Source organism: Muntiacus reevesi, chromosome 1 (genome assembly GCF_963930625.1).
Source record: "Muntiacus reevesi chromosome 1, mMunRee1.1, whole genome shotgun sequence".
NCBI classification, from domain to species: Eukaryota; Metazoa; Chordata; class Mammalia; order Artiodactyla; family Cervidae; genus Muntiacus; species Muntiacus reevesi.
This window is the reverse complement of record NC_089249.1, coordinates 223,702,451-223,773,008: the sequence shown is the minus strand read 5'-3', so window position 1 is coordinate 223,773,008 and position 70,558 is coordinate 223,702,451. Positions and strand designations below refer to the sequence as shown.

Genomic DNA, 70,558 nt, shown 5'->3' with positions numbered 1-70,558 from the left:
CCTATACATAGTAGGACCTCACTGTTTATCTGCTTTACATACGGTGCTGCATATCTGTCAATCCCAAGCTCCTAGTTTATCTCTCTCACCCATTTTCCCCTTTGGTAACCTAAAGTTTGTTTTCTATGTCTGTGAGTCTGTTCCTGTTTTGGCAATAAGTTCATTTGTATCATTCTTTTTAGACTTCACATATAAGAGATATCATTTGATATTGGTCTTTCTCTGCCTGGCTTTACCTCACTTACTAGGATAATCTGTAGGTCCAACCATATGGCTGCAAATGGCATTATTTTATTCTTTGTACAGCTGGGTAATATTCCACTGTATATATGTACCACATCTTCTTTATCCATTCATCAGTCAATGAACACTTAGCTTGCTTCCATGTCTTGGCTATTTTCCACAGTGCTGCTATGAACACTGGTGTGCAAGTATCTCTGAATTAGCATTTTGGTCTTTTCTGGATATATGCTCAGGATTGGGATTGCCAGATCATATGGTAACTCTATTTTTAGTTTTTTAAGGAAATCCATGTTGTTCTTCATAGTGGCTGTACACTAGTCATTATATTTTTATTTTAAATCATGCAATGTATTACCTATACAAAATGAATACATTTTTCAAACAGTAAGTAAAAATTATTCAGATATATTCTTCCCTGCCCCTCAATGAAAATGAAAGCAGTCACATGACTTTTTCTGACCATGCTTACATAATTAAAGGTCCTGATTAGCCTTTTAAGGGCCAGTATCGCACCATGAACTAAGGAAATATTCAGTACTTTTGGTCACAGACAGTGAGGAGGCAGCCTCAGGACAGCGGCCTGGGAGGTCCTGATGTCTTTTCAGTCATGGAGTTCCCTGCTGTGGGGCTGTGGCCTGGAGATGGGCAGGAAAGAGTCTTTTCTTTCTCCAACAGGAATGGTCCTTGGAGGCCTGGCTCCACCCCCTGCACTGGAAGCCTTCCCAGTCTCCTGGGAACCTCTTCTTGCCCCATCCTAAACTTCTGTTTGGAGAGAACTTGGCAGTTCCTCTGACGTCACCCTCCCTCCCAGCTGTGGGACACTTAGCGAATCTCTGGGGCCTCTGTGTGGGCAACCCACCCGGGCTGGCGGACCCGCGTGGACTTCTTTCCTGAGTCTGCAGTCAGGAAACATCCAGCTCTATGAATCAGGGTTTCTTCCCTGCACCAGCAGGTGACTTTTCATGCAAAAAGCATCCCTTTGTTCCCTTTCTGAGACCCAGTTAGGTATCAAAGGCTTCCTTCCCTGGGGAGATGCCAAGAAAGTGGCCACCCCACTGCTCTGGGGAGGGGCAGGAGAAAGGCTCCAGGGGTCAAGGGCACTTCTTTGGTTACCAATCCTGCTGGGTGCATGCATTCCTCCTTCCCTCTTCTGGCCCTCACTCCATGCATTTCTAAATAGGATGAGTAGAGGGTGGGGCAGCTGGGATCACTGCCAGGACTGGGACAGTGCAGTCAGGACACAGGCTCATTGCAAAGTCAATGAGCCTTCGTGGTGGCTCTCCTCATCACCCCACTTCACAGATAGGAAGACTGAGGTGCTGAGACATTAAGCTACATGTCCAAGTTCACCCCTTTAGTAGGTGGTGGAACTGGCATGAAAAGCAAACCAGGTGTGATGGACCAGTCAGCACAGCATATTTAAGGAGACTAGCTTAGGTTTGGACATAGAACTGGGGCCCCACAACCTGAGTTCTGACCTTCACCAAACTCTTCAGACCTTGGGTAAGCTCTTTCATTTCTGAGCATGATAGGCAGAACAGTGTTTACCACCTGCCTAAAATGTCTGGGTCCTAGTCACCAGAACCTGTGACTATGTTCCCTTACATGGCAAATGGGACTTGGCAGATATGCTGAGTTAAAGATCTTGAGATGGGCCTGGATATCCCAGTGGGGCCAAAGTAGTCAAAAGGCTTCTTCAAGCAGAAGACAGGAGAGTCCGTGGGAAGAGGGGACACACCAGAGCAGAGATGAGGGAGGTTAAGAGCTGCTACGCCCCAGGTGCTGGATGAGTTCAAGAGCCAAGGAAAGCAGGCTGCTTCTAGAAGCTGAAGAAGGCAAGAAAATGATGCTTTCCTAGATCCTCCTGAAGGAATGCAGGCATACTGACACTGATGTGCGGACTTCCGACCTCCAGAGCTGTAAGATGATAATATTCGTGTTGTTTTGAGTCATTAAGGTTGTGGTAATTTGTTACAGTGGCAACAGGAAACAGATACACAGGGTCTCAGCCGTGCCCCTGTAAAGAAGCCTCAGAGTGGCCAGGGGGGGCCAACACACTGCACTTTCTCCACAGGCGGCCGAGTCTCAGCCAGTGGGGCCTGGAGTTATTTGGACTGATTTTGTGGGTTTTCTTTGGGCTTCTTGATCCCTGGCTGCATTTCTTCATGGAAGGATCTGTTGCTTTGCCTCTTGTTCCCACTGGGGGGGGGGGGGGTGCCCTGTGATGAGGGCCGGGAGGAAAAGAGTGAGGGAGGCTTTGCAGGGCGGGCCTTGTTGGGGGTTGCTGGGCCCTTGCCTTGAGACCAGCCCCTCAAAGGTCAATACTGCCCTCTGGCTCTCATGTATAATTAGAGCCCTTGCTCTGGCCCCTCTCCCCAGAAGGGCCTGGGTTGAGGGCACCTGTAAAGAGCGCTCTGCTCTCTATTTGGCCCGGTTCTCTGCTGTGTTCCCAGCACGGGCACAGTGACTCTCACGGAGCAGGTGGTCAAGAGTTGTTTGTTGAATGAGTGATACAGTGACGCAGACACACAGCTCAGCAAACCACACGGTCATCTCTGTACCAGGACACACACTTAGGTACCTACATACAAGTGAGCACACCAACACACACCCAGGGAGGAATGTGCACACACACACATATAGGAATGTGTACACATGCACCTTAATTCAGCAAATATTTACTAAGGTCCTATTTGTGCCAAATACTGCACTACACACTGGAGCTATAGAAGTAAATAAATTAATGCTAAATAAAGAGAAATAAGAAGGTAGGCATGCAACATGAACACAGACATGTTAAAAAATAAAAGATGCTCAGGAGAAAAAAAAAGATGAGAGAAACATAAACCAAGGTGTTATCTGTAATTTATTTGGATAATGAGGCCATTGGGTGGTCTGTCCTTACTACTCATGTGCACACACACATGCTGAAATTCACACGTGTTGTTGAACTCCTCTACTTAAGGAAGAGGAACCTCTGTTTTGTGGAGACAGTTGAGATGCCAGCTAGCTTAGTGGGGCCTTGGAAGTTTTCATGAATCAACTTGTTGGGCCCAGCAGCTGAGGAAGACTAGGCAGGAAGGAGGGGGAAGATTTCCCATTGATAGTTGGTGGGTAGCCAGATGCTGGCTGCCGTTGGTGGGTACACACACCTGCACACCACGGGAGCTAGAGCTGGGCATGGTGAGGGACCAGGACCCCCACAGATGTCTGAGTCCACCTCCCTCCAAGGGGAGATGAGCCCCTACAGGTTAGGCCTTGAATCATAACCCACCTGGGATCCTGGAGAAAGCCCAATATTAGGGCCTTCTCAGTGTTGATCTGATATTTTAAGAGACAGGGCAGGAAGGCAGGGTATTGAACAGAAAAGAGCCTGCTTGGGATGGGGAAAAGGCTGGCTTTGAGTCTAGGCTGTCATTGACCAGCTGTGTGACCTTGGGCCAGTTGATGAGTGTCAGCTTCCTCATCTGTGAAATAGGCTGATGAAGGCACCGACTTGTCAAGAGTGGAGGGAGGATTAAGAGTCAGGTGCTTAAGTTGTTGCCAAAGAACCAAAAAATGGTCATAGCCTAAGAAAACCGAGGCAGTCAATACAAAGTCTCCTCAAGCCATCCTAGACCCAAATAACTGGGGAGAAGAAGAGGAACCCCCACAGCCTAGAATCCTGCTCCTGGCAGGTTAAATCCTGGGAGGGGGATAACCCACGCTGACCAGTGCTGACTTGCTGTGTGACCTTTAGTAACTTGCTTTGCCTCTCTGAATCCCAGCTGTCTCATTTGAGCTCATGAAGCTCAAATGAGACCATGTATTTGAAATTTCAGGATAAGTGAGGAATTCTCAGTTAGTTGGGAGCATCTCTGGCCATCCTAGGATAGTCATATTTTTTTAAAAATTATTTTTAAAAAGTCTATTTTGTGCTCGCTTTGGCAGCACATATACTAAAAAAGTCTATTGAATTTGTTACAATATCGTTTCTGTTTTATGTTTTGATTTTTTGGTCATGAAACATGTGGAATCTTAGCTCCCCAACTGACCAGGGATCGAACCCAAACCCCCTATCTTGGAAGGCAAAATCTTTAACCACTGGATTGCCCGGGAAGTCCTGGACTTGCATTACTGATGATACCAGTCTGCCAGGCCGACTGACCCTTAGTCGCTGACCACAGTCCTCCTCCTACCTCTCACAGCAGGCTCATGGGTGTTCACTGAGGCTGTTGACGAGATCCAGTAGCACCAGCTGGGCCTCTGCAGGCCTGGCTTCAGTTGCTCCTGTTTCCTCACCTAAACTCAGGACACGGCCCAGACAGGGGCCCTAGCCAGCATGGCTCCTGGAGCCCACATGTCCTGGGTGTCAAGATGGCGAGTCCCCAGTCTCTCGGAACATCCTGGATTCTGCCCTCTGTGAGCTCGCTCCTGGAGGTCGAAATATGGGGGAAATACAAGTCGTGCAGGCAGATGAATCAGGGCCTGGCCAGACCCTCCCTGCTGGCACCAGTGCTGAGGGGGTCTCACCTGCTGACCTGGTGCTCCCATGGCTGGACGCCGGGCATGTTCATCTCCCTGGCTCCTCAGCGTGGCCTGTGGGACTGTGGGCTGCTGAGACGGGAGTGGGTTGTAAGATTCAGAGTCACTGACTCGGCGTCCATTGCTGTGCCCCGTCTTCTCACCAGTCCTTGCTAAGCGAGGAGGCCCAACCCCCCAGGGCCTGGTCCCCCGCCAAGTCCACACTGCCCAGGGTGATCGGGAGGGGTGGCTGCCGCCTTACGCCGTGGTGATGGCTGTCCCACCTGGGTCACTGGTGCCGGGTCGGTGGGTAGCCTTGTCTCTGAGCCCGCCACGCCCTCCCTTGACTCATTCGGAGGCAGCACTTCCACGAGGGTTTTTGGCCTCTGAATTCACCTTTGGTTTGGTTTCTGCTCGGGCAGCTCAGAGCAGTTTTGTTTTTAAGTGCAAACCCACAGAACTGCTTTCCCCTTTCTCTGATCCCCCAAAACAAACAAAGGATGTTGGTCTGCATTTCGGTTTGTTTTGAAGCTGAGGGAAATGGGTCACCTCAGGAGCTTCGAGGGTGGCCAGGCTGGTCAGGGAAGCGTGAGAGTGTCTGGGGAGGGCAGGGTGGGGGCCCCGGGTGGCGCCTTACTCCCTCCCAGGGCGGGCTGGCCAGCCCACCCCGTGTGGGCCCTGCTTCCATGGGGTTTCCAATCACCAACGGGGATGCTTGGAGCTGGGGACTCCTTGTGGGGCCAGGAAGGGCCCGGCCTTGACGGCAGGAGGCCTGGGTCTGAGGCGTGCCTCTGAGGCCCCGTGCTGAGTGGTGTCAGGCAAGGCCTGCCCCTCTGTGAGCGCTCATGTCCTCCCTGGTGAAACTGGAATTGGACTCCATGTCGCACTCTGGGGAAGGAAAGGTAATTCAGAGAGAAATGCCTCCCTGGCGTCCCCTCTTTATTATTTTTGGAGTAGGCACTATTGGGTAACTGGGTTTTTCTCTAAAGGGCATTTGGAGGTAGAGAACTAGTGACTTCTCTTAAGGCATGAGCACTGTCTGCTCAGAGGGTTCTCTCTTGGTCATCAAAAGGGGAGGTAACTTTCTCATGGACCCCAGGAACTAAGGCCCCACACCTGGTCCCAAGAGGGACCTATTTCAGTGTTCCTAGAGCTCCCCACCTACAGGAGGTGCGCTGGCACGCCTTGTTTTCTTAGTTGACCAGATCACAGGTCTGGGGGAATTTGCTTTGTAGGTGTGTGACAGGGGCGCTCTTTTTGGGATGCCCTGCAGGCCACTAAGGTCCACGTGGGCTCCAACCAGAAGCAACATGAAAATTTTGGGGAAATGTCTCTGGGCAGACACCCTACACTCTTAGGGTGAAGGAAAAAAAAAAACAAACAACACCATCTCTAGTGGCTGGAGGCTTGGAGAAGGCAATGGCGGCCCACTCCAGTACCCTTGCCTGGAAAATTCCATGGATGGAGGAGCCTGGTGGGCTGCAGTCCATGGGGTTGCTAGGAGTTGGACACAACTGAACGACTTCACTTTCACTTTTCACTTTAATGCACTGGAGAAGGAAATGGCGACCCATTCCAGTGTTCTTGCCTAGAGAATCCCAGGGAAGGGGGAGCCTGCTGGGCTGCCGTCTGTGGGGTCGCACAGAGTCGGGCACGACTGAAGCGATTTAGCAGCAGCAGCAGCAGCAGTGACTGGAGGCTAGTACCTTAATCCCTAGGACTTAATCCCTGAGTCGACTCAGCAGCCCCTTTTGGCCTGATTCTATCGCCATCTGGTGGCCAATTCTCTAATAGCAACCGGCTCTCCACCAGGCTGTAGAAGGTTCTCAGCCCTGGCTGCGTGGTAGATCACCAGAGAGAGAGCTTTGCAAAGTACTGGTCACCCCAGACCAATTAAATCGTCATCTCTGGGGGTTGGGGCTGGCATTGGGGTTTTGTAGGGCTCTCTAGGTGATACCAATGTGAAGCTGCGGTTGGATATCACTGTAGCACCAATAGTTTGTTTCCCTGGTCCTCAGCCCATCAGGTGGGAAGGGTGTGGGGAGAAATTCCAGACACTTTCTGAAGAACATGCTTCACTTCCCTCGTGTGGACTCACTCTAGTGCTCTGAAAATTCAGAGGCAGGCAGATCAGCGAGTCATGACCAGGACCATGGAAAATGTGGCAAATAAAGAATGTGTCTGTGACTCAGCCTTTACATCAGTGTCTGTTGACATTTTGCTAAGGGCCACAGGTTTTCTATGGCCATTTGTTCATTTTATGCTTTGTCTCAGTAATAATACTCACGAGTCAACATAGACATGTTTTGTATTACCTGGAGGGCTGTTAACTGACTCTCTGGTTGATTTTTGTTAAATTTTTTGGTATAAGAAATATTGTCATGGTTTTAAGATGCAGAACTGCACAAAAAGATAAACTCAGAGAGAGAGCACTCCCTCATCATGACGTCTATCCATTCCCCTTCCCTCCTCCTTACCATCCTTTCCCATCTTCCCTTGTAGGTAAGCAACTTGATTGATAATTAGTTTCTGCTTCCTCATTTTTTTTTCCCCAGAATGAGCAGATATACACATATTTTTTTATACTCCTTTTTGTCTTCCATGAAAAAGTATCATACCATAGATACCCTTTTGCATTTTTTTTTGTTGCTTAGTATCTTTTGGGAATCAATTTGTACTAATTTCCTCATTTTTGTTTATAACTGCATACTATTCCATCAAGTGGTCACATCAGAGTTTATTCAACCACTTTCCTATGCATGAACACTTAGTGGTTTCCAGTATTTTGCAGTTACAAACAATTCTGCATCATATAATCGTGTACGTGCATATTTCACATTGGAGGTGTAGCTTCAGAGTAAATTCCTAGAAATGTGTTGCTGGGTCAGAAGGAAGGTACACATGTAGTTTTGTTAGGCAATATATTAGTTTCCTAATGTTGCTGTAACAAGTTGCCATCATTTTGTGGCTTGTGAAAGTCTCTCAGCTGTGTCCAAGTCTTTGCAACCCCATGGACTATACAGTCCCTGGAATTCTCCAGGCCAGAATACTGGAGTGGGTAGTCTTTCCCTTCTCCAGGTGATCTTCCCAACCCAGGGACAGAACCCAGGTCTGCCGCATTGTGGGAGGATTCTATACCATCTGAACCACCAGGGAAGCCCAAGAATACTGGAATGGATAGCCTATCCCTTCTCCAGGGGATCTTTCTGACCCAGGGATTGAATTGGGGTCTCCTGAATTACAGGCAGATTCTTTACCAGCTTAACTCTCTGAGAAGCCCATGTTGTGGCTTAAAGCAGCATGAATTTACTGTCTTACAATGTTCAGTTCAGTTCAGTTGCTCAGTCGTGTCTAACTCTGCTATCCCATGGACTGCAGTAAAGTTCTAGAGGCCAAATATTGGAAATGATTTCGCTGAGCCCAAATCAATGTATTGTCAAGGTCATGTTCCCTCCAAGTTTCTAGGAGAGAGTCTGTCTCCTTGCTTTTTCCAGCCTCTAGACCTGCATCCTTTGGTTCATGGCCTCTTTCTCCAATCTTCAAAGCTAGCATGTAGCGCTATTCAGTCTACTACAGGTAATACATGCTTCCTTGAACTAAGTGGATTTGATCCTTACACGTTTATTTCAAGTCTTCATTTTCCCATGTATAAAAGGCAAGTATAAGACCAGAAGGTTTTTGAGGTTCTTCGCTGTCTAAAATCCTATACCTGGGTTTAGTTCTGTCTTAGTCACCTGGAATGGTCAGTAATGGCTGCTTCTAAATCTGACAAGGTGGTCATCCAGGGCTGCCTTGGCACACAGTGTGAGGTCCTTGTGGTCCATATCATGAGTGACAAGTGATAGTAATGAAGGTGGTGGGTGACGAGGGCAGTTTTCCTGTGGGGTCCCCTGGGCTCCCTAGGGGTGAGAACTTGTTCTAGAAAATCTGGGCCTAATTCATGATTCTAGCACAAATGGAGAGGTGAGGAGAAAACTTTTCTACCCCAAAACCTGCTGGCCCGAACTTTCTTCTTATTAGAGCCACCAAACAGACCTTGAGAGGCTGTGAGTTCCCTGTCACCAGGAAGTTCTGAACAGAGGCCAAATGACTAGAAGATATTCCAGGAGGCTCTGTGCATTGTTTAGGGCCTCACTGTCCAACATGTTAGGCACTAGCTACTTGTGCTATTTAATGCTTTATGCTTATCTCATATTTAAAAAAAAAACAAACTTTTTATTCTGAAATAATTATGGATTTGCAGGAAGTTAACAAAAACACTGCAGAGGTCTCATGTACCCTTCACCCAGTTTCTTTCAATGGCTACATCTAACATTACTGTAGTATAATATCAAGACCAGGAAACTGATGTTGATACAATGTGTGTATAGTTCTATATCATTTTCTCACAAATGTGTAGCTTTATGTAACCACTGCCACAATCAAGATACAGAACTACTCCATGGCCTTGACTTCCCTGGTGGTCCAGTGGCTAAGACCCTGCACTCCCAGTGCAGGAGACCCAGGTCCTGGTTGGGGATCTAGATCCCACATGAGGCAACTAAAATGCCACAGCTAAGGGCTTCCCTGGTAGCTCAGTTGGTAAAGAAACTGCCTGCAGTGCAGGAGACCTGGGTTCAATCCCTGGGTCAGGAAGATCCCCTGGAACATGAAATGGCAATCTACTCCAGTAATCTTGCCTGGAAAATCCTATAGACTGAGGACCCTGGCAGGCTACAGTCCATGGGGTTGCAAGACTTGGACACGACTTAGTGACGAAACCACCAAGCATCAAGAACTGGCCTGGCGCAGGCAAAAAAAAAAAAAAAGACCCAAACTACTCCATGGCTATGAAAATCTCTCACAAGTTTCCATTTTATAGTCACACCCATCACTCTTTCCCCCACCATCCCTAACCCCTGGTAACTACTAACCTGCTTTCTAATCCATGATTTTGTCATTTTGAGAATGTTATATAAGTTAAATTATATATGTGTAATCTTTAAAGTTGAAAATTCATTAAAATTTAAAAATTCAGTTCACATTTCCAAGCTCAGTAGCTACAGCTGACTAGTGACTATCACATTGGACAGCACAGATGCACCGCTGTTTCATCTTGCAGAAAGATCTATTGGAAAGTGCTGCTTTAGGGAATAAGACCAGATCCATTGTTCACTCATGCTGATTCATAGCGCATGTCACCCAGGGGTGTCATGAAATAGAGAGTCCTGAGTATATTACTCATCTACTGCTGTTTAATAAACTGGCCCCAATGTAGTGACTTGAAACAACAGTCAGTACATTGGGACATAATAAACAACCTTTATTATCTTGCATAATTTCTGGAGGTCAGGAGTTAAAGAGTGACTCAGCCGTGTAAATAGGCTCAGAATCTTTCATGAAGTTGCAGTGAAATATTGATCAGGGCTGCAGTGGCAGGCCTGGGGCTGGAGGACTGACTGGGAAGGTGGTGCTGCCTGTTGGGGTGACTGGACTCCTTGCCCAGGTCTAAGCAGTTTCCTGGGATGTGGGGTTTTAGTGTGAATTAATTCTAGGACTGTCCCAGACAAAAGAGAACAGTTGTAAGCAGGAGGACTCAGTTCCTCCCAATGTGGGCCTCCTTCAGGGCTACTTGAGTGTCCTTATAACACAGCAATCTTCTCCCAGAGTGAGCGATACTAGGGAAAGCAGGGCAGAAGCTCTGAGGTCTTTTCTGAGCTGCCTTGGAAGCCATATGGTATCACTTCTATTGCTTTTTTTTTTTTTCATGAGAAGCAAGTCACTAAATCCTCTGGTCCACATTCAAGGAGAGGAGAACTAGGATTCATCTTTCGAAGGAAGGACTGTGAAAGGATAAGTGGACATATTTTAAATCCTCTGAAAAGTGAAAAAAAAGGGAAAGTGTTAGTCACTCAGTCATGTTGACTGTTTGTCATCCTATGGACTTTAGCCCACCAGGCTCCTCTGTCCATGGAATTCTCCAGGCAAGCATCCTGGAGTGGGTAGCCATTCCCTTCTCCAGGGGATCTTCCCTACCCAGGGATCAAACCCGGGCCAGGTATCCTGCATTGTAGGCAGATTCTTTACCAACTGAGCCACCAGAAAAACCCTTTTAAGCCCTCTACACTGACCTATACTTGAGATCCAGATTGGGCAAAGGGGGAAGAGCCCAGGAATCCATACTTTATCAAGGTTCCCTTTTGGCCCCTGATGTGAGGTCCCATTTGCCCATCTCAAGGTCCTGTCCCACCATAAGATGTTGGGCATCCCACCTACCTCAGTGGACACTCACAGGAGAGGAGAGGGGGAGGGCGACTCCAGGCTGGTGAGATTGGTGAGCTGACGATGATTCCAGAAACTCTCATTAGATTACTAGGATGCCTTTTCCCACAGGATGAATGAGCAACAAATGGGGAATCATTTAGAAAACTCTCCCCACACTGAAACATTGAATGCTGTTACAAATGACCAACACCAAACTACACAGCAACAAGGAAGAAAAACTTATGACACTATATATATATACTTGAGGGATGGCTGAAATGCTGTAGCGGTCCAGGGTCAAGGTCTGGAGATGAATTTATTACTCAAACAGGAACATAGCTGCAGTTACGGTAAGAGGGTGGGGACAGATGGTGAGTAATGCAAAGAAATACGTGTTAGTATTACTTTTATTGTCATTTCAATAAAAGAGGGTGGTTCCTTCTTCAGACCTCAAATGTCACCTTTCAGAGGCCTTTCCAGTCTTCTTGGTTAAAGCTGGTTAAAGACTCTCTAGTTTTTGGTATCTCAGTGCCTCGTCTGTGTCCACATAGCACTCATTACATTTGAAAATATGCTGTCTCTCCCTGCAGCCTCTGAATTCTGTGAAAAAGGCAGGGAGCTTTCGTCCCCTGCGGTCTCTCCAGGGCCAACACAGTGCCTAGGACATGCTTGCGGATCAGGAACTGTCGAGTGAGGCATGAAAGTGGTGAGGTCTGCGAGGAGAGAGGAGGCTGCAGGTGAGGGAGGCAACAGAGACCTCTCACGGCTGCAGGGGGAGGGGAGGCTGGGAGTCAGCCTAGTCCAGTGGCCCCTGGTCTGTGGACGTCCGAGACCTCCTGGGCACCCACTCTTGAGAATCGGATTAAACTGGTTTTCTCAGCTTCGGCACTGTTGCTCCTTTGGGCTAGATAGCTCCTGCTGTGGGGGCTGTCCTGTGTAAGATGCTTGGCAGCGGCCTTGGCCTCTCTCCAGTATCCACCTGAAGCACATGCTCCCCTGTGGTGACAATTTAACATCTCTGCGGATGTTGCCAGGTGCTCCCTGGAGGTTGCCCTTGGAGCTGGATGAGAAAACCAGACCAGCACCCTAGTGGCCTGAAATCTTTGAAGATGAGCTGCCAGTGTAAATGCGGGAGACTGATGCCTGTCTCACAGGAAAAGCTTCTTAGAATTTGTTGTTCAGAGGCCTCTTGGCGCTGGTCACGACATGTGCTGCCACCTGTTGGTGGGTGGCTGGGAGTGCACCCTTGGCTCAACCAGCCCTGGAACACAGGGAAGCAGCTTGCCTTCAGGTGAGCTCCAGTGGGCTCCAGTTCAGGGCCTCTCCCTAAGGCTGGGCCAAAGTGAAGTGAAGTGGCTCAGTCGTGTCTGACTCTTTGCAACCCCATGGACTGTAGCCTATCAGGCTCCTCTGTCCATGGGATTCTCCAGGCAAGAATACTGGAGTGGGTTGCCATTTCCTTCTCCAGGGGATCTTTCTGACCCAGGGATCAAACCTGGGTCTCCTTCCTGCATTGCAGGCAGATGCTTTACCCTCTGAGCCACCAGGGAAGCCCAAGGCTGGGCTAGGGAAGCCCCAAATGAGGCCAGCCAGGGTGTGGAGCAACCAGGGAAGTCAGGGGGAATGGGACATTTTCCTATTATTTTGGTGAAATATTTAATGATGTACTTGTTAAAAAAAATCAGGTCAACTTTGTTGATTGTTCTCTCCTCTTCTCAGATTCTCCTTCTTCCATGCTGATTGGTGCCTCCAATAGCCAAACCCAAATTCGCTGTCTTTTCTACACCTGACCTTCCTCAGAGCTCCCAGCTCAGTACAGACAGCATCAGCCCCTCGATACACTGCCAGAAGGATCACCTCCATCACTGAGCCCTACAGACTCATCTACCTTCTCCACCTTCCCCACCTTCACTGCTGTTCTCGCCATTGTCTGGCCCACACTCATCCGAAGCCTGCACCAGTGCAGTGGCTCAGCTAGGAGGTTCCTCTGTTCCATATGGTGTTGCCTGGGGCCATGCTTGTGGTTGCATTTAGCTGGGAACTTGGCAGAGCTGGAGTGTTCTAGATGGTTACTGGGGATGACAGTGGGGGTGGGAAGGCAGCTGGGCCTCTCTCTCCAGCAGGGTAGTTGCGCTTCTTATTTGCAGGGGACTAGGCTACAAACTGTGCTGGGTCTTAGCTGCTGTGCGGGCTTTTCTCTAGTTGCAGCAAGTGGGGACTACTCTAGTCGTGGAGCATGGATTTCTCACTGTCTTCTCTTATGGTGGAGCACAAGCTCTAGGCGCACAGGCTTCAGTAGTTGTGGACATGGGCTCAGCAGTTTGGGCTCCAGGGCTCTAGAGCACAGGCTCAGTAGTTGTGGTGCATGGGATTAGTTGCTCCACGGCATGTGGAATCTTCCTGGACCAGGGGTTGAACCTGTATTTCCTGCATTGGCAGGCGAATTCTTTACCACTGAGCCACCAGGGAAACCCAGATCCCCAGATTTTAGGCCAGTGTCTGGAAAATAGCAACTTGTAGTCAATATTGGCTGAATGAATGAGTGAGAGGGACAGGACGAGGGCAAAAAGTAAAGCATCTTCCTAGACAGTCATCCCTCTTTATAACACACAGATCTTGATGAAGAGGGGTATTAAAAAATGTTCTGAATTGATTTTATTTAATTTAAACTGGTTATTTAACACCAGTCCTCAGGGAACTGGTGTTCAGAGCAGCCACACCCTGAATTTCTTCCTGTGAAATTACGTAAGGTCACAGCCATTCTCTGAGGCTGCTGTTCCAGGATCACTCGGGGTGCTTGTGAAAAATGCAGGTGCTTTCCCCACCCCAGAAATATTAACAAAGAAGCTTAAGGGGGAGGCCCAGCCACCTGCACATTCCACCAGCCCTCCAGGTGACTCTCATGTGCACTTCATTTTCAGAAGCATCACTTTTCCATTTCTGTGTACTAAGTTTAAATTTTCTTGGGCTGGTTTTTCCTTTAAGCCACATGTGTGTCTTTTAAGACGTTGGTAACTTGATTTATTTATTTTCCCTGAAAGGCTTTGTGAATAAGCTGTCCATTCCATAACCCCTGGAAAACAGTGTGTTTCCTTACCTTCTGCTGAGTGAGGCTGAGGCTCAGGGTCATGAGGAGGTCATGATGTCCAGTCCTCTGTGGTTGGGTAGGATGATGCTGAAACCACACCAGGCAGGGAGGAAGCCAAACTTGGTTCTCTCCTTCAGATTTGCTGTGGGTGGAATAATGAGTTTTGTGTTTGGGGCTTAGGGAAAGGAGGGGTGAGCTCCTTGGGTGGGGGTGGAGGGTTAGCACAGTTAAGGGGAAGCAAGGATTTCCCCAGAGGTGAGGAGGAGCTGGGGAGCAGTTAGGGAGGGAATAAAGGGACTTATCTTCTTATGTAAGACTCATAGAAGAGCTGGTTTTATAATGCCAGGGTGGCTAAGTTTAGATTTGAACCTGAAACTTCAAAACTTCGAGAGGCATCGGAAGCTGCTGTCTTGGGCTATGCTGACTGTGGCTGGAACTTTGTGGCTCTGCCCTGGTGTCTGCCCTGGCTGGGACCACACCGCCTGCTGGGTCGACCCCTGCTGGGTCGCTGGGGGAGCTGGTGGGCAGTGGAGGAAGGAGGGTCCTAACAAGTTTTAGGAAAGCCCAGGCATTTCCAGAGAAAACCCTTGCTGGTCAGCCCGTCCTCCACAGTCTCTGTCCAGCACAGACCAGAGTAGTCACAGAGCAGGGGACAGGAGAGCCTGGGGAGCAGACAGCGGCAGGGACACTTGGGCTTCGAGCCAGTTTGGCTGCTGACTTGTCTTCCTGTCCTTGCCTACACGGGAAAGAAAGTTCTTGCCAGCAGCTGGGAAAGAGGAGTAGAGGAAGCAGCTACTCCCCAGCTCCTGGAGGAAGCCTTATTCCTGGAGGAATAAAAACCAGCAGGTGGTGTGGTCCCAACCAGGGCAGACACCTGGTCTGACAGCAGACCACAGTCAGCCAGGAGAAACCAGGAGAGGCCAGTTCTTGGGCAGTGTGTGTGTGTGTGTGTGTGTGTGTGTGCGTGTGCAGGCGTGTGTGTGTGCATGCATGTGTGTGTGGGTTCAGGGTACTCTGTGTGTGTGTACATGGTGAGGTTCAGGGCAGTGTGTGTGTGTGTGCATGCATGCATGCATGTGGTGGAGGGGTTCAGGGCACTGTGTGTATGTGTGTGTGTGTGTGTGTGTATGTATGTGTGTGGTGGTGGGGTTCAGGGCACTGTGTGTATGTGTGCATGTGTGTGTGTATGTGGTGGAGAGTTCAGGGCACTGTGTGTGTGTCTTTATGTGGTGGTGGGGTTCAGGGAACTGTGTGTGTATACATGTGTGTGTATGTAGTGGTGGGGTTCAGGGCACTGTGTGTGTGTGTGTGTGTGGTGGGGGGTTCGGGGCAGAGTGTGTGTGTGTGTGTGTGTATGTGGTGAGGGGTTCATACAGTGGAACATTAGAGGGAGTACGATCCACAGAATGATTCCCACTGTTAATATCAATTGCAAGTTGCAAGTTTGAGGTCTCTAAGACAGTCCTTACATTTGATAATTCACTAGAAGGACTTGGCAGAACTCACCGAGGGCCATTAAACTTCCTGGTTGGCCACACAGAAAGAACACAGATTAAGATTAGCCAAAAGATGAGAAACACGATGGGGCAGAGTCCAGGAGGGCTGCAAACACAGAGCGTCCCGCTGTCCTCTGCCAGTGGACTCCCGGACACGGTTAACTCCTCCAGCAGTGATGTGTGACAATACACAAGGGACACTGCCAACCAGGGAAGTTCCCCAAGCCTTGGCGCCCCGAGATTCACTGGGGCTCTGAAATCGACTGCCCGCTCAGCTGATAGCAGCCTCCAGTCCCTCTGGACGCTGATATCGTGAGAGTCAAAGCCCTCACCCTCAATCACACTGCTAGCTTATCCTGCCTGGCCAGTCCCCACCTTGAATCACATTGTTAGTTTATCCTGTGTGGCCACAGGATAAACCCTGTGGCCTAACCCTTGCCCTATATAAAGATACCCCTATCTGGCATGACACTGCAAGGGCTGAGATTTCTTTCTAGTAGTCTAGGGCAAAGGTCAGACCTTTCTTGGGTGCAGATTAAATGCTAAACTACATGGACAAATTAAGCAGTCCCAGCCTACTCCACAGCTGTGAGTCCATTCTTTCCAGAGGATTCTCAACACATGGAGCCTGATTCCTAGATGTCCAGCCATTAGGACAGAAAACAGCATTAGGACTGTGCAATCTGCAAAGAGGGCTGGTAAGTGACTCTAATTCAGTCCTCTTTCTTTATGCCCCGTATGTCTCATCATCTATTCAGTCATTTATTTACTCACCGTCTATTGAACATCTGCAATGTGATTGGCACGCATTCTAGTGGGGGTGGGGGGAGGACAGATAACAGAGAGCAAACCAACTATTAAGTCATTTCTTAATTAATTTAACTTTTTATTTTTATTTTTTTAATTTGGCTGCACTGGGTCTTAGTTGCAGCACACAGGATCTTAGCTGTGAAACGCAGGATCTAATTTCCCCATCAGGGATTGAACTCAGGCCCCCTGCATTGGGAGCATGGAGTCTTAGCCACTGGACCTGCAAAGGTCCAGGGAAGTCCCCTATTAAGTCATTTAAAATGTGCTATGTGCTATGGAACCCACTCCAGTAATCTTGCCTGGAGAATTCCATGAACAGAGGAGCCTGGCAGGCTATAGTCCATGGGGTTGCAGAGTCAGGCATGACTAAGCAACTATATCACTCATGTGCTATGGAGGGGAAAAGGGCTGAGCTCCAAGTAAGGATGGAGGGGAGAAAGGAACCTGCCTTAGACTGTGGGTGGGGAAAGGCAGCTCTGAGAAGGCCCCATTGAAGCTGAGGCCCAGAGGATGAGAAGCCACCTGCTGTGGGAAAAAGCAGCAGACAATGCCTGGCAGAGGGATACCTGGGCCTTAGCTGTCAGCTGACACATCCAAGCAGATTGTGAGAAGCTGCCCAGAAGCAAAAACGCAGGCCTTTCCTCGTGGTGGACACAGTCTTGGTGGGACCCAAGGCTCCGTGAGCTGCGTGTGGGTGGAGTTTAGCCTCACGTGTCCCCGTGGCTCCCGCTTGTGCAGTGTGTAAACCACTCGCCCTGCAAGGCGGGCCTGGACAGTGCCTGGAAGCCAGCACCCCTGGGCAGCCCTCCCATGATGGTGCCAGACACAAAACCATTTAAACTTCATTTGACCTCACCCACAATTTAAATAAAAGCACCCAAGTTGTGCCTGTTAGCAGAGTCTGGGATGTAGAAATTGCGGCACTTCCCTGGTGGTACAGTGGATAAGAATCTGCCTGCCAATGCAGGGGACACAGGTTCCATCCCCGGTCCAGGAAGACTCCACATGCTGCGGGGCAACTAAGGCTGTGCACCACAACTTCCGAGCCCTCGCACCCTGCAGCCTGTGCTCCGCAACAAGAGAAGCCACTGCAATGAGAAGCCTGCTCATCACAACTAGAGAAAGCCCACGTACAGTAATGAAGATCCACTGCAACCAAAAGTAAATAAATAATTTTTTTTTTAAAAGAAAGAGCAACTCTTGGTTTAAGTTGCCGACACAGAGCCGTCTCTCAAAAAAAAAAAAAAAAAAAAAGAAATTGGAAATTCTTCATCAAACCCCAGACCCTCTTTCAGTAAATGAAAGTGCTGGGGAAGAGGCAGCTTCATTTCTGCCTTTAGGGCAAAGCAGATGTGTCCACTCACTGGTGGGGTCTAGGAAAGGGTTTCCTATCCCTCGCAATAAAAGGGGGCCCTAGCTGAATTTCTCCTGGTATTCTTCATCTCTCTAAGGAGGCAGCACATGCTGAGCAGAGGAGAAACTCTTGCTTCTCTTAACTCAGAGGTCTCTGGTAGGATTCCAGTACACGTCCATCCTACTTACAACCCCCACTCCCACCCCCACAACCCACACCCATGTGCACAAGCACACACACTGGTGTCCCTCGTAGGGGGCCTGACAAGTACCAGAGCTCGGCCTGGATAGAGGCCTGGGTTGGCCACACAAGGATCAGAAGGTCTGTGCTCCAAACTGCAATTAGCTTTATATAGCAGGAGTCCCTGCCTCTTTTTATTGTTGTTTGATTTTTATATGTTTACCACGTTATTTAAAAGTTGGAAAGTAGAGAACGTAAAAGAGAAAAGTCACTTGGAATCTTGCCATTTATTATGGATGGCATGTTTGTGCTCTGTGCTCCCCCCCGCCCCCCACCTCTTACCAGTTTGAAAGGTCTTGGGAGGAGTGTCCTTAGAGAGGTGATTAGGTCAATAGGGTGGGCCCCCACAGTGGGATTCATGCCCTGATGAAAAGGAGAGGAGACGTCTCACAGGATCTTTCTGCCTCCACATACCAAGGAAGACCCTGCCGGGACATAACTAGGCAGAAGGCTTTTAGCAAGAACCTGGGCACGCTAACACCTCAATGTCAGACTTCCAGTCTCTAGAACTGTGGTTTTGTTAAAGCCACCTGGTCTTCTGTTACATATAGCAGCCTGAGCTAAGACAGCATTGCAATAAATCATTTTTAATATGGTCTTCCAGGGGTTCATGCATTAGTTTCCTATTGCCATCATAACAAACTGTCATAGGTTTAGAGGCTTAAAACAATTGAGACTTATTATTTTACATTTCTAGAGGTCAGAAGTCTAAAATCAGTCTCATTGGCTTAAAGCTAAGGTATCAGCAGGGCTGCTTCCTTCTAGAGGTCCTGAGGGAAGAATCCATTTCCTTGCTTTTTCCAGCTTTTCTAGGCTGCCTGCAATACATGGCTCATGGCCTCTTCTTACATCTTCAAAGCCAGCCCTGTAGCATCTTCTGGCTTCTCTTTCTCGCCGATCTCTGCTTCTGGTGTTACATCACCTTCTCTCACTCTGTTGTTGTTGCTGTTGTCCAGTGGCTATTAAAAAGCAGAGACATCACTTTGCTGACAAAATCTGTACAAGCAAAGCTATGGTTTTTCCAGTAGTCATGTATGGATGTGAGAGTTGGATCATAAAGAAGGCAGAGCACCAATGAATTGATGCTTTTGAACTGTGGTGCTGGGGAAGACCTTTGAGAGTCCCTTTGATTTCAAGGAGATCAAACCAGTCAATCCTGAAGGAAATCAAGCCTGAATATTCTTTGGAAGGACTGATGCTGAAGCTGAAGTTTCCAGACATTGGCCACCTGATGTGAAGAACTAACTCATTGGAAAAGACCCTGATGCTCAGCTCAGAACGACTGAAGGCAGGAGGAGAAGGGGGCTACAGAGGAAGAGATGGTTAGATAGCATCATGGATTCAATGGACATGAATTGGAGCAAACTCCAGGAGACAGTGGAGGACACATGAGCCTGGTGTGCTACAGTCCACGGTGGCCAAGAGTTGGACACGACTTAGTGACTGAACAACACCTGAAAGGAGGAAGAGGAGGGTCACTCCTCCAAAGGATGACGTTTAGAGTTGATCTGGGTTTCTTAGTTTGCAAGAGAGGACCTGATTGGCCGCTCTTGGTGCCCATCCCCATCCCAATCAGCTGTGGCAGGAGGAGTGGAGGTGGGCTGGTGGTGTGGCTCTTGGCGGTGGGGTAAGCCTGTTAGGACAGGCGGCCTTTAGTCAACTCTTCTACCAGGACTGCAGTGGGGAGGGATCAACACTTGGACCTGAGGGCTTCTGTGATCAGCCTGATCCCTTCACAGTTTTCTGAGTGTTTACTTCTATGTCTCCCATTTTAAACTCACAGTCAGTTCAGTCACTCAGTCATGTGCCACTCTCTGAGATCCCATGGACTGCAGCACACCGGGCTTCCCTGGCCATCACCAACTCTCGGAGCTTGCTCAAACTCACGTCCATCGAGTCGGTGATGCCATCCAACCGTCTCATCCTCTGTCATCCCCAACTCTCACATCCATACATGACTAACGACCCTCTAAAGTTGAAACTGAGACTAGACCCCTTGCTCAGGGCCACACAGCCAGTATGTGACTCAAAGGGCACTCAGGTGGATTAAACTCAAAGTAGTACCTAGAGGAGCCCCAGAAGCATGGGGCTTTCTCCCCAGGCTAAAGGTCATGGAAGGGGGATTGACACGGAGGTGCTGGGGGGAGGAGCACCTTGGACATTTGGTCCAAACGTCACACCTGGGCTTTACTGACCCTGGCAGGCAGCTGCTCCTAGCTCAGGTAAGGTTTCTGAAGCCCTGTCTTCTCAGTCTGTCCTGCCTGCCTCCCTGAGGTCTTCTTGTCCCCAACTCTGCCTCACTGCACTGGTGGGTGACTCAGAGGCTTTCTCTGTCGGACCCTCTTCCAGGAGTGGGCTGTGGAGGTGGGGACGGCCAGGTTGGGGAGCCCGGAGTCCCCAGTCATGGAGCAGATCATGGGCCTGGGGAGAGTTGTGGCATCTGTCTTCTATTCTCCAGCACCTCAAGGGGTCCAGGAACTCCTCCTCATATTTTCAGTAAGACCTTAGCCCCTACAGGGGCCAGGGCACTCTGTTCTTCTCCCCACCCCCACCCCCAGCCCGCTGCCTAAGCTGCCTTCTTTCTCAGCACCCCAGGACGATGTAACACCACTTGCCACTTCCCGCATTGAAGCCGCCGCTTCTTTCCAGCAGCCTGACCTCATTGTCTCTCCCCACGCCCCAGTTGCCTACTCCTTTAATCTGTGCCACAGCTGCTTGTGAGCGAGTGTCCTGATTCAATAGGCTGGCACTGCCTCCAGGGGGGCCCTGGACGCCTCAAGCCTTGGAGAACGTCTGCTGGCTGAAGGTGAAGGAGGTGCAGAATTTTCACCCAGCTAGGAATTCATTAATTCTCGAAGTCCGCTAGGGGTGGGTCTCGCAGGCCTGGTAGGGAGACTGCGCACTCTTTAACCACGCTGGGAGGGGAGGCAGGCTCTGCCTGGTCAAGGGCTGCCCGAGGAGCCCTCAGCTAGTCCGCGCGCCATTGGACTCAGCAGAGGACATTCTTGCAAAACGAGATTTACTTTTTCATTTCTCAAATGCGAGCGGTTTAAACTGTCTGCCCATCTTGAGTGCATGCTCGGCGCACGGGGGTTTTCTCAGCGTGCTGTGTTCCAAGCCCCTGCTGGGATCCGGATCTGCGAGCCTAGAGAGGCAAGAAGCGGAGTCGGAGGCGCCTGAAACATTGTGTCGGGGGGTGGGAGCCAAGAGCCTAGGAGCGGCATTCGTGGGCGCTACTCCGTATCCGCGCCGCCTCTGGCGCCCATTACTCTGGCCAGAGCTGTAACTGCCCTCAGGGGCTCGCAACCCGCTTTAACAGCCCGCGCGGGCTCTGCTGGCGAGGGGTGGGTGACCTGGGGGTCACTTCGTCCACCCAGGCCAGGCCGTAGTCCAGCGCCCCCCGTCACATCAAGTCCCAGGGGAGGGGGTGTTGTCTCCCAGTCCTGAGGCCGAGCAGGAGGCCCAGAGCCCCGCGCGTGTCTTCTGTTGGTGCAGAGGACCTCGGCCACTGCTTAGCTAACCGGAAGACCCCTCCCTCCCTCCCTCCCCGAATCCTTCAACCCGGTGAGATTTCCAGCAGGGACGGCCGGCGCGGGCGGCGACAAGCGTGTCCCCGCGCACGCACACAGCCCTGAGCACGTCAGTCCCACGCCGGCCCGCCGCCCTGTGCCCGGGCGCGCGCCGGCAATCACGCGTTCCCGCTCACGCCCGTGGGCATAGCATCCGCTGCGGGCTCTGGGTGGGGGTGGAGGTGGCCTGAAAGGTCGGCACGCGGCTCGGGAGCTGGAAGCGGACTCGCGCCGGACCGGGGCGGTGTCCCGGGAGGGCCCAGGGGGCGGAGCTCGCGGGCCGGGCGCCCTGGGTCGGGGCGGGTCTGCGCCGCCGCCGTCCGCGCCGCCCCGCCCTCGGCCCCGCCGCTCGCTCCGTTCCGCACGCTGCAGCCCCCGCCGTAGCCGCCGCGGAGCCCACTGCCAACGCTCCTGAGGTAGGCGCCGCGGAGAGGGGCCCGGGTTTTGCCTGCGCCCTGGGTCGCGGGCCGACCCCGGGGGAGCTGGGGAAGGAGACGGTGCGCGGAGCGGGCGAGGGCGAGGGGCCTGGGGCCCGTCCGGGGCGGGGAGCGGGAGCGGCCCGCGCGGGCCTGGCGGGTCAGCGGCGGGCAGTGCAGGCCGCGCGGGGCGGGCGGGCGGCGAGCGGGCCCGGGCGCGGGGGAGGGAGGCCAGACATCCCGAGGCGCCTGCGGCTGGGGATCAGAGCCCGCGGGGACCTGCGGGCGGAAGGGCACGGGCCGCCGCGGGGAGGCCCGACCGGCCGTCGGTCTAGGTGACCTTCCTCGGAGGCGCCCTCTGGCCCTCGATCCCGCCAGCGCGGGTCGGGCAGGGGCCAACCCGCCACCTACACTCGCCGTGCCGGGCTCACTGACCTGTGCGAGCCATACTGTGGCCCCGATCGTGGTCTCGCGGTCCGGCCCTGCACGCCCTGTCGGTTCCACGCCCGGAGAAGCTGGCCTCCGGCACTGTCCGCGCGTACCAGCGCCTTTCGGGAGGAACGGGAGGCTGACGGTCGAGTTAGGCCGCGGCGACCAGGGCCGGAGCTGGGGCCTGCCTGGGTAGAAGGTTAGGCGTTGGAAAAGGAGGTCCCGCGGGGAGCCCTATGGTCTCCTTGGCCTTAGGAGGAATTCCTGCCTGATTCGATGGCTCATTCATTCACCGAATGTAGTGGTGCATTCAGGAAACTGGTTCTGAGTCCTTTGGCTTTAAGCATTAGTGACAGCATTAGTGACTTGTCCAAGGTCACACAGTGGGGAAGAAACCAAACCTCAGTTTTTTCATCTGTAGAATGGAGCAATCATCCCTCTTCTTCATTGGGTTTTTTGGGAAGAATGAGTTGATTAACTTCCAGTAGTGAGGAACAGTGCCTGATATGGAGAAGGCCTTGAAGGAAACCTTGACACTTGCCCTTGAGGCTTTTTGGCGGAATCGAGCCCAACCCCTGCAGACTGTTTTGTGCTACGTGGGGCTCTGGAACGGGTTCAATAAAGGTAGCCCCTGTTATTTTAAGCATTGTTATTACACATTTGTGTGCCAGGCATTGAGTAACTTTCAGGATAATTCATTGAAAAGCCTTTCAGTTTACAGACAGCCAAGGTCAGGCTGGAGCAGGAAGTTGAATGTGGCTGCAGACTTGGGCTAAGCCTAAGCCTGTTCCACCTGAGGCCTGGAGCTGCTGAACCTGCCTTCCCTCTCCAGGGGAAATAGGGAAATGAGCTCCTCCTTTGCTTAATATGCTGTTGTTAAGGCCAGGGCATATTGCCCAGGGTCTACCTTCTTTCCATCCCAGCTCTGAACTGAGTTCCTACAGGGTCAGACTTAAGCCTGATGCAGCTTTGTTTTCAGTGCCTGGAGTGGTGCCACTTGGCATTGGTAGGTACTTGAGAAGGGTCTGTGGGAGTGAATGTACTCTTAGTTTTTATCCAAAGTAGACTCACCCTTTTTGAAAGAAGGATAGTTTTTTTTTTTTGTTTGTTTTTTTTTACCGTTCCAGCATGTGACTTATAGTAGGTGCTCATTCAGTATCAATGTTTGTGGGATTATTGAACGGTTATATGTAGTGGCTGCAGGCCCAGCCCACAGTCCCTTGATCATGGACATCCTCTTTGAGGGACACACATCTCATTCACTTCCAGAAGATAGCCTTGCCTAGCAGAGTCACAAATAATTAAGGAGCTACAGCAGTGTGTACAGCCCTAGAGCTGTGAGAGGCAAAACTGTTTCCTAATTTGAAATAATTGCTTTGAACATGTATCCTCATTCTGTGACTTTCCAAATCCTTTGGGAAGCTTGTTGAACTGATGTTTCTGGCTTGGGCAGGGTGACGTTGGTGAAGGGGATTCTCCTAAAGTCTGTGGGCCTGGTGCCTCTTCACTCTCTGATGGTGAGTGGGTCAGAGGCTTCTGCTGGAGTTGTCCTGAATAAAGTGCTTGACCCTGGAGTTGGAGGATGTTCTCAGTTGATTACTTTATTTCTGCTATTCTGTAGGCATGGGCTATTTGTAGATAAACAGAGGGGCTCAGGGGAGGAGCAGGAGTGGGGAGTTGTCTGTGGCTCTCTGGCCCCATTGGATGCTAGGCAGATGTGGACAACCACCTCCAAGCTGGTGGTCATGGGGGATATTCACCCCTACCTTTACTGGTAAGATGCTTCCAAAGTCCATTTTGCTGTCAATGGGGATTTCTCAAGGAGTGACATCTTTGGCAAGCGAGGCACAAATGGCTGAGAGTCAGCCCAGGCCTGCAGGCAGCCCCTCAGGTGCTCAGGGCGGCCACTCCGGTTGCCCCTCAGTCGCACTTGGGCACACGCTTCCATTTCACTGCCTGCTCTCCCAGGACTGAGGGTGAGTGGGAATCCTGGGACTATGCTGGAAAGCATCCTGGGGAGCAGACTGAACTCATGCAACACAGCTCTGAAGGAAGCCCCAGGGTCTAATACAGGCCGAGTTACTTGCTCGTTCCTCAGTTTCTCTACTGTAAGAGTGTGATGATCACCATTTCAGACGTTCTTTATTGAGGACCTGCTCAGCACCCTCCTGGCCGGTTGACATATGAACTATGATGTTGAATCCACTGCCCTCCGAGCCCTGGGAGAGGAGTACCGTTGTTTCCGTTTGGTGGGCCAGGAGGCTTGAGCCCAGGGTGGTGGGATCACCGTCCCAAGGTCACACAGCTCAGTGGGAATGGTGTTGGAATTCAGGGCCTGCTCTGGCCAGCCCCCCAGTCCTGGTGCTTCACCCTGCAGCTGCCCCTCCAAGGTGCCACCGTGAGGAGCTAATAGATTTGCGTGCCTTTCGAGAGGTAGACCTTGCTGTTCGGAGGGGAAGGGTTACTCTTTTACACACTGATCAGAGTGGGTGTGTACCTGGGTGGGTGGAGGCTAGCTGTCAGTGAACAGCAGGCAGTGGAGTCACTCTGTTTATTGCAAAGGCAGTTGGCTCGGGTGTTTGTCAGGAGAAGGGTCAGTTTTTTCTTGGGATGAGGAGGGAGGCGTTCTTCAGGGACCTGGCTGGACAGTACTCAGCTAAACAATGCCTCGTTATGGTTGGGGAGGAGTCTGAACCCTGTGATTCAGGATGACCTTTTGGCAGCCTGCCCAGCAGCTGTAATTATGATAGGAAACATACATAGTGACAATCTTAGATGAATACTACCTGTGCCTGTTACATATTTTCTGGGTACCAGCTACTGTGTTGTTGTTTAGTTGTTTCTGTTCTAAGTTGCTGCTGAACTAAGTGCTTTATACCAGCGGTCTCATTTAGTCCTTGAGAGGGATGCTGAGTCAAGTCCTCTTACCCTGTACTGGAACTGAAGAAAAATGAGCTGCAGATAGGTTATGACCTGCCTAAGATCTCAGAATGAGAGACTGGTGGTGGTGTAGAATTGGAACTCAGCTGTGCTGGACTCTCGAGTCTACCCACCCAAGCACTGTCTGTTTCACCCCCACTGGGGCAAGCCAGGTAGCAGCGAACCTCCTGCTCAGGCAGGAGCCCCAGGTGCTCCTGGGACCCAGACCTTGGCATGACGCCTGACAGCCCAGGTCTTCTCCTCTTGATGGGTGGGCAGGCAGGGTGTCCCCAAGTCAGCTACATTCTCTTGAGGCTTGTGGAAGGCTGTGCTGGTGGTGGCCCAGCCTCCAGGGTGTTTTAAAATAGAAGCAACGCCTGGAAAGCCTGGTTGTCCTCTGTGAGACAATCATGGAAGGGTGGGGGGAGGAGGACAGCTGCGCTGAGAGCACAGACCTCCCTGAGCCTGGGCATTGCTTCGCCAGCATCCCAGAGATCCAGTCAAAGCCATTCTCCTGGGCTGCCTCTTCTGGTGAGAAAGTGTGGGGTAGGCGTGCAGCGAGGCTCCTGATGGTGTTGGCCTCACGTGTTGGTTTTCAGAGCAGCTCTGGCCTCCTGCTGGGGAAGTTTCTTTTCCTGGTCCCCAGAGGTTGGAGGAGTTGCTTTTGCTCTAATCCCTGACTGGTCTGTTGCTCCTCTTGTAGGCTGGCCCAGTTCTGCCCTCACAGATTGCCTAGAATGGTGTTAGAAATAGCAGAGCTGCGACTTCCCTGGCGGTCTACTGGCTAAGACTCCGTGCTTCCAATGCAGGGGGCCTGGGTTCGATCACTGGTCAGGAAACCAGATCCCACATGCTGCAGCTAAAGATCCCCCATGCCGCAAGGAAGATCAAAGATCCTGAGTGCCACAACTAAGACCCAGTGCAACCAAATAAATATTAAAAAAAGGAAAAAGAGCAGAGCCAAAGGCTTTTGTACAATTCTCCATTCCTAAGGGAAACCAAAGGTGGTGATGCTGATGGTGATGATTGTGTGTGGATTAGGGACCTGCGGGAATCAGATGTACACTCCTATGGGGTAATTAAAGAAAGCATGATGAGGGGATCATTTGCAAAGGTGTGGGCAGAGTGTGGGGGACCTGAGAGGGAGTGTGGGCCTCTGGGTCCATTAGAACCAGGAGGGGGCCCTTTGGCAGGAGGTGTGGCCTTGAGCAGAAGGAAGTCACTGCCCACCTGAGGCCCAACAGGGAGGGGTGAAGTTGGGGGGCGGGATGAATACACCAACTTCACTCTTTCATCTTCTGCTGGTACTCCCTATTGACTGAGCTTACCCTGCAACCCACATGATCAGTTCTTGGAGCTCAGAGCAGGATGGAGGAGGAAAGCGCATCTGGAGGGGCAAACAGAGAATATCTAGAATAGTGGGTTGTGGCTACCCTACCATTTATTGAGTACTCACTGTGTGTCAGACAATTCTACGTGTTCTGTTTACCTTACTTAATCCTTGCAATTACGGCAGTAGAAAGACTCTGTCGTTAGCCCCATTTTATAGATGAGCAAAATGAGACCCTAGGTGTACAAGTGGCTTATCCAAAGTCTCACAGCTAGAACCTCTGCCAGTCTCGTAGCCCCTTCCATTAGTCACTGTGCCCTGCTACCTGGGTACTCAGGTGAGTGAAGAAATTCTATGGCAGGTGGCTCTTGATGTTTAGGTCCTAGTCCTCTTATACCCTCGTCATTGAAAATACCGTCTCTTGACTCACTGGGTGTTACCTGTGTTCAGAAGCTTTGTTCTCAGCTGTTCCTGCCTGAGCCCTTTGGACCCGTGGCCACCCTGCTATCTGTATCAGCCATTGCAGTGGTTGTTGGCTCTCTGAGGGCCTCAAGGCTTTGCTGCCTGGATCCTTCCAAGGGAGCTTCTGTGGAGAAAAGAGCATACTTCAAAGTGGAGGATTCTGGTGGGTGCCTGGTGCGGGGAGCGAGCCTACCCTTCTCCGTGGCATCTGAGGGCCGCCCTGTCTGTGTGATAAGCAGTGACAGGCTGAGAGGGAAGAAGGAGGCTTCTGAGTCAGTGCCTCAGGCGCGTCACACACGCTGAAGTTAGGGAGCTCTGCCCTACTCCTGCCTCTGGGCAGGGTGGTCAGAGCTACAGCGGGTCACCTGAGGGCCGAATGTGCCCGCCACAGGCCTTACCCGTTAGCCCTGCCACCTCTGTGATTTACATCTGTTCCTGGATCCAGTATTATAGACACTGAGAGAGCTTTTCCTTCTGGTACTTCTGCTGCAGCAGCCTTTTGCAATGTGACTTGTGGCATCGAGAATGCAGCATGGCTTAATTTCAGACATATTTGTTAGGTTTTTAAATTTTCTGTTCTTAGAAAAAAATTATCAAGTGCCCAGACAACTTAAGTGATTACATAGAATCAAAAATGAAAATGCTATTTTAATCTCAGTCCTTTCCTAAACCCCTTTTCCTTTCTAGAAGTAGCTCCGAGGTAGCCACAGTAAGTTTTCCTTCAGTCACATGGAGTTATACATGTTCTGTAATTTGCTTTTTTCATTGACCTGTTAGTGGCTTTCTGTGCCACCGTGTGGAAGTCTCCCTCATTCTTTTTGATTACCACACGGTGTTCCTTAGTTTGCAAGCATTGTAATTTGTATTCATTTGTTTCTCTGTTGGTGGACATTTAGGTTGCTTCTGGGTACTGTGTTAAAAATAAGCCTGCAGTGAGCGACCTCCTGAGCGCTGGGTGCCACTGCAGGCGTGTTGCTAGCAGCAGAATTGCCGCTAGAATGACTGCAGGTCCACTTGGGCGCTGCCCAGCAGTGGGCTTCTCAGGGACTGTACTGTACTATACGCTCCTACTTGGCGAGAATGGGAGTGATCATTTTCCTCACCAGCAGTAGATACTGTCAGTTATATTTGTGTGAATCTGTTGGCTGAGTGAGCTTCCCAAACACAGATGTGTCAGTCTCTATAATGCGGCTCCTTGAAGCCCTTTGAATCAAGTCCATGCTTGGTTCTGAGGTTAGAAGTGGCAGTGGTGTCTTCTGAAGGTACTTGGTTGGTTTCCTCAGCTTGAGTTCAGCATTCCTTAGGCCATTGTGAGGATGAGGCATGTTAGTTGTGGGTCTCCCCAACGTCCTTGGTGGGCTTGCTGGGTGGCTCAGCGGTGAAGAATCCACCTGCGAGGCGGGAAACACTGATTCAATCCCTGGGTCAGGAAGATCCCCGGAGCAGGACATGGCAACCCGCTCCAGTATTCTTTTTTAAAAAAAAGAAAAAAATTTTATTTATTTTTTGGCTGCACTGGATCTTCGTTGCTGCATGGGCTTTTCTCTAGTTGCAGTGAGCAGGGGCTGCCCTGTAGTTGTGGTGCACAGGCTTTTCAATGCTGTGGCTTCTTGTTGTAGAGCGCATGGGCTTCAGTAGTCATGGCACCTGGATTCAATAGCTGTGGTTCCTGAGCTCAAGAGCACAAGTTCAATAGTTGTGGCACACAAGCTTAGTTGCTCTGCAGCATGTGGGAGTTTCCCAGATCAGGGATTGAACCCACGTCTCCTACATTGGCAGGTGGATACTTTACCACTGGTAGCCACCTGGGAAGCCCCCACTCCATTATTTTTGTCTGGAATATCCCATGGATAGAGGAGCCTGGCGGGCTACCGTCCGTGGGGTGGCAAAGTTAGACATGACTCGGGCCCACCCCTGGCAGCCACCCCCGCCCACCAGCAAAGCCCAGCAGAGGTGACGGAGCCCATGTCGCCCCCTGCAGACTCCCTCTGAGCACGCACGCCCGCCCGGCATGTGGTGCTGCTGCAGTTTCCCAGTGGGGGGAGCTCCTGCCTCCTGGTTACATTCTTTACTTAGTCCCTATTATCAGATACTGTTTCCTTTTTCTCTCCTGTAAAAATACTTTGATGCTTGCTGCACATTTACTCCTTAAACAGACATTTATATTGAATACCTGCTATTTACTAGGCCTTGGCATGTTTGTACACATAGCCTTTTCCATATTTTGGATAAATGTGTGCATGCCGGGCTCTGGGATGCTTTGAGTTCAGTGGTGTGATCTGGGGGTAGGTGTGCATTTTTTAGGGGTAGTGGGGTACTGAGAGCAGAGAAGCTGTCACTGTCCTGTAGCTCACGAGTGCCCCCAAGATGGAGGTTACATAACTGTTATGCAGACCATGCTGGGCGATATACTATCTCTCCCCTCTGAGCTTCCAGTATGGGCTGGCTTTTCATTCCTCAGCTGGAGTGGAGCTTGCATAATCTGTTCAAGGTCAGCCAAGGAGTGTTGGGTGGGTAGGCTGACAGGCAGTGGAGAGGAACCAGCGATTCCTGTCTTCTGGTGTGACTTATTTGTCTTTCTCAAAGTCATCAGTGACTACAGGCAGGTCTGCTCAGCCTGACCTGGCCATTTCTTGCTTCCCACTTATCTTTGGGAATCATGCTCCCAGGCTTTGCCTTGAAGCCATCACCCAGGTAGAGACCTGGGGTCTTGCTTTCCCCTTCTGATTTCCATCTGTCCAGGGCTGGCTGCCTGCCCATGTCAGGATATCCTGTTTGGAAGCTGAGCTTCTTATAATATTCTGTGTTTCCTGTGTACAACCTTATATTTCTACTTCTGTATCCACTGCAGTGTGTTCACCACCAAAAATTTAGTTTCTATCTGTCACCATATAGTTGATCCTTTACCCTCAATCCCCACCCCCACCTACCACCCTTTTCCCTTCTGGTAACCATGACTCTGTTTTCTGTGTTTGTTTGGGTTCATTTATTTTTGTCTCTCTCTCTCTTTTTTTTTTTTGCATTTCCACATATGAGTGAAATCACAGGGGATTCAAAGAGGATATGTCCCTCCAAGATGGAGGTTACATAAAAGTCATTTCTGTCTGACTTATTTAATTTAGCATGATACCCTCAAGGTCTGTCCATGTTGTCATAAATGGCCAGATTTCATCTTTTTTTTTCCCAATGACTGAGTAGTATTATGTCACGTGTGTGTGGATGCACACACAGACACATACATACACACACGTGCCACATCTTCAGTATCCATTCAGTCATTGATGCGTTTGTAGGTTGTTTGCATTTCTTGGTTGTTGTAAGTAGTGCAGCAATGAGGATAGGAGTGCATGCGTCTTAACGAATTAGTGTTTTTGTACTCTTTGGGTAAATACTAGAAGTAGAATTGCCGGATCATGTGGTATTTCTGAGAATCTCCATACTGTTTTCCGCAGTGGCTGCGCCAGTTTACACTCTCCCCAGCAGCACTTGATGGTTCCTTTTCTGAAGACACTTGAACGGATGCTGCAGAGACAGATGGGGAGTGGTCTGGAGCCGATCCAGGTGGTGGGAGGGGCCAGGACCAGGGTTCAGCCTGCAAGTCCGTGCAGGCAGGCTGTTCAGTGAGAAAGCAGAACGCTGAGTCCTCTCCCCCTCTAGTCTTGGCCTGAGAAAGCATGGGTGGCGATCGTTATTTCTACAGTGAGATTGTTTCTGAAGCAGGTGCTGAGAACTGTGTTGGGTGCTGTTTGCCGTTGTAAGAAGGCTGAGCTCAAACAGGCGGAACTGCTTCAGTCCTATCAGATAAGTGCAGCAGGAGACAAGAGGTAGGCCAAGAGGAAGACCGCAGGAAGGGCAGAAGGGGCAGCTGCAGCCACACAGTTGCAGGGAGCCTTTGGCGAAGACGGCGTCAGGGTCATGCCCTCCTTGGCGGGTGCCACCTCAGGCTGAGGAGCGGGTTTGGCTCCACTCAGCCCGTGGCTCCTGTGCACCCGCCCTGCCAGCTGCTGCGCTGGGGACGCAAGGAGAGCCTGGTCTTATGTGCGCTCGCTCCGCCATCCCACCTCTTGTCCTGGATGGTAATCTCCTTAGTGGCCACTTTAGGGTGATTTTTGCTGTGGGTGGAGTGTGTTTTGACAGGTGGCTTTGCTTTTCATTTTGGGGGATTAGGGATAAGCAAGGGCATTTGGGGAGCATTAAATGATGAGTGTTCTGCCTCTTTCCTGAGGGATGGACCGGTCCAGATGTGAAAGCCGCGTGTGCCTGGTGAGGTGGGTCCTGGAGCCAGGGGAGGGTACTTGGGGAGGCCCTGACCCTTGAGGTACAGGGGGTCTTAGCTGACCTGGAGATGTTGGTACTGGACTGCTCTCCCTGTCACCCGGCTGGGGCTGAGTTTGTGGCCCAGCTGGGGAGGGGACAGCACTGAAGAGGGGTACTCTGTCCACTGATAACTGTTAGTGCTGGAGTGTGTGTAGAATGTTCGGGGCCCTTAGCTGAGGCATTCTGCACGTTTCCTTGGGCCTCTGATACCTCAGCCTTCAATCCCTGGTGGATTCCTTGCTTCTCCTGGGAGGAGCCCAGGCCCATCTGTGGGCTAAAGCAGGGAGGACCTGGTGGTTGGATTCCTGGTTTGACCCTGGGGTGGGTGTGCCTACGGGGCTCATTTGGGGTGAAAGGGAAACAGATTAGGAGAGGGGAGTCTGCAGACTTGGGAAAAAACCATTCGAAGCAGCCTAAAATGGGTCTTCTCCCATGTTCTTTGTGCCCTGATCCTAATGTGGACTGAGTTGCCTTTGGTTCCAGCCTGATCATGTGCGAGAAATAACAACAGCAACAAAAATAGGATCATGTAAACAGCTTACTGGGCTGCTCCTGTCTGCTCTGATACAAAAGGGAGCTGGGACAGAGCTAGCAAAACCTCTGAAAAAAAGTAAACTAGGACTTGGACCACAGTTTTATAATTTAAATTGTGGAGGCTTGCAGGTTTGTTTGTTTTTTAAACATTATGCTCATTGGTTCTGTGTGCTCCTTGCAGTGTCTTTTGAAGTTAAGGCTTTGGTCAGGCTGAACTTCCACTTGTGATACTGCTTCCCTGGGATCACTTGGACCACTTTTCATTGGTTTCCCACTTAACCAGGAACATGCCCTGTGGATGTATATTTATGTGGGTACATTTGTATGTGACTTTACATGGGGTGTATGCAGTTCCAGTTTGATAATTTAGGTGTCCTGTATTTAAAATAGATACATCTTGGGTCACTTGAAGTTTTGGCCAATTGAAGCTAACAATTTTGGAGATGGAAAAGATGCAGAAGATAGTGCTTTCACAAGTTCCCCTCTCCTCCTGGATGGAGCACAGGGTGTGTGCTGTCCAGATTAGACTCTTAATTCTGGGTACATAATGTGTCAATGTGGAGGCTCCCGGCAACACAGCGTGGTCCTTATTTGAACTTATTTGAAGTTCTTGCCTTCCTAGAACACTGAGGTGCTTAATAAATGCTTGTTGACTGACATGCTGATATGCATCAATCCCAAGTAGTACTTTGATAGTTGGTTTTAAAAATAAAGTCACATTGACACTCAGTAGATGTTTGTTTGAATTAAATTTGGGAGGGGTGTGTTTGCATTTCCTTCCATGGGAAAAAGTTGCTTAGGTAGGTAGGTAGGTTTTATTCTTTCCTCTGTGAGGAATATGATACTCTAAAAGTGGGTTCCCATAAAATGCAAATGTTTTGTGAAACGTTGAGTCCATTCTGACACATAGTAGGTACTCCATAAATATTTGTTGAATGAATGAAATGAGAATTGTTTGAAAAATATGATACTATGAAATGCCCTGATTTCTATTCAATGTATTTAATGTCCTAGCAGTCAATATTTTGTAAGAAGATAATGTCTTGGCAAGAGTCCTGCAGTTCAGTAAAGTAGCTGGCTCATGGGAGTGTGTCTTTGACAATCAATTCATTTAGCAAATACTGTCTGACTCCTGCCACATTCTGGGCCTGTGCTTAGTCCTGGGGATACCTAGGAGAAGAGGTCTCCAAAGTCAGACTGGTCTGCTGTCAATAAAAACCTACTGGGTGTTTCCACCTCTGGCCACAAAAAGAAGCAGGAGACTGCATAGGCTTCTTTGTCCACCCCTGGGGGAAAAAGGTACCTACAATTTTCAGTGTGTTTATTATGGTGATTCTTTTATTATAGCAGAAGATGGCTGTGCCTCCCACATATGCTGATCTTGGCAAATCTGCCAGGGATGTCTTCACGAAGGGCTATGGTGAGTGTTGCATGGAGTGGCCTTTCAGCTCAGAGACTGGTTTCACTTGTTTGGTATTCTACCCATCACAGTTTGAGAGACCTGGGTCAGTCAGCTCTTAGAATCTTCATGTCAGGGAAAAAAGATAAGCCTTCTATGGCTAGTCAAGCAGTTTTGGTTGCGCACCCAGTTCAGGTAGGCTAGCGAATTGTTCAGACAAGTGGACCTTCTTGTTTCCTCTCCCAGGCGGGAGCAGGTCTGGGTGCTGCTGTGGTGGGCTGTGGCTTCTAAATTTAGCTTGTCCTTAGGCTGATGCTCACGCTGTCACACACCTTTTTCTCAGACTCCGCTGGGACTGCAGGTGGGACTGTGCCTGTTCCGTCTGCCACTGTTCCATGGCAACCAGGCTCCATGGCAACCAAGCTCCACCCACAGAGGCAGGCAGCAGTGGGGACTGGTGCCCTCTGCACTCATGGCATTTTTAAGATTTCCTAAGGGAGGCAGAGATGCTGCTCTTGAGTTATTTAACCTATTAACAGTAACCATGTTCTTTCTTTAGGATTTGGCTTAATAAAACTTGATCTGAAAACAAAATCCGAGAATGGATTGGTAAGTTGTCTGGCCCACATGAGTATGAGTATATATTGTAGATCAGTAAATCATAAATAACTTCCATCTGAGTGGCAAACAAAGGAACTTTTCTGATTGTGGCAACTTGTGGTTGTCACATTTATTGTATCTTCTGTGGGATGGGTGGTCCAGGGGAACCAAGCTACTAGGTCCCCAATTCAGCATCTGTTAATACTCATAGGAATATGAGGCAGGCCTCTGATTTATTTTTCCTTATGTATCTTATTTCAAAATTGACCTGTGTTCCATACCACATGATTATTTAAAAAAAAATTAGTAATGTGCATGTGGTAATTGTCAGAAGGAAGAAGTTTTGGGTAGAATTACTGCAATGTCCACTTTAGCTCAAAGTTTTTTCTCTGTGTGAGCCTGGAGACAGGATGGAAGGAGGACAGGAGGCCTTCCTGTCCAGAGTGAAGAGTTGCAGGGGAGGAAGGAAGCTGTCTCCTGATATAGAATTCTCCGTAAGATTCCTTTAGTTAGCGGATTCCATCTTTAAATAGTTGTTTAGTTGCAAAGTCATGTCCAACTCTTTGTGACCCCATGGACTGTAGCCCACCAGGTTCCTCTGTCCTTGGGATTTCCTAGGCAAGAATACCAGAATAGGTTGCCATTTCCTTCTCCAGGGAATCTTCCCAACCCAGGGATAGAATTTGCATCTCCTCTATCAGCAGACAGATTCTTTACCACTGAGCCAACGGGGAAGCCTTTTTGACACTTTAAATATCTAAGTCAATTATGGATGGAGCTTTTGCAGCCACACATTCAGGGTCTCACCTGTTGCATAAAGGAAAGTGCAGTCCATTTAGGGGTGGAGTGATGCAGAATGAAGTGCTGGCATGCAGACTGTGACTGTCTTCTTTAAAGGAATTTACGAGCTCAGGTTCAGCCAACACTGAGACCACCAAAGTGACGGGCAGCCTGGAAACCAAGTACAGATGGACTGAATATGGCCTGACGTTTACAGAGAAATGGAACACGGACAACACGCTGGGCACGGAGATCACTGTGGAGGACCAGGTACTGGGCACGTGCGAAAAGACGTGGTTTTACCAAGTGACATCTGCTGGACTGTCTTGTGACTAAACCTGTGGGTGAATTTCTTTTCTGTTCAGCTTGCGCGTGGCCTGAAGCTGACCTTCGATTCATCCTTCTCACCAAACACTGGGTAAGGATTTCATGTTTTCTCCTTAAGGACTCTTAGCAGTGTTTTATAGTAAGGTTCATTCCGTGCTGTTTGTTATTGTTTTATTGGCCTCAGCTGAGGAGGCTGCAGGATTTCCGGTCCAGTGATGCTCCATTCCTTGTGAGTGAGGCTGCTGGTAATGTTAAGTGACCAAGGCTGTAGGGCGGTGTTTGGAAGCAGGGGTAATGGGTCACTGTTGCCAGCCTCATTTTTTTCAGGCTGGAGAGCCCTTTCTCCAGCTTCCTACTTAGGGACACTGAGAGTGTGTGGGCTTAATTGCAAGGTGGCTCCTGAGGCTGCACTTTGCTGCTTCAGGCCCTCCAGCCACAGGCAGATTAGGCTTGCTGGTTGTTGAGGACCTGGGTCTTCCCTGACGGCTCAGCAGGTAATGAGCCGTCAGTGCTGCAGTGCGGGAGACACAGAAGATGTGGGTTTGGTCCCTGTGTCAGGAAGATCCCCTGCAGGAGGAGAATGGCAGCCTATTCCAGTGTTCTTGCCTGGAGAATCTCGTGGACAGAGAAGCCTGGCGGGCTACAGTCCCTGAGGTTGCAAAGAGTCGGACGTGATTCAGTGACTAAGAACAGCATAGCACGGGAGGCAAGAGGATGTGCTGGTCTGCCTCCGCTCCCGGAGCGCTTCACAGTGGCTGAGGGAGTTGTTCTCCTCCAGAACACACTCTTCTTTTTTTCCACTCAGCAGTTGGGTCTTTTAGATCTGGGAAGGTTGTTTTGCACACTGATGATAAGCCTCAAGGGCGTGTATTGAATTTCATTTCTTAGTTTTTAAAAATTATGGTAAAATGCACATAAAATTTACCACCTCAACCATCTTTTAGGTGTGTGGTTCAGTGGCATTCTATTCCATTTTTTGCCATTTCACATTATGTTCTTCTCTCTCTCCGTCCCTTTTCTTCTTCCAATGAATATTTATTAGAGGGAGACTCTCCCGAGTTCAGACCCTGTGCAGGGTGACCCCAAGGACTGGGCACACTGGGATCCTGCCTCTAGATTCTAGTCTTTTTATAACTTGATTATGGATGGTCTGAAGATGATTGGCCAGGAGCTGAACTGACCTCGTTCTCATCTCTCCTGTAGTCTCTCCTGCAGGAGTGTGGCCTTCCTGCTCGTCTGCTTACCCCCAGGCACCGTGACGGGAGCTTATCCAGAGAGACACTGACAGCACAAGGGCTGGGGGATGTGCCCATGGGCTTGGATTTGCTGCTGGGGGCTTTGCTTGCTGCCCTGAGGTGGCACACTTTGGAATTTGTAGAGGGTTTTCTCACTGCCTGTGGGGAGTTTGTAGAGACGTCTCTAGGACTTGCAGTAATATATACATAACCGAAAAGTGTTGTTTTTTTGAAATTTAACTATTTTTATATTTAACATATATAAAACTATTGCACAAATAGTGTACAGAATCCTCTTATATTCTTTACTTGCCTTCTCCTAATGTTAACATCTCGTATAATTATCAGACCAGCAGATTTGTTAGCTAATCTTTTGTCTTTCTGATGTCTTATTTCTCGGTTCATGATCTAGTTCAGGGCACTACACTGCTTTTAGCTGCAAAGTTTCCTTCGTCTCTTCTAACCTGGGGCATAGTCTTTATCTTTTATGACTTTGTCACTTTCAAAGATAATTGGCCAGTGACTTTGTAGAATCCTTCAATTTGGGTTTGCCTGATGTTTTCTGATGGTTAAACGCAGGTTATGCACTTGTGACAACCACAGACATCGTGTTGTGTTCTCTCCATCTTGGTGTGTGACCTCAGGAGGTATATGTTAATGTGTCTCATTACTGGTGATGGTACTTGCGTCACTTGGTTAAAGTGGTGTTTGCAGACTTCTCTGTAAAACTAATTTTTTTCTCTTTATTATTAACAAGTATCTTGTGTGGGAGATGCTTTGAGACCATGCAGATATTTTATTTTTTATACTTTGACTCAACAAGTATTAGCATCCATCAGTGATTCTGGCCTATAACAATTATGTTTGGCAAATGGTGATTTTCTGTTCCCATCATCCCTTCTACATTTATTGAGATTTTACTGTGAAGAAGAGTTCTTCCTTCACCACCTTTTATTTATTTGATCGGTTACCTGTATCAGTATGGATTCTTAGTTATTTTACTGTACAGATTATAATCCGTTACTCTAGTTTATTGTGTTGCTTGTGTTGTCCCAGGTATGGCCATTGGGAGTGCCTTCAAGTTGACGTCCTGTGTGCTTTTGACAAGCCCCTGTCATGGATACTTCTTCAGAAAGTGTGCTTGTCCTTTTCTAGTCCTGCTGTCAGCCATTTCTCCAAGGAGCTTTGGTTCCTTTTATTGAGGAATGGTGTTTAGAAACCAAGACTGTGGGCATAAGATGTACTCATTGCTATTGGGTATTTGAGGAAGGTTTTGATGACTTGATGAAGATTGGAAATGAAAGCTGTCTTTCCAAGTGTCTGAGGGGTACAGCCTGGGAAAGCATCCTGGCTTCCTTTAAGGAACTAAACATCACCACAGCCGGATGAGGCTGCAGACAGCCTTTTCAGGACACTGGTACCTGCCACATATGAAGCCAGCTCATTAACTGCAGCTGAGTGTACCTCTCAGGTGCTTGTCAAATTAGCACCATTGTTTAAATAGCTTCAGAAGAATCCCAATAATACCTGAAAAGGGAAAAGCTCCAAAGGTGTGGAATGCTGCCCCAGAGCCAAGCCTGGAGAGAAACCTGAGTCACTGCCCCAGCAGTGCGCATTCCCTGGGGACCTGGTGCCTCTGGCCAGAATCCATGGAGGTGATACATGAGGGCACCGTGTAACTGTCCACTGTGGCTGGTCCACACCACTGGTCAGAGGTCCGGTCACAGGTGTCGTATTTTGTGTCAGCAGCAGCATTTTCCCAGTGGTTAAAAGACGCCTGCTATTTCCATGTCTTGGTTTCTCCCTTTCTAAATGTCAGCCTCTGAGCAGCTGTTTTTTCCATCAGTTACCTGCTTGGTGCCAATTAGGTACATTGTCATAACCCAGGTTTCTTCCCCTAAAGAGCAGGTAGACCTATATAGGTTTGTTTTCTTTTTTTCCTTTTGGCCACCCCGTGCAGCTTGCAGGATCTTAGTTCCTTGACCAAGAATCGAACATGTTCCCCCTGCATTGGGAGCATAGAGTCTTAACCACTGGACCATCAGGGAAGTCTCTTAAGTTTTTCTTATTGAGAGAGAGAGTTTGGTTGTCACTCCTTTTCTTCAAAGCTTGCAAAAATGCACAGAAGCAACTTGAACAAAAGTTTCAAGTTTCATTGTCACTAGGGAAGGCTGTTAGTTTTATTTTCACCTGTGATCTCTTAAATTTTGACTCATTGAAACTTGGAGTATTTAATCTTTACATTTTTTTATTATTGAAAATTTCAAACATGCAAACGAATGCCAAAAAGTATATTATATCTTCATCATGTTCTCATCACTGAACTTTTAATAATTATCATCCCATGGTCAGTCATGTTTAATTTATACATCCATAATCAATCCCTCTTACCCTCAGATTATTTTGACGTAATTAACAGATATCACATAATTTTATCTGTATATATTTTAGTATGTATCTTTAAATAAGATCCCTTTTGAAGACAGCATAACCACAATATTCGTTGTGAAAATTAATCGTAGTTTCTTAATATTGTTAAGTCTAGTCTCTTCAGATTTAGCTGATTTCATGAAACTTTTTTATAGAATCAAAAATTGTCCACACATAATTATAAAGATTGGTTCATATGGCCCCTAAATCTTAGTTTTTAAGAATCTTGTTTTTTTTTTCCCCTTGAGATTTATTTGTTAAAATGAGATCATTTGTCTTCTAGAATTACACATAAATTTTGCTGTTTGTATTCTGTGGTGTTGTTTAACTTGTCCCCCTGTCCCCCACATTTCCTGTGGATTGCTAAGTCTAGAGGCTTCATCACATTTAGATTCCACTGGGCAGGTGTGGTGCTGAAATATGCTTCCATAGGGATGTATACAGAAGTTTGGTTTTCTCTTTGTGTGTTAGTGCTATTCATGACTACTCAAGGGGTTACAAATTGGTGATATTTCTACCTGTATCTTTCCTTATCTTTCCTTCATTTTTTTTAGCTGGAATATTTCAGTAAAGAAAAACTTCTCATCAACTCTGGTTATCTTGCAGTATAGTTAGTATAGGAAAGGTGGGATACATGTTTGGTGCCTTTTTTATTTACTGTTTTCAAAACAAATTCATTCACTAGTCTCTAAAGATGACCAATGTGTATGTGGTTTGAGTTCATAGGTTGAAACATTTGATATACTTCAATCCATTGCTCATACTGTCCCATGTTTGAAACCCTTGGGAGCCTCTTCATCTTAGTTCTCAAGTCCTTTTGCTCCAACATCGAGTTCTTTGATAGCTTTGATGGATGCTTCAAGCTCATCCTGCACCTTTCCTGCCTTAACCTGTAATCTGCAGTTTTCTGAGGAGTGTTGGTTCCTTTTAGGAGGGAATGGAATTTAGGGCCCACAGTCTGGGTGCTGGAGGTAAAGCTTTAATCTCAGTATGAATGAAGTTAGGGTGGACAGGGCTATGTGGTTCTTGATCCTTGAAGCATACCTGCTTTCTCCTGTGGTCTCCACTGAAAGTGTTCTTGCTGTGGAAGATGTTCATTTTGCGTTGAAAGACAGAAACAATCAGGTGGAAATAGTCAATTTTATTTGATAGATATGATCTTATCTCTAATGCTGATTTTTGGTAAAAGGCATGATGATAATGTATTTGCAGGTAACACAACTCACCTGCCCTTCCTGAGAAATGCTGGGTCTTGTGAAATAGGGAAGGGAGGCACTGATCTGGTCATACATGCAAATCTGGGGTCTTACCCAGTCTACCAAGGCTTCCTGGCCCCTTATGACTGCAGGGCCTCAGGTTCTACCTCACTACCTGGTTCTCTGAAATCTATATTCATTGGAATAGCATGGATACTGAATTAAAAGCCATCTGTTGAATTTACTTAGAAGGAATCTAGCATTTGTTTATTTACTAAGTGAGCCACATAGTAAAAGCTGCTGTTTAGGGACTTCCCTGGTGATCCAATCAATGGTTAGGACTTGGTGCACTCACTGCTGGGGCCCCGGGTTCAATCCCTGGCTGGGGAACTAAGATCCCACATCCTGTGGGATGTGATCAAAAAAGAAAATTGTTAAAAAGGAGCTGCTGTTTAGATAGCTACCTTCATGACAGATTCCCCCCCCCCCCCAACAGATGTGGAAAATAGCAAAGATGCATGTTTCATAATTACATGGTGACACTCTACCTAATGAATGCCTGTGTAGGTCACTACATTAAGCATAGGGAGACGATAGTAAAAATCACTTAGTGTTTCTTTTACAAGCCTGTGTTCTCACTTCATTAGGGTGGCATTTCTGCATTATTTTGGATTTTGGTTGAAGAGAGGTTGCAACAGCTGCTTAAGAACATCTGGGGCCCTGACTTTGCTTTCCTACCCCCCTACTCAAATAGGGATTAGTTTTTTAAAATTTGTATTTCTGGCGTGGTTGTCATGAAATGAATTAACTTCTGATTTTAATATGATTTCTTTTCCTTCAGGAAAAAAAACGCTAAAATTAAGACAGGGTACAAGCGGGAACATATCAACCTGGGCTGCGACGTGGATTTTGACATAGCCGGTCCTTCCATCCGGGGCGCTCTGGTGCTGGGTTATGAAGGCTGGCTGGCTGGCTACCAGATGAATTTTGAGACCGCAAAGTCTCGAGTGACTCAGAGCAACTTTGCGGTTGGCTACAAGACCGATGAGTTCCAGCTTCACACTAATGTGTAAGTGTACACGAGTGTGTGCAGTCCGGGGATTGTTGTTCATGATTTTTTTCTAAGCTCATTTTTTAATCACTGTGAAATGAGTTTGTTGGAATCAGATGAGCCAAATGGCCTGCTAGTGTTTTTCTTGTTTCTCACCCATTTCCTGAGGTGATGTAGGTTCTTCCTATTCTGTGGACAGTAAAATGTTGTCCCTGGTGCACACAGAAAGACTGACCAGTTATGGCAAGAACGTGATGTCAGTCCACAGGAGCATCCCTTCCCTGCAGCTTTACGGACACTGGCGGTCCTTTCATTTTAGTTAATAGGATGGGGGTGGGGGGTCGTAGCCCTCTCTCTCTGTATACTGCCTGAGAACCAGCTTGCTGTACTGAATGGAATGTTGGCATGGGAGACTAATTAGGAGATGATCGTCTCAGTTAAATACTGTCTTCTCTGTGTGGCAGTCCATTTAAAAGTTTATTAACTGGACAGTATTGTGAAGGGAAGAGAAAATTACAGGGTAGGTTAGAGAAGACCCTTTGTAATCTAACTTGAGGGTGGAAATAGACTGTTGATTTAGATTGAAGGGAAATGAAAATTTCATCCATGATATCTCTGTAGATATAAGAAACTAATGAGTGGTACAAGTTGGGTACAACTTTAACAGATTTCTTTCTTTCCACTAGAGGTCACTAAAGAAGTGACTTAAAATTTACAGACAAGTAAATGGTATTTGTGTCTAAACTAGTAACATTTCTATTAATAAAATTTTGAGGATTTTTTATAATAAATTAACATAAAGATATATAGTAATATAAAAAACTAATAAAATGTGAGTCTCTTAAAACTAAAGGAAAACTTTAGAGAAAACTTTAAAACTGCTTTCAAAGGAAAACTATAGAGATGGACAGCCCAGTGGTTGAGAGAGGGGAAGAGGGAGGGTGTTATACAAAGGGGTGGCAGAGGGGAGTTTGACTGTGGGACTCTTCTATATCCTGGCCACACGAGTCTGTCTATAAAAACTCACAGAAGTGTATACTCAAAAAAGGTAAAAAAAAAAAAAAAGTAAAATTTAAAAAGATAACATGCAGGAAAGTCATAGGAAAATATCACAAGCATAGAAATATTTTTTAATTGAGAATTTTGTCTGATTCAGAAAGAGCTTCCTTGGTTTGGAATTGGGAAATTGCACAGTTCTAGGAAGAACAATGACTGTTAGCTATTTTCCTTATCTGAGCCTCAAGGTTTTCAATAAGTGGACATGGTTCATTTTTGGAACTGGCATGGAAACAGCTGACACAGCTAGTCTGGGTTGCCCTAGTCTTGCTGAGGCCCAGATGTGGAACAGATATTCTCTGTTTCCTACAGATGAATTCTGTGCAGTGAGTTCCTTCTGTCTATGGTTTTAAGAGTTCAGTACAGGAAGGCAGTGTTGCTGGTTTTAGAATGCATTGAGAAATCTAACATTTAAACACATTTAAGCCCAAGAAAATTTCCCTCTTTGCATCACACCGCAGTCAGTCCAGAATCTATTGTGTTTGACAAGCTGCAGTTTTATAGCATACTGACTTTCTGAAGAAGTTAGATTCCCTATGAATCAGGTGGTGTCTGGGCTCTTCCTATACTTTTTGGCTAATTACTTTACAATATTGTAGTGGCTTTTGCCATACTTTTTGGAATTAGAGTGTCTGACTGGCTGACTTTCAGGGGAGAACTTAAGAACCTAGAATGTGTTCTCTGAGCATCTACTTTAGGAGAGCGTATTAGTGAAGAGCAGAGTTTGTAATGAAACAGCAACAATTTTTTTGTTGGGTTAGTGAGTTCTAGGCTTTTTGCTGGATTCCAAAGTAAATGGGCTCTGCCTTAACAGTTTCCACTGCCGTTTCCACCGGAGACACCCAAAATGATGGAGCAGAACTTTGACATTGTATTTTTATATTAAAAATGTCAGAGAGGGGAAGAGGGTATTCCCAGAGGCTGGGAAGAGAGGAAACCCAGTTTGACCTGCTGGGTTTCATTCATTCATTTTTGAAAGACAGAAACATTTTATAATATGGCAAGTTGCTCCTTTTAGGGTTCACCAAGACTGTAGGTGTTGCAGCATGGGTCAACAGTACACATGGGCCAACGAGCCTCAATTATAGGTTAGGTTCTTTTGTAATTGCTGTTCCTCCTACTGGCCGTGCACCCACAGCAGTGGATGCAGTTGCTGGTGCTAAGCACTGGCTATAGGCTGCCTTTGAAGAAATCACTCAGAATTCAGAATCTCACTGCCCTAGTCACTATTTTTATTTTAAAGAATATTTTGGAAGCAAACTTCAAGTTCCTTGCAGCCTGAGTAGTTGACTGAGTCGCCTTGCATGTTCCCAGTGATGTCTGAGATAGCTTTTACCTTCTGTGAACCTTCCCAACCCTGGTGTCTGTGCCATTCCTGTCAGGCTTCCTATAATTTGGTGCCTGTTTTGTGATCAGTTCAGTCCATTTACAACATTCCCATCCTCTGTTAGACTTGGTTAGCTTTGCCCAGCTCAGCCCCGCTTGCTAAGCTGCTTGGTATCTGTGCTGTGCTTATTTGCAGAAATGATGGAACAGAGTTTGGTGGCTCCATTTATCAGAAGGTGAACAAGAAATTGGAGACTGCTGTTAATCTGGCCTGGACAGCAGGAAACAGTAACACTCGCTTCGGAATAGCAGCCAAGTACCAGATTGACCCAGACGCCTGCTTCTCGGTGGGTACCTGTGGAATCATGTATTGCTGAGACCCCACCTGATTCCTTAGGTTGCAGTCCTTTAGGGCTGATGGGAGTTCCATGCTTTGGATAATGATTTTTCTGTGAAAGGGTTTTTACCACGAGTAAAATAATAAGAGTAATAGTACTTACTGTGGGTGCCAAACACTGTATGGAGCCTATTATATGTGAATTACTGTATTTAATTCTTACACAACCCACTTGAGATAGGTGCCTTTTTAAAACTATTCCATCCGTTTTCACAAATGAGGAACGGAAAGCTCAGAGCAGCTGAGTGACTGCCCCAAGGGCAGGCAGTTGCTAAGTGCTGGGGTTTGTGTTTGACCCAGACTGCCTTGCTATGGAGCCTCCTTCTCTAACCAGTCCCTAGTCTATGCTGCAGACTGTAAACCTTGAACCTAAGGTTTTAAATGTTCCTTTCCCCCTCAGTTTTCATTCTCTTGCCCTACTCCTATACTGCATATTAAGAAATCAGGCCCTGTTATTGACTGATTGGCCTCTTATCTTGCAGACCCTGTAGCATAGCTGGTGGACCCTTAAATCTTGTTGAGCTCATCTCTGTTGTCACAGGGCACTGCAGGCTGTAGCCCTTTTGGGGTGGAATGAGGAAATTTCATGTTGCAGGATGCTTTCTGGGCTGGCTTGTGTAATTTACAGTCTCCTGAGATAGGAAGTGAATTTGGCTTCTTTAAGGTTAGGCACTTTAAGACAAAGGAAAAGGGGCCATGTTATTTGGAGGGCGTGGGCAAAACGGAACAGCTAGATGGGGCACTGCCTGCTTGGAGACCTTCCTTCCTGTTTTCTCCTGTGGGAGATGCCAGGTCTAAAAACAGCGTGCGAGCGGGAAAACATGCACCCTGGTAGCTCACTTTCGCCAGGACTCGATGTTCTCACAGCCTGAGCTTGCTCTGTTGACCTCTCATTTCCCAGAAAAGGGTCAGGGAGAGGCCCAGATTTCCCTACAACTCAGGCAGGAGAATAAGGGGAAAGTTATTATTGACTCATTTGCTTTATTGATTGATTATTAATCATCACTCACTAAGTGTAAGATTTAAGTTATTCTTAAGTAATTCTTTTGCTCCAAATATTCAGGTTTGTCTGTGCTGAATTTCCTTCATGTCATTATGGTTTTTGTTTCTGTTTTTCATGAAGAGAAAATTCAAATATTCTGCCACATAACAAAAGATTCATAACCGCATTTGATATTTGCTCTGTTTTTCCTTATCCCAACAAATAGATCTTGAAGAAGTCTTTTATAAAGAAAGTCTTTTATGTCTCTGGCCATAAATGAAGGTGTTCTCACCCGTTATAATTTAAAATTACAGATATACTCAGCATAAATGGAATTGGGTCACATACCATAAGGAATCAAATGTAAATAATAACTTCCTTTTAATTGAAAATTATGTTATCTCTTTGTGTTACTCTCTGAGACCTAGTTCCTAAATTTAATATATTTCATATTGAATTTAATGAATCCTGTAAACAAAGAGGTCATGAAAAAATAGAATTTGATACTGAAATCCAGAGTTGGTTAGTTAAAAAGCTCTTATTCAGTTCAGAGACAGTAACATGAAGTATTTAACATTTTCATTCTTACCTTTTCCTTGACTAGGCTAAAGTGAACAACTCCAGCCTGATAGGATTAGGATATACTCAGACCCTAAAGCCAGGTATGTATTGGTGAAATTAGCTGTCTTAAAACAAAATGTGGTGCTGGTTTGCTGCTTTAGGTTAATTACTTATAAATAACTGTACAGTACATTGTAAATGAGTGTATATCAAATTTTATAGTTGAATGTTTATAAAGGAGTGCTGTCATTATAAAACATTTGGAGAACAGGAGAGGTGATAAGGAGAAAAAAGGCCAAGGCTAACATATACTACATTTTTACTTATTTTCTTCCATTCTTTGTCCCAGTGTGTACCTAATGCTTGATACTTATTTCAAGCAAGTTCTTAAAACCAGCCTATCGATCATCCTCATTGTAAAACTGGTTTGTAGGTTTCTTCTGCAAAGTTAGCTAGGCCAGTCCATCAAATTAATGTTACAGCTACAGGAAATAATACCACCTTAGGGTTAGTTTGGTTAAATTGGGGCTTTGAATTCTGGAGATCTAAGATTACATGATGGCAGAATCAAGCTATTCTAGAGAAAAAAGCATTTAGTTGTGTGTGTGTGTATGTATGTATCTGTGTGTTTGTATCTGTGCTGTGAGTGGGAGCGTAAGACCTTGGAGTCTGATTCATAGCTAGGGTTTTGTTTCAGGGGGGCTCTTGCTAAAGAAGTTTACTGCGTGGTGCTGATTATACCGGGGATATTGAGAGGATAAAGGAAAGCAGAGTCTCTTAAGTGGATTTGGGTGAGCTGTGGAAGAATCATCATTGTTTTATCAGCTCATCCCAGGCTGCCTAGTCATTAGTCAGATGGTGTTGAGTAACAGGGACTGAAGAGCCCTGTGGTTTTGCTCCTGCTGATCACACAGGGCTGGAACAGGTTTTGAACCTGATGTGGTGTCCCCAGTGTGCTGCAGTGATCCTCCTGAGCTAACCTTTCTTCTCCTTTCTTTTCTACCTCTCTCTCCCTTTCTCCTCCCTGATTTCTCCTGCAGGTATCAAACTCACACTGTCGGCTCTGCTGGATGGCAAGAATGTCAATGCTGGTGGCCACAAGCTTGGTCTAGGACTGGAGTTTCAAGCATAAATGAATATTGTACAATCGTTTAATTTTAAACTATTTTGCAGCATAGCTACCTTCAGAATTTAGTGTACCTTTTAATGTTGTATGTCTGGGATGCAAGTATTGCTAAATATCATGTTAGACTTCCAGGTTAAAGATGATTCAGCTTTAGGGTGTTACCCTTTCAGAGGTACAGAAGAAACCCAATTTCAAAAAAGGTCCTTTCAGCTGTAGACTTGGTGGGGAGCTTGCTGGCCCCACTAGAGATGTCAGGTTTCTTTTTTACCTAGAAATGGCTGCAAGTGGAAGCTGATAATTTGCAGGCACTTTGTAAATTCTATTGAGTAATTGAATGAAATTGTAACTTCCTGAGAATTGAACCTTGGTTTCCTACCCTAACTGATTGAGGAGAGGCTCTTTGTTTGATGGTGTGTACAAACTTACCTGAAAGGGACTTTTTTAGGCAGGGACTTTTTCCACCTCCATCCATCACCTCTTTTACACAAAAAGTAGTCTGCAGGGTGTGGTAGCTCTTTCTTTTGTGCCATTTTGGGGTGGAGAAGTTGTGATGAAGCCAATAATTCAGGGCTTAATTCCCTCTCACATTGTGGTTTTTTTGCCCTTGCACCAGAGTATGAAATAGCTTCTAAGAGCCCCAGCTGCAAGCTGGGAAGAGTCTCTGTGACTGTAATCACATGGTGACAACACTCAGAATCTAAATTGGACTTCTGTTGTATTCTCGCCACTCAAGTTTATTTTTTAGCAGTTTAATGGGTACATTTTAGAGTTCCATTTTGTGTGGAATTAGATTCTCCCCTTCAAATGCTGTAATTAACATCACTTAAAACTTGAATAAAATATTGAAACCTTATCCTTCTTTGGTTGTCTTTATTAATAAAAGTGTAAATAAACGGAATATGTTTGTCTTGTTTTTCAGCTTCTTGCTGTGGTTATGTGTGTGTGATATTTTTAGTTTTCTGTTGCTGCATAACAAATTACCACAAATTTAGTGGCTTAAAACAATACTTACTTGTTTCACAGCTCTGTTGGTCAGAAGTCCAAGCACTACGTACCTAGGCTCTCTTAAGATTCTCACAGTGGTGAAATTAGGATGTCAGCCAAACTGTGTCTTCATCTTAAGCTTGGGGTCTTCTTCTAGGCTCACATGGTTGTAGCAGAATTCAGTTGCCTTTAGTTGTAAGACAGTGGTTTCTATTGATATTTCGTTGCCGGCTATCAGCTAGGGGCTGCTTTCAGCAAACAGAGACCATCTGCATTGCTTGACACGTGGTCTTCTCCATTTTGAAAGCTGGAACAGAAAAACTTCATCACCAAATCCTTGCCACACTTATTTCCTCCGGTAGAGCCCAAACACCTAATTCTCAAAAAATTTTATATTTAAAATTAAGATATAATTGGCATATAACATTATGTTAGTTTCAGGTGTACAACAAATGATTTGATATTTGTATGTATTGTGAAATAATCACCATATCTGGATGTCCAGTTAACATCCATTATTTGTACAGAATTGTTTTTTTCTTGTGATGAGAAGTTTTTTCTTTTTTTAAAAATGTTTTTATTTATTTATTGGACATGTAGCATGTGGGATCTTAGTTCCCCAACCAGGGATCAAACCCATGCCCCCTCCATTGGGAGCTCAGAGTCTTAACCACTGGACCACCAGGGAAGTCCCTGATGAGAAGTTTTAAAACCATTAGTTATGGTCACTGTGCTGTACATTACATCCCCAAAACTTAGATCCTTTCAAGGGCTCACCTGATTAGGTCAGGTCCACTGAGGATAGTTTCCCATTAAAGTCAACTGTCCACATAGCATAACCTAATCACAGGAGTGCTAGCTCACATTCACCTGTCCCTCCCACACTCAAAGGCAGGGGATCATATAAAGGTATGGATCACTGGGGATGATCCATATATATTTAAAAAGAACTTGTGGACTTCAAGCATTTACAAAACATCAATAGAATAGTAACTGCATGTGTATTACTCAGCTTCATCGAATGTAAAATTTTTTCCTATTCAGTTATAAATGGTTTTAGGCAGAATTCCTTTTTATGGATGTTTGAAAGTGGCAATTCCAAACAGGTATCAGATTTACTTTTAGCAAACTGGTCACCCCAAACCCGCTGGCTTCAGTATTTGTCATATTTTATCAGGTTCATAAAGACCTGCAGCTATTTCAAAGAGAACTTTGTTAAATGTGTTCAGAGACTGTGGTACATAAAGCTTGTTGGGTACATCCAGTTAGATGCTAGGTACAGTAATGGTATTTTGAAAGGTACAAAGGGCTCTCTGAGGGAATATTTTCCATTTATATATTGTCTGTTGCATGCAGTATGTCAGAATATTGTGCAAAATGCCCTGAGTTCATGATACACCAGTAGGAGAACTGAAACAATCTAGTATGGGGACAAACGAACAAAGGGGACAAAAAAGAGGACTGAAGGTATGTTTGTTACAGGAAAAAGGCCTGATTAAGCCTGAATCTGCCAACATGCGGACGCTAGAATTAAGACTTATTTGTAAAACTGAGTGATGGTTTTTGTACTCAGAGGGAAAGCTCTGGGGGAACTTGGGAGGACTCTGAACCCTGGCTACCCTGAAAGTTTTGCAATAAGGGCACCATTCAGTCTGTTTGGGCTTGTGGCTGGCTTGGGGAAATGAATAGATGAATGACCTTTTAGTTTTCTTAACAACACAGAGTTTGTGTGTTTCTGAGCGGTCACCAGGGCCAGATAAATGTTAAGGGAAACCAGATTCAGGAGAACACAGGCCCTTCTCTCCTCAGAGAGGCAGCTCAACTGTATATGGGGGAGAGGAGCAAGTATCTAAGGGAATCATGGAGACCAGAGTGGAGAAGCTGTGGGGTAAAATAAATGTCTTGTTTCATGACATGATTTTCCTGCAAATCAATCAAATTTAATTTTATGACCTGAAGCCTATATACATTTATTAAGAAAACATTCACAGAACACACAGACCACAGCATTGTGGCTGGGGCCTTAAGGGAACTTCCTGGAAGCTTCTAAATTTGCATTTTCATATACTGGGGGTTTTAAGTTCAGGATTTATAAATAGAAGCTTACTCCTCTTTCCTAGCTCACTTGTCTGCTTTTCCTTCATAATACCTTTACCATTATATATAGTATGTATTTTACACTATAGTCTGCCTCACAGGAAAAGAAATTCCTCAAAGGTGGGAGTTTCTTTCAGTGCTATATACTGAAACATGGAGAGGTGCTAAGTATTTGTTGACGTAATAAATGATTATGGGGAAAGGTAAAAAATAAAACATTAACCTAAAATTCCACCACCCATTCTTTTTGTTTCCTTTGCTTTTGGGAGGGGGAGGGCAGTTACTTCTCTTGGGATCACTCTATTACGAAGTTAAATACTTCAAAAAATGTTCTAAAACAATTAGCTGTGTAGTAGCCCATCAAGTGGGAGGGAGAGGCTTGCTCTGGCCCTCTTCACACTTTACAAATTACATCCTTAGTTTGCAGCCGACTTTAACGTGCTCCCCCTTGTCCCAAATACCGCTGTGCCTCTCCTTCGTTCTTGTTTCCAGAGCTTCAAGTCCTGGCCGCGGCGTCATCACGCTGGGTCGCAAACGCCTACGGACGCCGCGATGCTTTACGTAGTGTTTGACGTCACGACGCAGAGCCTTAGCAACCGCGCAGGCTCGTAGCCGAGACCGTTATGGCTGCCGCCGCCCGGAGGAGGATGCGCGGCGCCGAGCAAGCAAATCTGCCGCCCAGGCCAGGTGTCCAGGTCCCCGGAGGGCTGGCGCGGCCGCTGGTCCTGGCTCTCTTACTTGCATCGGCCATCATGCCCAGTGGTAAAGGGGGCGCGGCGGCAGGGCGGGCGCGGGAAGACGGGGCGGGCCCCGGCGCGGAACCCCAAGACGGGCCCGGCCAGGGAGCGGGCAAGATTCCGAGTGTCCGGAGCAGGTGGCGGTGTCTAGAGGGGCAGGGTCTCTACAGCCCTGGAGAGACTGTCTGAAGGTCTGTGGCGAGGGAGGCTGTCTGAAGGGGTCTGCGAAGGTAGGGTCTTTAAGAGGCCTCAGAAGTGGGCTTGAAAGCTCCGGGGACCCGGGGAGCGAGTGTGTAGATGGGCGGGGAGGGCTGAGTGGCCGTGCCGTCTAGAGAGTCTTGAAGAATGGGTTGCCACAGAGAATGGCGGTGATGCGGTCTCCAAAATTCCTTGGAGGCGTGGAGTTAAAAAACAAAACAAAAAGACACAAAAAACGCACAACTGTAAGAGCTGTGAGTTGAGTTTATTCAGTGTCTTACTAAAGGTTATAGCGGGCGGAGCCAGCTTTGCAGTTCTGGGAAATTGGTCAAAGAGGTCAAGGGAGGAGCCAGAATATGTATCTTTTTTTTTTTTTGCTGGGACATGTAGTCGAACATCAGAAGATTATTACTAATAGCAGATCTGAAGGTTATAATTTTAGTACTTTTCTCTGTTTGGGAAGAGACAGGAATCTGGGGTTATTGAAGTTTTTCCTTAAAGAGGCATATCCTTAGCTAGGACCCGTATATCCAAGGCAGAATACTTCATCCTGCTTTTCTTTATCCTGAATTCCCCTCAGGCCCACTGTGATGGGCACTTGCAGTGGTTAATGGCTTGATTCTTGTGGCGCTGTAATGGCACACAACCTTTTTTTTTTTTTCCCTTTTCTTTATAGAGAAGGGAGTTAGGAGGGTCTAGAAGAGAGGACAGAGGGGACAGGTGCTGAGGAGATTAGAAGGTGTGTGGTATCCAGAGGTAGTTCCAAGGTCAGGGGCGGGTGCCCAGGGGTTTAGCTGGGCCAAGGGACGGTGAGATCAACCGTAAAGAGGAAGGTTGGGTAGGGGCAGTGACTAGACTGAGCTGATGGCATATTTTGGAGAGCAAAAGGGAAAAGAACTATTTTTGAGTATTGTTACATCTCAGGACTGGGAGGTTCTGGTGCTTGGTAAAGAGCCAGAATGCTAGAGTTTTGGGCTTCTGAGAGGCTTGGGAGGAGGACAGAAGTTCTGGGACAAGTGAGATTCCTTGTAAACATAGTCCCCCTCTTGTGTCCCTCTGTGTCCTAGATAGCCCTGCTTCATTTTGATGAATCTGTAGGATTTAAGTGTTTCTTTTTTAGTTTTTTGAGTCATGATTGACATATTAGTTTCGGGTGTACTGCATAATAATTTGATGTTTGTATACATTAAGTCTGGGTGCCATCCAGCACCCTGCATCATCAACAACAATTTTTTTTTCTTATGGTGAGGACTTTGAAGATTTACTTTCTTAACAACTTTCCAGTATGCAGTATTATTAATTATGGTCACCATCCTGTACATTGCACCTGCACGACTTATTTAATTTATAACTGGAAGTTTGTATCTTTTGATTCCCTTCACCTCCATTCTCTCCCCCTGCCTCCCCCACCATTTTGTTTTCTGTATCTATGAGTTTAGCTTTTTTGTTTTGTTTTTTTAAATGCCACATGTAAATTAAATCATGATATTTGTCTTTCTCTTACTGACCTGTTGCACGTTAGTGTAATGCCCTGAATATCTCCTCATGTTGTTGCAGATGGCAAGATTCCATTCTCTTATGTCTGAATGATAATTCATCCTGTGTATATACCTCAATCTCTTTATCCATTCCTTGATCCATGGGCTCCTTGGTTGTTTCTGTGTCTTGGCTATTTTAAATAATGCTACATGATTAGGTATTCCTTTTCTTAGAAATGCTACATTGTTAATCAAGTATCAAAGGCCTTATTGAGATATGAAACCTGTAAACTGTATTCTGAGACTTGGGAGGAACAAATGCACTAATAAGAATTTATAATGCTTTTAAGCAGTATCTTGTGTAGTAGCTCCTTTTTATTTTCAGGCCAAGGCACAATCGTTCTTATGCCTAAATCTTTTCTGAGTTCAGATGAAAAACAGTATGAATGGGATAGTGTTCACTTAACTTGCCAGCGAGGCTGTCTAGCCGTACATTCCTCTGCTACAGTGCTGTGGTTACTTATTTGGGTTTCCCCAGAAGCACTGAGGGTGTGTGGACCACCCTCCCAGAAGTGTTTGTAAGTCTGTGGTCCATTTTCCCAAGGTCCTTTCATAGCTAGTAAATAAGGGGGATTTCTCTTGCTGATGCAAGTATTCCTGTTCCTAAAGTATTTAAGTAGCATGGTTGTTTTGGTTATTTAATCATCTAAGAAAAAACTGACATATAACCATTTATATTTCTTGCTGGAATGCTTAAGATATATGGTTTGGGGGTATATGTAGCTGGTAACTGTAGTTTCAGAAACAACTTTTTAAGACATGGTTGAAAATCTTCTGACATGTGCTTTTAATATGTACAGCTCCTTGCAGTACAGTGTAGCATGTGTAGAACTTTGGCTAATACAGATGTTCTTTGTAAGTGTGCCTTAGGGTAGAGTGATTTCAAAGTAGTTACTCTTGTCAGAAGAAAATGAAAGTCGAGCTAGAACATATTGAATTTCAAACTTCAAGTAACCATAGAATGTTAGAAAGTTGCCATATCAGTTTTATTTAAACTTGTTCCATGTTAAGTTTCTTAAACTTTCAGTGCTTGGGTGTATTCTTGGCAATCTCTGAGACTTTTTTTAGTTTTACGTGTTATGAATTAAAAAAAACTAATGTAAGCATTATTTTGGATTATGGGATACTCACTATAAGACCAAGTCTGCCATGCTATTTCAAAAATGCCTACTTTCTACATTCTGCCATCATATTGCTCCCAGATGTTGCCTTAATTTATTTAATATGTAATGTATTTAATTTTTAAGGCATTGTTTCTGAGAATTCAATGTGTGAATGAATTCTGAGAGAAATATTGATACAGTGTAAGCAGGTTTTAAAAAAGGGACCAGCAGAAGAGAAATTAAAAACTTTTAATTTTTAAAAAGTTAACTTTTAACTAGAGAGGTAATATCAAATAGGGAGGGGTAGAGATGGAACATACATTTAGAAATCTAAAGTTATATAATACATATGTATATAAACTTGAACAAGTAAATCTGTGAAGTCAGAGTTACTGCTTTGTTCTGAATACATGTCATAGCTGACTGAATCAGCCTCTTTTCTTTGAAGGAGTGGTGGTCCAGAAGGTTAATCTAATTTACATCAAATGTTTCAGATGTATTCCTAGTTTGTTTTCTTGAATGTAATGTCTAGTGTTTTTTATTGTTTGGATGCACTGCAAGGCATGCAAGATCTTAGTTTCCCAACCAGGGTTCAAACCCATGCCCACTGCAGTGGAAGCACAGAATCTCAACCATTGGACCACCAGGGAAGTCCTACTAATTTCCACATTTTTACTCCTTGAACAGTAATTATTAACTCCCATTTTTTTTTTTTTTAATATGGAACGCTTCACGAATTTGCGTGTCATCCTGCGCAGGGGCCATGCTAATCTTCTCTGTATCGTTCCAATTTTAGTATATGTGCTGCCGAAGCGAGCACTTAACTCTGCTCCTGTCTGGAGCTTGCCTGGTGGACTCCTACTTGATGCTAGGTATCGGAGTTAAACAAATAGGGTGATGTTGGAGGTACCCTTAGAAGAGTGAGTGGGGTTTTACCTGGCTAAGAACTATGAGAAAGGCTTTTGAGAGGGTGTAGTAGGTACAGAAACACTACGTGGGAAGCAGTGTAGGATTTGTGGTGAGAGCTGGGTCAAGAGCGTATTCAGTGTTTATTGAGTGCCTGCTATCTGTTAAGTAGGCAGTGGGGATAGAATAGTTTGGAAGATTAGTAAGAGGTAATAGCATTGAGATAATGGGGACCAGATCATATAGGAGCTTATAGGCTATTATAAAGGCTTTGAATTTCACTTTTGAGAGAAATGGAGAGCTACTAGGTGGTTTTAAGCAGAGCAGTAACATCATCTAACATAAGGTTTTACAGGGTGACTCTGGCTGTTACATTGAGAGTGGACACTGGGGATTATGGTAGAAGCAGGCAGATCATTTAGAAGACTACTATAATAATCTAGGTGAGATGATGATGACTTGGATTAGGCAGTAGCAATGGAGAGGTGAAAACTCTTCAAATTCTTAATATATTTTGAAGGTAGGGTAACAGATCGGATGTGGGGTGTTAAAATAATGACTGCAAGGCTTTAGGCTTGAACAGCAGAAAAATGGAGTTGTCATAACTGAGAAGGAGACTACAGATAGAACAGGGTTTTTATTTTGTTGTTGTTTCTTTGTCTTCTCTTTTTGGGGTGGGGAGTAAAAATTCATGTCTTTAACCTTTTCATCTTGGAATAATTGTAAATTCACTTGCAGTTGTAAAAAAATAAAATACAGAAATTCTGTGTACCCTTTACCCAGTTTTTCTCAGTGATAGTATCCTGCAAAACTGTAGGACAATACCACAACCAGACACTGATATTGATACAGTCAAGATAACACAGAGCATTTCCATCACCATAAGGATTTTTTCTGTGGCTCTTTAAAAAGTCACCCTCACTTTTTCCCTATCCCTATTCCCTCCTGGATTCCTGGCAACCACTAATATTTTTTATTTCTATAATCTTATCATTTTGTGAATGCGATGTATGGAGTCATATAATATGTACTTGTTGGGAGTTGGCCGGTTTTACCTAGTATTATTCTTGGGAGTCATCTAAGTTGTTTCATGTATTAATAGTTTGTTCCTTTTTATTGCCGAGTAATGTTCCTTGGTATGGATGTGTACTACACTTTGTTTAACCATTCATCTATTGAAGAACATCTGAGTTTCCAGTTTTTGGCTATTATGAATAAGGCTGCTATAAACATTTATGCAAAGATTTTTATGTGAACATAAGTTTTCATTTCTCTAGGATAAATGCCCAGGACTGTAACTTCTGGGTCATGTGGTAGTTGCACATTTAGTTTAAGAAATTACCAAACTGTTTTCTGAAATGGTTGTCACATGTTACATAACCACAGCAACATGTGAGTGATCTTGTTACCCTGCATCCTTGCCAACGTTTGACATGGTCATTATTTTTTATTTTAGCCATTCTGATAGGTGTATGGTGATATCTCATTGAGATTTAATTTGCATTTCGCTAATGGTTAACATCTTTTCATGTGCTTATTTGCCATCTGTATACTATTTTTGGTGAAATGTCTCTTTATGTCTTTTTCCCATGTTCTAATTGGATTATTTGCTTTTTCACTTTTGAGTTGTCATAATGCTTCATGTATTCTGGATATTAGTCCTTTGTTGGGTATGGGGCTTACAGATACTTCTTCCACTTGGTAGCTTGTCTTTTCTTCCTCACAAAAGTTTTTTAGGGACCAAAAGTTTTAAAATTTCGACGGAATCCAATTTATGAATTTTTCCTTTTATGTATTGTGTTTTTGGTATCAGGTCTAAGAATTTATCTAGCCCAAGATTCTGAAGATTTTTTTGGAGGTCTTTTTCTAAAATCTGTGTAGTTTTAATTAATTTATTTAAACTTTGGTAGTGTTAGGTCTTCGTTGCTGTGTGAGGGCTTTCTCTAGTTGTGGTGTGTAGGCTTCTCTTGTTGTGGACCACAGGCTGTAGGTGCATGGGCTTAGTTGCTCCACAGCACGTGGGATCTTCCTGGACCAGGGATTAAACCCATGTCCCCTGCATTGCGAGCTGGATTCTTATCCAGTATACCACCAGGGAAGCCCCTAAAATCTGTGTAGTTTTACGTTTAAATTTGTGATCCAGTTTTTAGTAAATTTTTGTGAAACGTGTGAGACTTATGCCAAGGTTCATTTAACTTGTTAATATGTTAGATTACATTGATTTTTGAGTGTTGAGGCGGTCTTACATCTCTGGAATAAGTCTTACTAATCATGGAGTATCATTTTATATATTGCTGATTTCTTTTTTTTTCCTTTTTTTTTTTTGACTTTCTATGTGATTTGCGGTATCTCAGTTCCCCAGCCAGGGATTGAACCTGGGCAGTGAAAGCTTGGAATCCTAACCACTAGGTCACCAGGGAACTTTATATTGCTGGTTTCTATTTGTTAATATTTTGTTAAGAATTTTTGCATTTCTGTTCATGAAAGATACCAATCTGTAATTTTCTTTTTCTGTAGTGTCTTTGATTTTGGTTTCAGGAACTTCATAAAAGGAATCGTGAAGTGTTCCCTCTGCAGGTCTCTGGAGGAGGTTGTATAGAATTGGTGTTAACTTTTCATTAAACATTTGGTAGAATTCTCCAGTGAAATTTTCCAGTGAATTCTCCATTCTCACGTGGGCTGGGATATTTAATTTTGGGGAGTTTCAAAATTAAGAATTCAGTTTCTTTAATAGTTCAAGGGCTATTCAAATTATGTATTTCATATGGGGTAAATTGTGGTGCTTTGTGTTTTTAAGATTCTGGTCTTAAACTTTCTCTTTTAGTTGCTTTTTATGACATTGCTCTGACAGGGGAGGTGGGGGTTGGTGCACATTACTTGCAGTTAGAGCTAGAAATCTAGGGTCTCTACTTGATCTGTGTTGATGCCTTAAGGACAGTGGTGGTCCTGGTAGTTGTGGGCAGAGGTGGGAGTGTTGGCTCCTCTTGTGGTCTGCACTGACATATTGGTGGGGACAGCCTCGTTACTGCTGGGCCATGGCTAAAGTCTTGACTGTCTGCTAGGCCTCCTCTGACACATCCTATTGTGGAGGGGAAGGGGCACCTCACTGCCGCTTGGTCAGGGCGGTAGTCTGGGTTCCCCACTTGGTCTTTGCTGCTCTAAGTGTCAGTGGAGAGTGGTGCTGTTTGTTTGGAGAGAAAGAGCAAGAGCAGTCGTCCAAAAGTTCTCTTTCTTGCCTGGCCGCCTCTCTCCTGATCTTCTGGCGAGAGAGCAGGCTTTTTTGGGGGCCAGTTTTGTCCATACTCCTGGGTGTTTCCAGGTTACTGGATTCTTCAGCTCCAAGTCTGGAATACATGAGGTAAAAAGAAAATTCAGGATAGTCAACTCTGGGTGGTTTCTCAGGTCCTGAGGTCTCTGATCTCTCTGCCTTATTCTTTCCACCTTTCACAATTGAGTTATGTTATTTTATATGTAATAGAGTTTTATTTGTTTTTAGTGGGAAGAATAGGGAAAAATACATTTACTCCATCTTCTGGCAGTGAAAGTCAGAATTTCATTTTGAACATGTTAATTTGAATGACAAATCTAAGTGGACATGTCAGGTAGACAGTTGGACTTACGAGCCCAGAGTTCTGGTAGTTTGTGGACCTTCTGTTTTGAGGGCTTTGTTTTTCTCAGAGAAGTCAGGAAGTTATATTAGCCTTTGAAAATGAGGACAACAGAAAAGGTTTTAGAAGTTTGAGGACAGAGGAAATTGTGAATGGTCTAGAAGGGTGAACAGACTAGGAAAATACAGTATAATTGCTGACAGCATAACATGTACATCTGGGGGTGTTGCATTTAAAATGAAATAAAAAAATGAAAAATAGAAAATGAAATATTCATCAGATAATAGTTGCCTTGCCAGATAGTAAGAACTTAAGCATCATAAGAGACCTGTTGCATTTTATAGCCTTCTTCCATAAGAAAAAGAAAGAATAGAGAGGGATCTGACTTTAGGTCACACTGGCAAAGTCCACACAGAGCTTGTGCCCTCTGTTTTAATTTCACAAAGGTTGGATTTCAGTACCTGTTCTCTATCCTAGCTGCAGAACAGAAAGGTGACTAATCCTAGCTTAGTGAAAAATATAGGTGTATTTCCTTCTAGCTTGGTGGAGATAAATTTGGAGATTTCAGTGTAACATTTCTTTCTTTACTTACTTTAATTCTATCAGAGACTGATTCGTGGAACCAGCCTGTACTCAAGTCAGATGTTTCTACTCCAAATATGAGTGCTTTAACAAAGGAAAACCAAACCACACCTTCTGCTTCCCAAACCAGCACCACTCTCCCTCCCACAACTAGCACAGAAAAAAGTGGGGCGGCGTCCGTGGCCCCTCGCCCCTCGCCTACTACTGCTCTGTTCCAAGAGGAAGTTGATAACAATGAAGATCCTAGCATAGAGGAGGAGGATCTTCTCACACTGAACAGTTCTCCGTCCACTGCCAAAGACACTCTGGACAACGGGGATTATGGAGAACCAGACTATGACTGGACCACCAGCCCCCGGGATGATGAGTCCAGTGAAGCCTTGGAAGAAAACAGGGGCTACATGGAAATTGAACAGTCAGAGAGACCTTTTAAAACCCCACCCTCAAATATAGAAGAGGAAGATAGCCATTTTTTTTTCCACCTTATTATTTTTGCTTTTTGTATTGCTATTGTTTATATTACATATCACAACAAAAGGAAGGTAAGTTTGGGATTTTTTCACCCCCTCTAGTTGCCCTCTATTATCTCAGTCATACTTCTTATTAATGCTTTTGCTTATTCAGAGGTTTTTTTTCCTCTTTTAATCAGGTTTCAGTTGATGGTAAAATATTGTGATATCTCATCAGCTTGTATGTCTGTATGTATTTTAACAAATGACAGAATGCTTTACTACATGTGAGTGAGTGAGTGAAAGTTGCTCAGTCATGTCTGTCTCTTTGCAACCCCATGGACTATATAGTCCATGAAATTCTCTAGGCCAGAATACTGGAGTGGGTAGCCTTTCCCTTCTCCATGGATGGAACCCAGGTCTCCCACATTGCAGGTGGATTCTTTACCATTTGAACCTCAAGGGAAGTCCAAAAATACTGGAGTGGGTAGCCTATCCCTTCTCCGGTGGATCTTCTCAACCCAGGAATTGAACCGGGGTCTCCTGAATTGCAGGCGGATTCTTTACCAACTGAGCTATCAGGGAAGCCCACTAAATGTGCTTCTAAAAAAAGAAGCCAATTGATTTTGATCAAAACCAAAGCCCGATGATTTTTTTTTTTAAAGGTTTTATGTCTTAATTTAGCATCGCTACTTCATTGGGCAATCCACTCCAGTATCCTTGCCTGGAAAATCTCATGGACAGAGGAGCCTGGTGGGCTGCAGTCCATGGGGTCGCAAAGAGTCAGGCACGACTGAGCGACTAACAACAACAAACAACTTCTTTGGGAATACTTGTGGAGAGAGATGTTAATTTAGGACTTCTAGTTTATTTACATTGAACTTAATGATATTTTGATACTTTTTCCCCCTGGTTGTTAAAGTATTAGATGTCTTTTTTAGGGACACAGAAAAATGTAGAAAAGAAAGTGTAAGCTACTACCCAAAGCTGAGCATTATTAACATTTTGGTATATTTCTGGCCTGTAATTGTGTGTATAATTCAGATATATATGTGTATGCTAATAATTTTTAAATTTACTTGATTTCATATAGAGTTTTATATCTTGCCTTTTACCTAACAAATCATGAGCGTTTTTCATATCGTTAATTTTCTTTAAAAACATGATTTAATAGCTACATAATTTAACTATTTTCCTGTTGAGTATTTAGATTGTTTTCAATTTTTGATCCAGAAATAGTAATATGATGAACATTGCTGTACTGAAATTGGTTTGTTGGATTACATGAGGCAGAGGAGGCATAAATGGGACTGTATGGATAATTTAGTGTGAGGGTTCATTGGGGCACTCTGCAGTCCCTGAGCTAAATAGTTAAACTTTAAATACTTAAAGGGCAATCAAACACAGTGTCCTTTTTAATACTTACTGGTCAGGAAATCTCAGTTCTTGACTTTGTTGTAACTTGCTTTCTGATTCCTAGCACCCACTTCCTCTTTAGGACGTTGATTTTCTTACCTGCAAAATGATGCAAAGGTAATTTCAGAATGCCTTCCAGCTTAGAGAATCAGTGGTTCCAGTATCTCATTTTTGGTTTTGAGTTGGTTTATTTGTGGTTTAGTGGTCTCTCACTAGCTCTGTAAGTATTTGTAAGTGGATGAAATTTTGAATGACAGTTATGTTTTATTCCAGTGTTCAGTGTTGGACCATCTCTATTGTAAACACCTAAAGAAAGAAAGTGAAGTTGCTCAGTCATGTCTGACTCTTTGCAACCCCATGGACTGTAGCCTACCAGGCTTCTCTGTCCTGGTAGGGACAGAGATTGGGATTTTCCAGGCAAGAGTACTGGAGTGGGTTGCCATTTCCTTCTCCAGGGGATCTTTCTGACCCAGGGATTGAACCTGGGTCTCCCACATTGTAGGCAGATACTTAACCCTCTGAGCCACCAGGAAGGCCCTGAGGACCTAAACCCCTGAGGGACTTGTTAAATAGGTAGGTTCCTGGGCTCCACTGCTATCTGTTAGCTCATCTCTGAAGAGAGGCCAGGAATCGGTCTTTAGCAGGGACTTCTATATATATTAAAATTTAAAAAGCACTGTTTCAGCTTATTTATAAGATGGAAAACAAAATAGCCCTTTTGTTGTTGACATTTTACTTTTGTATTTGGGAACCTAGGAGACAGATATTTCAGTTATAAAAACTTTTAGCGTGTCCTCTATTTTCTCTTTTGAATATCTGATTGATTTTGTTTTATTCCAGATTTTCCTTCTGGTTCAAAGCAGGAAATGGCGTGATGGTTTTTGTTCCAAAACAGTGGAATATCATCGTCTCGACCAGAATGTTAATGAAGCAATGCCTTCTCTGAAGATTACCAATGATTATATATTTTAAAGCACTGTGATTTGCATTTGCTTATTATGTAATTTTATTTGCTTGACTTTTTATATGATATTGTGCAGATGTTTGCCATTGGCAGTTCATACTTAAATGAGAGGTAGGCCTCTCTTTATTTTGCCTTGGTGCTTTGGAAATTAAGTATCACGAACAAGGAGTATATACTTTTTTATCTACATTTTTAGAGGTGAATTCAATCAGGTGTCCAAAATGTGGAGCTACGCATTACCTGTTAGTTTTTTATTGTTTTAGATTTCTTTATTGTACTTCTTCTGGAAGTGTTAGTAATGCTACTTTTAAAAAATCCCAAACTTACAATTAAATTCTAACACATCTGATACTGCTGACTCAGATTCTCTTTCTGCCATCCAAATACTGTTTATTAAGCACACATTTCTTTGTGCTGTCAAACTGTAATCTACAAGGATATATGAAATAATGCTTTACATATAAGTAACATTTTTTTCTTCCAGGAAAATTGCTTTGGGTATTTTTGGATAATTTATGTATAATTTATTATTGCTCATTCTGACCACGATTTTAAGTAATACGTTAATAAATGTGTCTAGAAATTCTGGCAATAGAGACTCTGCAGTTTGCAGTGGATGTAAATGTTATAGATAGCTTTTTTGGTTTCAATTACTGAATTAAATTTAGAGGTAGAAATTGTCGTGAAATATTAAATACACGTACAATTGCTTTTACTTAGCAATTGATTGTAGCACGGGTTCCTCCAAGCTTTCAAGCAAGGGGCAGAGTTTAAAATTATATCATATTTGTTCACTTGCTTATTTTTTATAGTAAGTTTGAATGAATTTTAGGAGACATTGTAATTTAAATAATATTGTATCTAGATCTTTCAAATTAAAATTATACCTGTTTGTATACATAAAGGCTGTATATGTACACTGACTCTTTCTCCCTTTGTTTTGTTTCTTGTTCTTTTTTAATAGCAACTGGAAATTACTTATTATATTTAATTTTGACTTGTCTTTCTATCATAAGGAGTTGATCAGTATGTAAATATGTGATTTGAAACATGGTTGACTTACAGGTGTCACAACAACTTTTTAGAAAACACAACCCCTAATATATGTTAACCACCACTCACAAAACCCAGGTGAGCTAGTGGGCATGTGGTTTGTGTAGAGATGGAAGAGGCAGGGTAGTCCATCATTTCTCTAGGGTGGACAGTTTACTGTTACAGTAAGGAAGGGAGGCACAGTGGAAGTACACCTGAACTGTTATTGCAGTAATTTTTTTCATATCTGAAATTGTATTATTTAATATTTTGAATAAGATTTTAAAAAATAAATGGCAAAGATGTAAATTCATGATTTTATGAGTGTGTTTCATTTTAATGGTATGTCCTTCACTGGGTGGTGATAGATGGGTAGTGTATGTCTGGGAGGAAAAAAAGAAAATGTATTAGCTTGCTTTTGTTCCTTTTAGCACTGGGACTCTGCTTCTGTGAATTCCACATACAGTTCTAGATCCTACTTTAGATCTAGTTTATGGCTATGTACTGTGGTTTATTGAAAACCGTAGCAAAGTAGGATTGCAAAGGAAAGTAAAGCAGCTCAGCCAGTGTGCTGCGCTTCTGGCAGCCTGCCTTCCTGGTCGTCTTCCTGCCGAGCCTCTCCCGTGCTGCAGGATTGTCCCCGCAGCGGATCTGCGGTTCTTCGGCGCTTCCTGATGGCGCAGTGCTTGCTACCCGTGTCCCAGTGCCGCAGTCAAATAGCCTCTGACTTGGAGCATCAGATTGGACATTGAACCAAAATGCTTCCTGTGTCTTACAAAGGCACCCAAGTCACTGGTCTGTGAGTCTGTATATATTTCAGACATACATGTGTATGTTAACAATTTTTAAGTGAATTTGACTTCATATTGTTTTGCATCTTGCTTTTTACCTAACAGATCATGAACATTTTCTATGTCATTAATAGTTTTAAAAAACATCTAATAGCTGCATAATTTATTTAACTGTTTTCCTCTTGACTGTTTAGATCATTTTCAGTCTTTGGCTCAGAAATAATATTGTGAATATTTCTGTATTGGAATTGGTTTGTTGGGTTAAATGAGGCAAGGGAGGCATAAATAGGAATGAATGGCACAAATAAGACCTACAATTGAGTCTTAAAACACCAATGTATTCTACTCATATGTGGTATAGTCTTTCAGTGTCAGTTTCTGGAGAGACCGGGAGCATTGCTCCAAGTGCTGGCACTAATGGCATAATAGATAACACTTTAGTTGCCATTTCTGTATCTCATCTGAAAAAGAATGTGTTGAAAGTTGTGAGGCAGACAGAAGCAGACATTTGGAATTTGTGCAGGCAGGCATGTCTTCTTTTTTTAAAAAAGATTTATTTTTGGCTGCTCTAGGTTTTTGTTGCGGTGAGTGTTCTTTCTCTAGTTGCAGTGTGTAGGCTTTTCGTTTTAAGGCTTCTCTTGTTGCGGAGCATGGGCTCTTGGGTTCAGGAGTTGTGGCACACCAGCTTAGTTGCTACGCACCATGTGGGATTTCCCCAGACCAGGGATTGAACCCGTATTCCCTGCAGATTCTTAACCAGTAGAGCACTAGAGAAGCCCCTTAGGAGGGCAAGCGTGTCTTGACTGGGTTTTGACTTTAAAGATTTTCAACTTTGTTTACTTTTAAAAATATTTATGTATATTTATTATTTAAAGAGATGGGAATACCAGAACACGTTACCTGCCTCCTGAGAAATCTGTATGCAGGTCAAGAAGCAACATTTGGAACCAGGCATGGAACAATGGACTGGTTCCAAACTGGGAAAGGAGCACATCAAGACTGTATTGTCACCCTACTGATTTAACTTACATGCAGAGTACATCATGCGAAATGCCGGGCTGGATGACTCAACAAGCTGGAGTCAGGATTGCCGGGAGAAATGTCAATAACCTCAGTTACGCAGATGAAACCACCCTAATGGCAGAAAATGAAGAGGAACTAAAGAGCCTCTTAATGACAGTGAAAGAGGAGAGTGAAAAAGTTGGCTTCAAACTCAACATTCAAAAAATGAAGATCATGGCATCTGGTCCCATCACTTCATGGCAAATAGATGGGTAAACAGTGGAAACAGTGACAGACTTTATTTTCTTGGGCTCCAAAATCATTGCGGATGGTGACTGCAGCCATGAAATTATAAGACACTTGCTCCTTGGAAGAAAAGCTATGACAAATCTAGACAGTGTATTAAAAAGCAGAGACGTCACTGCTGACAAAGATCCGTATAACCAAAGCTATATGGTTTTTCCAGTAGTCGTGTACGGATGTGAGAGTTGGTCCATAAAGAAAGCTGAGCGCCAAAGAATTGATGATTTCGAATTGTGCTGGAGAAGACTCTCGAGATTCTCTTGGACTGCAAGGAGATGAAACCAGTCAGTCCTAAAGAAAATCAACCTTGAATATTCATTGGAAGGACTGATGCTGAAACTGAAGCTCCAATACTTTGGCCACCTGATGCAAAGAGCTGACTCATTGGAAAAGACCTTGATGCTGGGAAAGATTGAAGGTAGGAGGAGAAGGGGGTGACACAGGATGAGATGGTTGGTTGGCATCATTGACTCAATGGACATAAATTTGAGCAAGCTCCAGGAGATAGTGAAGTACACCCCCTGGCATGCTGCCATTCATGGGGTCGCAGAGTCTGACACAATTGAGCCACCGAAAAACAACAAAACAACATTATTTACTTGGCTACCCCAGACTTGAAAAAAATTTTTTTTTTTTTCTGACAAAGCAAGAGACTAGTGAAGGGGTGCCTGGGTGGAGAGCAGTAGGGTAAGGGAACCCAGGACTGCTAGGCCACGTGGCTCTGTGTGGATCTTAATTGTGGCATGTGGGATCTAGTTCCCTGATCAGGGATTGAACTTGGGTCCTCTGCATTGAGAGTGTGGAGTCTTAGTCACTGGACCACCAGGGAAGTCCCTGGGAATTTGATCTTAGATGTGAATTGTAGAGGGTGAGTGCAAGTGCAAGCTCCTTAATAGAATGTGTGCAGGAAGCAGCGCTCTCTATAGCTGGTCTGCCCCAGAGTGTGAGCTCGAGACCAGAGACTGGCTCTTACTCATCTCTGGCCCCTTACCCAGCACTGCGTGATGCCTGCTACTGCTGCTGCTACTGCTAAGTCACTTCAGTCGATGCCTGCTAGGCCCCTTGAAATAATTTGATGACATAGTTGTGAAATTAGAGGGTGAGAAAATGGGCTCATGAAGTCGGCATACAGTCTAATACTAGGAACATTTGGGACCTAGCACTGCAGGCAGTTGGGGGAGAACCAAGATGGAGTGTATCAGCTTTATCTGAATACCCAGATTCCTACGTAAAGCGAAAGCCCACGTTAATTGTGTGAGATACCGCTTCTTCCCACAAACCCCAGGTTCTGATCAGAGCAGCTGCTGCCCATGAAGGCTAAAGGGATGAAGGTTACTGTGAGCACAGCTACCAGTGTCCTGGTTCTCTCTCCCTCTCTAGCTGACTTTGCCTTTTGCCCTTTTTCTGCCGATCTGGTGGTGCAATAGTTTGCCTCCTTTTTGGGTTCAGCAGTAAGCTGAAAATGGTGTGGAAACATCCCAGCAGAAACTCAAGAGATTAGAAGTAAGTTGTGAAGGCCAGACATCTTCCAAGGGAGCTGAAAAGTGGGCTGTCCTGAGGTTTGAAGTCAGTTTTAGTTAAATTGTGTTCACCTGTGGTTTACTTCATTGAGGACAAGTTGTCAGGATAGATTCTGGAAATGGAACTGGGGCTGCTGACTCCCATCTGAAGAGCCCTGTGTGGTGGTGACCTGCTGTTTAGACTGAAGTGACTCCAGGGATTTTGGACCTGTAAGCAGCAGTTTTCTCCCCATTAGCTCTAAGCCCACCTCTCTTCAAGCTCCCTCCTAAAGAGTCCCAGACCCCTTTGCCACTATTGATGAGGCTCCAGATTTAAAAGCCCCGCTGTTTTTAAAGGTAGGAGGCCTTTCTATAATACCTAACACATTAATAATATCTGTTCACTGAAACCGTACGGTTCTTTCTCTCAGACCCCTAAACTGTCTCATTTCTCTCCTGGGAAGTCTAGAGATGCTTTGTTCTGGGAATCCTTTCCTTCCAACATGCCCTGCTTTATAGGGTCCTTTGGGTTTCTCTCCCAGGCCACCCTTTGGAGTATGGATTGGACAGCACTCCCACCCGAGACCCTTCCAAAGGAGGCAGTGCCTTGCCATGGGTTAGAGCTCTGGTGGGCCCTGAAGTCACACATCTGGGTTGGCTTCCCACTCTGGGCCTGACCTCTGGACCCTAAGTGTCCCTCACACAGCATTTTGCAGCCTCTTGGGAGAGGCCAAACCCATTTCCAAATCCCGTGGGAGTGAGGAAGAATCTGGGGTCTCCAGGGCTAGCTTGAACATCCTGGGCTTGGCTGGAGCTGAGGATGTCCTGGCTCATGTTGCATCTACTTGTTCTTCTAGGAAGACAGACTTGGGAGAAAGGGAAGGAAGGAGTGTGGGATGAGGTCAGGGCTGGATGACTGGTCTGAGCTCTATGTTTGAGTAAAATGGGCAACTGATTAAATTACGGGTTTGTAAGGAAGAAAAAAATGGGTTTATGTTTGTGAAAGAACTTTGTGTATGGAGAAGAGTTCCCAACCTGGCACTGATGACAGAAGAGCCAGCGCGAGCCTTGCGTCCCTCAAGGAGAGAGAGGCCGAAGGAGCTGCTCAGAGCTGCCTACAGTCCCGGGACTGCCTGCCCAGCTTCCCCAGGGCTCCCTGAAACCTCGCAGCTTCCTTCCTATCATGCCCTGGGCTGTTACTAAGAAACTTCGTCTAGAGGCAGTGAGACCCAGGACCCCAGGGAAGGTTTCTTTCAGGCTCCTCAGTATGCCTGAGCTAAGGGATCTTGTAGCTTTGCAGGGGAGGTGGGGTTTGCAAGGATGGAGGCAGGGCTTGGGCAGCAAGGTTCACCCTCAGGTGCCTACCTTCTGCCATTACCACAGCATTGCGTTGAAAGCTGAACACCTGGACTCCTTTCACTCTGGTTCTGTGCTGAGAGCTGGGGAGGACAGTGGGTGAAGGCAGACACTGTCTCTGTCCCCAGGTGCCCTCTGTTAGGCAGAGAAGAAAAGGAATTAAGCAGTCACAGTGAAGTGTGATGAATATTACAAACTGGATTTCATCTTTGCTTTTTGTTTGTTGTTGTTGCTGTTTTTGGCTACACTGCTTGTCTTGTGGGATCTTAGTTCTCTCACCAGGGATTGAACACAGGCCCATGGCAGTGAAAATGCTTAGTCCTAACCAGGGAGTTCCCTCACCTTTGTTTCTTCATGGTCTAGGTAATTTAGACTTATTACAATAGCAGCTAAGAATGAGGGTATCCCATGGATCAGTAAATCACTCTTCCATGTGTGCACACTGGCTGAATAAGGTCAAAAAGTGAAGTCACTCAGTCATGTCCGACTCTGCAACCCCATGGACTGTAGCCTACCATACCAGGCTCCTCCATCCATGGGATTCTCCAGGCAAGAATCCTGGAGTGGATTGCCATTTCCTTCTCCAGGGGATCTCTCTGGCCCAGGGATCGAACCTGGGTCTCCCGCATTGCGGGTAGACGCTTTAACTTCTGAGCCACCAGGGAAGTCTTGGCTGAATAAGGTAGTTACTATTATTATCCCCACTTCACAGATCAGGAAACAAGCACACAGTTAAGTGACTTTCCTGGTGTCATAGAGCTGATAAGAGACAGCTGGGATTTGAGTTAAGGTAAGGTCTGTGGTGTTGGAGAAGACTCTTGAGAGTCCCTTGGACTGCAAGGACATCCAACCAGTCCATCCTAGGGGAGATCAGTCCTGGGTATTCATTGGAAGGACTGATGCTGAAGCCAATCCAATACTTTGGCCACCTGATGCGAAGGGCTGACTCATTGGAAAAGACCATGATGCTGGGAGGGACTGGGGGCAGGAGGAGAAGGGGACGACAGAGGATGAGATGGCTGGATGGCATCACCGACTCGATGGACATGAGTTTGGGTAAACTCCGGGAGTTGGTGATGGACAGGGAGGCCTGGCGTGCTGCGATTCATGGGGTTGCAAAGAGTTGGACACGACTGAGTGACTGAACTGAACTGAAGGTCTGGCTCCAGACTCCCTGTTTTTTTTTTTTTTTTAATTACTAATTGACTGTTAATATAGAAAATGAGACAGCTACTCAAAAGTTAGAAGAAAAGTTATCCAAAGCTTTTTCTCCAAGAGGCCCTAAACATTTAGGTGTATTCTCTTTTTCTTCCTTTAAAAATTGCTTTTATTATGAATATAACATAACACACTCTAGAGGACTGTGACAAATAGGTGTGCAGCTTAAAGATGATTAAAAAGCAAATGCTTATGTATTAATAGCTATTGCCCTCGTCCTTGCTCCTTTTCCCAACCATCACCATCTCTCCCCCTCTGTCAGGAGTTATTATTGGACCTTTATGGCAACCATTACCTGGCTTTTCTTTTCAGATTTGCCATGTAAACATATATCCCTAAACGCTATAGTAAGTTTGGACTGCATATAAATGGAATCATATGGTATGCCTTGTATATATTCTTCCGTGGTCGTCAGGTGGAAAGTGAGGTAAGAGGCAGATGCTGGCCTTCTCCCACTGGGCCCTCCGGCTTACCCAGTCCTAGGCCACTGTGTGAGCTGGTGTCCCCAGGGAGCAGGCTGGGGCTGTGTCCTACAGGGCTCCAGAGCCCTCACCAAGACCACCCACTGGCCGGGCCCAGGACTTGAGGCAGTGGTGAACCTCTCCCCCATCCCCGTCTCTGTGACCTACTAGCAGTGACAGCCTGGTGCACTCTGGTTGATGGCCAGTTTGCTTGCGTGCCTGGCTCCCTCAGTGATGACAGCTGGGCAGGGTCTGGGGACCTGGCACACAGGCTTGTGATTCAGTAACATAAACAGAATCATATAGTATATAACCTTTTGGGGTTGGCTTTTGCATTCAGCATAATCATCTGGAAATTCATCTGGGTCATTGCACATAGCAGTAGGTCCTTCCTTTTTGTTGCCAAGTAGTATTCCATGGTGTGGATATACCATATATTTTTTAACCATTCACCTCTTCAAGGACATCTGGATTGTTTCCAGTTTTTGACAATTATGAGTTAAGCTGCTATAAGCATTTAGGTACAGATTTCCGTGTGGAACATAAGTTTTTATTTCTCTGGGATAAATGCTTAGGACTGCAATTGCTGGGTTATATGGTAGCTGCATATTTAGTTTTTTAAATAAATGCTAAAGAGTTTACCAGAGTGATTGTATTATTTTACATTGCTATGAGCAACAAATGAGTGACCCAATTTCCCTGTATCCTAACCAGCATTTGGTGTTGTCATCATTTTTTGCTTAAACATCCTGCTAGGTGTGTAGCAATGTCTTATTATGGTTTTAATTTGTATTTCCTTAATAGATGATGATATTGAACATCTTTTCATGTGATTGTCATCTGTGTATCCTCTTTGGTGAAATGGCTCTTCATGTAATTGAAATATTTCCTTATTTTGCTGTTGGTTTTTAAAAAAATTTTTTTACTTTGTATCGGGGTATAGCCGATTAACAGTGTTGTGATAGTTTCAGGTGAACAGCAAAGGGACTCGGCCGTATATAACATCTTTCCATTCTCTCCCAAATCCCCCAACCATCTGCCACTTCACACTGAGCAGAGTTCCACATGCTAGCAGTAGGTCCTTCTTAGTTATCCATTTTAAATATAGCAGTGCGTACATGACCACCCCAACATCCCTAAATAGCCCTCCCCCTAGCAACCCTAAGTTCATTTTCTAAGTCTGTGAGTCTGTTTCTGTTGTGTAAGTAAGTTCATTTGTATCATCTCTCTTTAGATTCCACATATAAGGGATGGCATACGGTTTTTCTCCTCAAAGTCACTTACTTCACTCAGTATGACACTCTCTAGGTTCATCCGTCTTGCTACAGATGGCATTATTTCATTCTTTTTAATGGCTGAATAATAGTTCATTGTACATATGTACCATGTCTTTATCCATTCCTCTGTTGATGGACGTTTAGGTTGCTTTCATGTACTGGCTATTGTTTTTTTTTTCCTAGCTATTGTAAATAGTACTGCAATGAACATTGAGGCTGCTGTTGGTTTTCTTTTTTAACTTCTTTATTGTGGTAAAATATAGCTTAAATTTATCATTTTAACCATTTTAATATGTATAATTCAGTGGCATTAATGGCGTTGACACTGTTGTGCAATCATCACCACTGTTTCCAAACCTTTTCATCATCCCAGTTGAAACTGCAGTCATTATGCAATAGAAACCCCCTCAAACCTTATTAACCTCAAATCTACTTTCTGTCTCCATGAATTTGCCTAGTGTAATATTTTACATGAATGGAATCATATGCTATTGTTTCTTTTGTATCTGACATTTCACATAGTACAATGCTTTCATGTTGTAACTGTAATTAGAACTTCATACCTTTTAATGGATGAGTAACATTCCATTTGTTTATCTGTTCATTTGTTAATGGATG

The 70,558-nt window shown here is 45.6% G+C and overlaps 2 protein-coding genes and 1 non-coding gene across 4 annotated transcripts; 2 read left to right on the top strand and 1 right to left on the bottom strand.

Annotated features, from left to right (window-relative positions):
• Positions 1–21,826: 21,826 nt before the first annotated feature.
• Positions 21,827–47,272, top strand: VDAC1 (voltage dependent anion channel 1). 2 transcript variants are annotated; one of them, XM_065918553.1, is made up of 9 exons: positions 21,827–21,962; positions 33,301–33,373; positions 33,912–33,961; positions 34,850–35,002; positions 35,098–35,150; positions 40,762–40,989; positions 43,550–43,700; positions 45,337–45,394; positions 46,334–47,272. In XM_065918553.1, exons 2-9 carry the CDS (start codon positions 33,307–33,309, stop codon positions 46,423–46,425), a joined length of 852 nt encoding a protein of 283 aa, XP_065774625.1. In that variant the 5' UTR covers positions 21,827–21,962; positions 33,301–33,306; the 3' UTR covers positions 46,426–47,272. The 2 variants fall into 2 exon arrangements, with proteins under 2 accessions (XP_065774625.1, XP_065774624.1); XM_065918552.1 differs by having other exon boundaries at positions 21,901–21,962; positions 33,304–33,373.
• Positions 47,273–50,091: 2,819 nt separating this feature from the next.
• On the top strand, positions 50,092–62,342 carry C1H5orf15 (chromosome 1 C5orf15 homolog). The gene is made up of 3 exons (XM_065918551.1): positions 50,092–50,262; positions 58,197–58,714; positions 60,878–62,342. Exons 1-3 carry the CDS (start codon positions 50,124–50,126, stop codon positions 61,007–61,009), a joined length of 789 nt encoding a protein of 262 aa, XP_065774623.1. The 5' UTR covers positions 50,092–50,123; the 3' UTR covers positions 61,010–62,342.
• Positions 53,791–53,896, bottom strand: LOC136156699 (U6 spliceosomal RNA). Its single transcript, XR_010661186.1, has one exon. It is a non-coding gene; the product is annotated as a U6 spliceosomal RNA (small nuclear RNA).
• Positions 62,343–70,558: the final 8,216 nt, after the last annotated feature.

Bases quoted from the DNA above. Each gene is read 5' to 3' on its own strand.
- C1H5orf15 (XM_065918551.1), top strand. From the start codon at position 50,124: ATGGCTGCCGCCGCCCGGAGGAGGATGCGCGGCGCCGAGCAAGCAAAT. The intron at 50,263-58,196 runs GTAAAGGGGGCG...TAATTCTATCAG, and splicing joins ATCGGCCATCATGCCCAGTG to AGACTGATTCGTGGAACCAG. The intron at 58,715-60,877 runs GTAAGTTTGGGA...GTTTTATTCCAG, and splicing joins CATATCACAACAAAAGGAAG to ATTTTCCTTCTGGTTCAAAG.
- VDAC1 (XM_065918553.1), top strand. From the start codon at position 33,307: ATGGCTGTGCCTCCCACATATGCTGATCTTGGCAAATCTGCCAGGGAT. The intron at 33,962-34,849 runs GTAAGTTGTCTG...TCTTCTTTAAAG, and splicing joins CAAAATCCGAGAATGGATTG to GAATTTACGAGCTCAGGTTC. The intron at 35,003-35,097 runs GTACTGGGCACG...TTTTCTGTTCAG, and splicing joins AGATCACTGTGGAGGACCAG to CTTGCGCGTGGCCTGAAGCT.